Genomic DNA, 71832 nt, shown 5'->3' on the forward strand with positions numbered 1-71832 from the left:
GTTTTTCAAACACAAAGGATTTGCCATTCATCCTGAACTGCTCTGGAAGTGAGGCATGTGTGGTGAGGAAACACCTGCAAATGGAAGTAGGAAAAAGTTATTTGCTTCACTGCCATGGTTTTCTCTGCTTCAGGGATGGCCAGAGTCACTGAGAGCTGAGCCCTCTCATCAGCAGAATAGAACATACCCTGTCATCAACCTCTACAAACTTGACATATGCTGTTAAAGGCTGGCATACTCTACCACATAAATCTTCCAGGGAAGTGGGCTTCTCCATTTCCTAATATCAGTTTTCTCTCTTTCTTCACTTATTTAAGGGAATATTAAGACTATTTAGACTGATATTTTGAAACATGGAGGCCAAATCATGGTGCACTTATCCACATGGTTTTCCCAAATCCAGACTGATCCATTTGTCAGGAGTCACATTACAGACTAGCCACCTCTAAGGACTGGATATACACAGAGAATGCCCATTTTTCCAAAATATAAACAACACAAAAGAGCGCTGGTATCAATTTCTCCTCTGGTTTTAGATGTTTTTCAAATATCTAAATAAAATTAAATTATTTCCTGATAGCAGTGTGTCTATCCATAGTCCTACCCAACATGGGACCAGAGAGCAGCACTGAGATGCTGACAGGGATTTATTCCTCAGTAGGCAAATTTTGTGTTTTGTATGTGGCTGGTTGGCTGGCTTCTACTTTATGAAAGAAACACACATGAATTAAAGGATTGTAATGAAGCTGTAGCTGTATGGGTGGGGCCATCTCTAATTTGTAGCAATGTGTATCCCTCGCTTAGTGCTATGAAGGTGCCACCACTCATAGAGAAGAGCTGTTCTAAGTATATAATGTGTATTTGAAAAGCTTGAGCTCATTGACCATGACTTCAGTGCTAAAAGCACAAAAAGGGTTTAACAGACCTAATTATTTCACTGGCCCAGAATTTTGGGGCATTAATCTCTGGAAGAGTCTACACGGCACACGGCTCTTTTTCCTATGCTTTGGTAGAAAATGAAAAATAGATTCAGTGAAATAGTTTCAGCAGAAATGACTCTGAGTCTTCATTTTACTTTTGAATGAAGGTTGAATTATCTCTTTTGGTCAGGCAGAAGATATTACCCTGCTCCAGACATATGGCCTGGAACAGCTCCCTGGGAGCAGAGCTGCTGGCCAAGCACAAAAGACATTTTGTCCCAAACATTCCTTACACCAAGGAAAGGGGGAGCTGGTAACAAATCTTGTGCCATGACTATATAATGTGGAAAGGTCTTTATCAGTGTTGTGGTGCAACTGTGACAAAGGCAGGAAGGAGGTGTGGACTTGGAAAAAAGCACCCACAGTCAGCAGTCCAAGACTTTGACCGCTGCCTAAGGACTCCCCAGCCAAGTGTGCCTGGACTGTGGTCACCTGACTCAGAGCTCTCAGTACAAGGTGCTCAAGAATCCCCATGAAAGATTTCTGAGAGGAAACACAGAGCATTAACAAGAAAAGAAAGATCTTTGGCTTCTCTCAAAAACTAAAAATTCTATGCTTGACAGGAAACAGCCCATTGAGTGTCTCCCCAACACGTGGAGCATCCTGGTGTATATTTAAGCTATTCCTAGAGTGTTCAATCAAAAGAAAGGTCAGATCCCAGCTGTAACCAGATGGATGGTTGACATGAAAAGGAGAAACCCAGCAAGGTCTCTAAAAGCAAATCTCCCACTGGTCTCAGGAACAGAAGATTTCTATATCTGACTTCCCTCAAACAAGTTCCACAATATGCTTGCATAAATCAAAGAGCTGCATATACACCATGCTGCCCCCCTTCACTATTTATATTCCCTTGGAATGAAAAATAGCTCACCACCTGCCTCATTTCTATCATAATGTAACAGGTCACAGAGTTAACACCCTTCTGAAATGAATGGCAGAGTTAAATTACAAAACTGGTCACCTTACACAACCAAGACATTTGGCACCTCACTTGAAACCTTTCCATAGGAAATACAAACATCTCATAAACAGATAAAAATGTTATTTCAAGTGTGTGCATTGTCACTAAAATACTTTCATTTCAAGCCTATATGTGCTAAAAATATGGAACTGTGTGGGTGAGAGTATAGGGATTTAATATTTTATCAAAGTTTTAAAATAAATTTATGGGAACAATGGAGCTTTGCTGATGATATGGAGTCTCTACAAGATATGAATGTGTTTCAACACCAAATCATGGGACTTCTCAGAAGAACAAATGGCTAAGAGAAAAAATAAAATAACATTAGGTAGCAATAGACATAGATAAAAAGAATTGGAGTAGGTTTGGTATGTGGAAGAAGGAACAACTTCAGAATAATTAATGCTTAATGTTAAAACTACTGCTTTCAGTTGAATTGATAAAAACTTTTGGTCAAATTAGGTCCAACAAATCATTAGAAATACTCGAGAATCTTTTGACAATTATTGTGAACTCAGCAGGTCTGTCTCTGGACTGAAGGGAAATGCAGTGAAGATGAAAAGAAAGGAAACCTGGGGCAGGCAGAAGGATGGAGAGAAATCACCACCACAGAGCTTGGATGGCAGCCGAGGGCGGTAGTAAAAAATAATATTATTGAGGACACATAAAAATAGACCAAAGAACATTTCATGCTATTTGTTGTCTGAAAATAATAAGTGTCCATGTGCTGTCTAAATTTGCTATTCAAGTTTCACTACTTTATTGGTTTGAACGAAGCAAAACTGGAGACAATATTTGAAGTGACTTTAACCAAATCAGCCAAGTTTAAAGAGTTTCATAAAGTGAATTCCAAACAATAACCAAAATTTTATTCATTAATGCATTTGGGACATACAGCAATGTCAGTGAGTGGAAAAAAAAATTTGGTTAATTGAAATTAATTTGAAAGCCATGATTATCTTGTCAACAAGAGGTAACATAAAATACCTCCACATCAGCCTCATGCTCCTTTCACAGTCTTTAAAGGACTAACAGCTGAAAAGCCATGGGGAGCTGCTGGTTTGGTACCTTTGCAGTGATCCCATATTGAGATTTCCCGATGAAGCAGAGGCAGAAATGTTGATTCTGCCTATTGTTATATTTGCTTAACACATTAACAGAGGAATTTGGTTTCTGGGGCAGTCAGTGAGGCATTGTTCTTTTTCCAATTGAGATTAATTAGATCAGTGGGAATTTAGAATGAGCAGAAACTGCATGATCAGGGACAAAATCCACTGATTGCTTATTCTGTATTAGGGTTGTTCCATTCCAAATGCAGCCTGTCCAAATGACCAGTGCTTTCCATTACTTCTTCAGGAGTTTATTACACAACATAATCAATGTGATTACCAGGAAATTTCCCTCAAAAATTAGTTCAGCCCAAATTAGCAATAAACTGTTTTAAAAGCTTCCATTTTGAGCGATGCTGATTTGAAGCATACCAGGCAGTGCAAATAACTTCCTTTGAAATTAGGTTTTTCACTAGCATTACTGTGCCATTGAAAAAGGAGTCAGTTCGAGTTTAACAAATACAATAAAGAATAAACTGAAAATAAAAAGACTTGAGCCAAAGGTGGATGATGTCTAAACGTTGAATACTGGCATGCTGGCACTATTGTGCAGGAGCTCCATCTGCCTTCCCAATTTTGTACTGCTGCAGAAAGCCAGAGTTAAAACATTTATGGAATCAAAGTCAGCAGTACTGTGATGAGTCACTGTAACTTTATTCCGCTCCAATAAGAGAGCTTTGTATCCAAACCAAAATTACTAACTGGAAGTTACAAAAGACTTCCTAAGAACAACAAGGACTTTCTGGAGAATGGATTCTTTCTCCATTAGTAAAGACCGAACATTTTACAGTTTATTTCTTTCTGGGACAAGAAACAAATCAACAAATGATGCATGATGCAAAATAAACCTCTTGCAGAAAGAATAGATCCAAAATTCTTGACATTTTTGCCAATTGAATCTTGTATCATTATGTATGTGAAATCTGGATTGACTGAAAACATCTTACATAAGATAGTGTAACATGAAAACAAGGGTAAAAATAATTAAGATTTGAAATTCTACAAGAAAGGATGCAAACTGGAAATGTTCTGTTCGATTCTTCAAGTCTTTGCTGAACCTGATGATGACATGAAGCCCTCAGCTCTTGTTCAAAGAACAGTGGAAGAAATTGAAGAAATGGAAGTTATTAGTCCTCAGATGAGGAAGAAAACCACCCCTTGGTGTCTGTAAGAGCAGAAAAATGAAATTGCATATTCAACTGCATAAGAGCTTTCAAAATTCTAGGCAATGTTTATTTTCTAGGGGTAAGCAGAAGACAGTAGGACAGCACAAAGCATTCAGCCCCTGTGCTGGAACCCTGCCATGTAAAGGAGAGCTCTGCCATTTTCCTTGACCACTCCAAATGTCCCAAGCATGTGTTAAGCAGATTATTCTCCAGTCTGAGCATGGGAAAGATGCTCTCTCTGGCTGTGAGAGCTGGCAGATGCACCAGGCTGGGTCACTACTGCTTCACACACTCGTGTTAACACTTGTACACACCAGAACATAAAGAAAGCTGAAACTCCATCTGCTGATCACTGGATTGATCTGTGCCTAGAAGATTCCTCCAGGCCACAGGACCTCTCTGCACCAAGCACAACTGCATGAGCTCAGTGTTTACTGACGGACTTTTTGCCTCACCAGAATTCTCAGAACACGGTGATGTCCACGAAAGCCTATTTTGTACTGCTACTTGACACGCTGAAGAGCAGAGAATAAAAATACTTGGTAATTACCTGACCTTAAAGGAGAAACTCTCTTGCTGTCATGCATCAATCACACTGAATTTTCCTGTGGCTAAAAACTGACCTTTAATTGCGAAGTGGGTATTTTTATCACATTCCAAATTTACAAAGTCTAATTTAATGCACATGATTCAATATAAGTGGTATCCACAACAGTGGGTGGAAAAGACTCATGCAGGATTATTAGGGAGGCAGAACCTCACAGTGTTCAGGACTCAAATTCAGAAATTCACTGAGATGCTTTGGATCTTGCAGGTCTGTGACATTGAGAGCTAGGAAACTTGTCATAAAAATCTCAATAAAAATAATTTCTTCATGTTTCACTCTGCAAAACAAAAGAAAATGTTGGCATAAAATTTTACTATGCAAAGGTATTTCCAATTGCATCTCCCCAAAGCTGTCAGTCTCAATTAGTTGCCTTGTTAATAAATCTGGTGTAGCATCATCTCTTTTCATTCACACTGTCTTCATCTGACTTGTGTGATTTCAGCACACACAAGGGATCACCAGAGAAGCTGTGCCCGTTTGCTCCAGCCACTGGATTTGTTCCAGTAAACCACCAGATGATGGTGGATCTTCAAGCCACTGACAACTGCAAGCTACTTGAATAGATCTACTTTAAACTGGGATTTCAAAGCAAGTTGTTATTAGTTTCTTTGTAGGCACAGATAAGATCAGCTATCCTTCTTAGCCAGATGGAAAAGTCAAGCCCCCCATGCTCTCAGAAGCACAAAAATAAGAATTAAATTAGGGTAAAAAGTCTGTAAAATTTACTTAGCAGAGAGATTGCACTGGTCTGAGAAATTAGATGAGAATGACTTGGCAACCATGAGGCAAATGGTCTGCTCACCAGAAGATCAGATTCCAATATCCCTGCTCCACTCATCATTTTTAGCCTTGTGACTACACGAGCAAGACTGGACACCTGTGCTGGGCAGGATCAGAGCTTTGGGGATCAGCTTTCAGATCTGAGAGCAGCACTTTTCAGAGATCACCATGGCATTGGCTGAGGGGGAAAAAGCAGAGAATGGATGAGTGTGATGATTCAGGCTACACAAAACAACAGAAAGAATCCTGAGTGACCTTTCAGGGGGAAAGACACAAGAAAAAGTGATGTGTGTTGGTGTGAGCAGAAAAGAACAGACACAATTTGCTCTCAACAATGTCAGAGTGCAGTAATCTTATTTCCTACCTGTTACTCTCTCAAAAAATTTCCAACCAAAAAAGCCCAAACCACTACAACCTATGTGTAAATAAACACATTAATATCCTCGCTCTGCTAAAAGCAGGTCTCCCAGGAAAAAAGCTTCATCTTTCCTTTTCTATTGCAGTAGAAGAAGACAGAAACACCGTTTCTGTCCTGATCAATGACTCAGTATCCTGGAGAAGGACATTTGGTTTGACACACTGAATTCTCTCTGAGGAACATGTTGCTAGAAGTCCTCATATTCAGCTTCTGCTTTCGTCTGAAATAAGCTTAACTTTTAATTTCTCAGATATTTATAGAGCAAGACCAAAGTGACATTAAGAAGTGTGATGTGTTTGCTGTTTTTAAAACCATGGTGGTCTACAAGCAGGCCACTTTGTAACATCAGCTGAAAAAAACAGGCAAGTGCTATCAACCACAGTAAGGAATCATGTATACAGAATGATATGATAAATACGGAGGATGGTGATTTTTGAAGGGTAAATTATTTCAACAAAACCCAATCTATTTTTTTCTGAAAAAAAACAACTCCAAAAAGACTGTGATTGCAAAGTAAGATGGAGCAAGTGTAGTTGTCACAATCAATTATTGTCTTTCAAGTGCAGGAAAATGACAAATGAGCCATTAAGAGCTGCTATTCTTTATTTAGAACTGAAAAAGAGAGAAATGAGTCTGCAAGGGAAAAGATCTCAAGCTTTTCTGCATGTTGATTTATTTAAAGTGAAAGTTATATGAATATATGGAAGAAATATCTTCTGCAAGGTGTTCACCTTAGTAACCCTGCAGACCTGCTGCGTCAGTCTCGTTAGGACCAGTTTATGTTACTTAGTTTGTGGAAACTAGAAAGAGGATTTCTGCAGCTGAGATTCTTTTTTTAGCCAGCTGTAGAGGCTTTTTGCTTCAGCAAAAAGCAACTTTTTAATACCCGGTGATGTTAAAAACCCTGAGGATGAGGGAATTTGCTGTCAGCAGAGAACTAACAAGACCCAAACAAGCCTTCATGTGTCATCCTAGTGTGTGTGAATACACATAAAATCAAAACATTTCCACAGGGCAACTGTCATGGGTAAAAATGGTCGTGATGGGCAGGTTGTGGGTGCAGGCAGGACCCTCTGAGCGCCTCCACTCTGTGTTAACAGAAATAAAAGGCAGCGGCAGCAAAGATAGAGGGTGGTCCCTGACCACAACTTTTATCAGCAAATGATGTTCTCCTTTATCAGCGATTAAGCAGGGATGACTTGTAAGCACCGGGGGCTGTGTGAACACGCAGGGAGGCAAGTGGAGCCCCCATATTGGCGCATGGAGCCGCACCGGGAGGGACCGGGACACCGGGAACACCGGGACCGGCAGAGACCGGAACACCGGGAACACCCGGACACCTGAGCACCGGCAGAGACCGGGACACAGGGAACACACGGACACCTGAGCACCGGCAGAGACCGGGACACCGGGAACACTTGAGCACCGGCAGAGACCGGGACACAGGGAACACACGAACACCTGAGCACCGGCAGAGACCGGGACACCGGGAACACCGGGAACACCCGGACACCGGGACCACCCGCGGCCCCTCAGCCCACAGCGAGGGGTGGGCGTGGCGCTGAGGGGGGACGCGCTTCCATTGGCTGGCGGAGGGAGGCGGGAGAGACGGAGCCTTGTGATTGGCTGCTACCCCGGCGGGGCGGGGCGGTGTCTCGCGAGAGCCGCGCGGCAGCCGCGGTCTCGCGCGGCCCGGCCCGGCCCGTCCCGCCCCCGGGTCCCTGGGCCGGCGGCGGCGCCGCTCCCGCTGCGGCGGCCCCGGTGAGTGGCCGTGACCCGGCCGGGCCGAGGGAGGGGACGGGAGCAGGGCCGAGGTGATCGGGTCCTGACGGTGGGAGGTTGTCTCCGGTGCTTTGCCCCTGCTGTCTGTTCGCCGGACCGCGCGGGCACGGCAGCGCTCCGTGAGGGGGTGCGCGCTAGGGCCGGGCCCCGTCGCCCCTGTCTGTCCCGTTCCCTCCTTGTCTCCCCGTTTCTCCTTCTCTTCCCCGTGTCCCCCTTGCCTGGTGCCCCTCTCTCTCCCTTCTTTCCCCCTTTCCCATCTCTGTTTCCCCTCATTCACCCCCTCTCCCCCGTGCCCCCTTCCCTGAGGGACCCGGCCCCTCACAGGGCCATGGTCACTGGGTGCTGTCAGCCCTCATCCTTCTTTTTCACTCTCCTTAAAGAGTATGGTTGTGGCTCTTCCTCTTCGGTAAGGCAGCTCCTCATCCTTGGAAAAAGATAATTGAGAGAGGAAAAGTTTGGCTGGTGGTGGAAGGGAGTGGAGGAGGTTCCTTTGAAGTAAGAGCCAAAGTAGGTTGTGACTGGACTTTGCATCTGTGGCGCTGCGTGTCTGTGTATCCGTGTGTGCCACGGCTAAATGTGCAGTGGTTTTATGGAGTCACAGCTCTGTGAAGAGAAGCCCACAAGTGCAGGACACCTGAAAACCATCTCTGGACAATTTGGAAGGCTATTGGATATTTATGTGTGTGTTTTGCCATTTCTCAGCTTGTGATTAAAAAAAAAAATCAGGGAAAGATGAGCTTTCCTTTACCTTGTCTTATATTGTAGAGGTTAATAATAAATACTCAGACTATGCCCATTAAAATTTTTAACACTTTTCCAGGAGTTACTTTAATGCTGATCACAGAAGTAGAGTTGGGAATTGTAGTGGCTTAATTTCCTTGCTCTTCTGGACTAAGAGAGCTTTAATGTCAGGAGTGCCAAGGGCCAGTGTGTGTGCCCTGTTCCCTAAAACAGCTAATGAAGACAATGGTTAAAAACCTCACAAGTGTGTATTGCTCCAGAAGGACACAGATCACTGCCAAGAGCTGTTATCTGAAAATCAAGGGAACTACTCAAACTAATGAAGTAGTTTGATTTACATGTGGGGTTGGGTTGTCACTCTTCAGCTGGAGTTTTGTGTACCATGCCTATAACCAGACGGGATTTATGATTCAGGACCTTCACTTCCAATATTTGTTATGATTAGAAACCTCTCCTTCAGTGAAGGATTGAACTGAAATAGAAAATGTTATTGGTGGGAAGCTGTTCGGAATTAATTTATATATACAAGTCTGTAGCAAAATGGTAACTTTAAATTAATGGATAGTCTGGGTTTATTATGTTTTTTATGGGATAATTGCTGTTGTTGTCTAAATCTAGGCAGCATAATAATGACTTGAATTTTGGTTATATCTGAAAAACAAGTTGAATAAAGTCAGGTTTCAGCTACAAGTTAATTTTTAATTTGCCTTCCTGCTTTTGTTTTCTGGTTTTGAAATTGGCATTTGAAGCTTGACACTTTGTTCTTTCTGGTTTTATTTTTAGTAGAGCAAGCTGAAAATCTGCTGTCTTGTCTAACCCTTTACAAATTTTCTCACTGCACGTTTCAGATTTCTCATAGATTAGTGTATAATTTTTTAATTACTTTACTGGCTATCCCAATTACCTCTTCCAACTGGTAAATTACTCCACCAGTTTTATATGGGAAAGCACTTCAAACTTTCATTGCCTTTTATCTTACTGCCTTAAAAGATAATGGTATTTTTTTAATCATCTGAGACTGAAATCCTGTATAAATTGTGTGTTTTTCTTATCTGTGGGTTCTTCTTTTAGCACATGTGACAGGATAGACATGGGACATCACTAATGTTTAATAGAAATTACTTTTTTTTTGTTCTTGTAGTGGCAATTTTGACAAAACGATTCAAAAGATCCATTGAACATATATGAAGCTAAAAGCATTAAATATAAACAAATATAACAAAGATTTTGTTATTTCAGGTCCTATAATGGACTAAAGCTTAATCCAGAAAATAGTCAAGACTTGCTTCTAACATAGCTCTTGGAGTGGATGTTCTGGGGACTTTGTGTATTAACTGGAACAAGTGTGTTTAGATAAACTATCAGAGGATCTGGAATCAGGATTACAGATTGCAAAACAGTGCATGGCTACACCCTGGTAACACTGGGCTTTTTTCCTCTTTTTGTCTCCTAGAAATGGCTCTGCTCTCCGAAGAGGCCATGCAGTAGATGTGGTGCTTAGTCATGGCATCAGAACTGTGTAAAACAATCTCTGAGGCAAAGCTGGAAAGGCACAAGAATTTGTTCTTAAATTACCGAAATCTCCATCACTTCCCCCTGGAGTTACTGAAAGATGAGGGGCTGCAGTACTTGGAGAGACTTTACATGAAAAGAAATTCCCTGACCACGTTGGTACGGCCGTCTCTTTATTGCAGTGTTTACTGTCTGTGTGTTTAGCAATTCTGATTTTTGAAACAGAAAAAAAAAAAGGAGATTATATTATAGATAATCTGACCCTGAATGGTGTCATCAGCTGTAAGATGTGAGTATTTGAACTTACGTAGGTAATGTAGAGGATAATAAATGGATGCTCATAACATTTTATGGTTACCCTTCTCAAGTTCTCAAGACCTTCTGGGGCTTTTCTTGTCAGGCTCGTTGTTCTGTTTGGGTTCTTTTTAACCTAAGTGCTCCCATAAGTGGCCAGTTTCTCCTGTTAGATGATGCTGTGCAGTCTATTCTACATTTCTTCATCAGGCTGAATCACCTTTCCCTTGGTGTGTGCCTGATTTCCAAGGCAATGTCAATCCCAGGGTCTAATTCCAAACCTGTTAAGGTGAAAACTTGTATCTATGGGCTGCTGTTGATAGGAGAACACAGTTATGTGTCAGCTCATGTCACAGTTCATTTTCTTCTGGGATTTCTTCTTGTTTTGTTGTTCTTCTCTGAACTGAAGAAATTCTCATCCTGAGTCAATGTTGTGATCTCAAAATTCAGTGTGGGGCAGTTAAATAACTGAGGGAGATGTTCTGAGCTGGTAAGAGTCTATAGGGTAGAATCAGAACTTGCCACTGTCAAGAGGCTCAGGTCTCCCAAGTTTTCATTTTTGGCTGCTTGATTGGTTTGGATGTGGTGGTTGTTTTTTGGTTTTTTTTTGGTGGCTCTTCCAGGGTATGAGAGGTAAAATAGTAGCAATGGTAGAGGAGCTGTAGGGCATGCCTACTTAAAATTCACCAAAATTGTAGAGTTTTCAAGGTTTCCTAGAACGAGTCCATTACTCCACTTAAAGGGCCAAAAGCTGAAAGGATTCTGAAGATTTTATGCCTTTTCTTCATCTTGAATGAGTCACTTAAGTTGACATGTACTGTAGAGAATTATTTTAGCACTCTGGTTTTGGGCAGTAATTTAATAATGTGTAATAATTTAACAGGAGGATAGGCTTCATGGTTACAAATCAAAACTGCTGTAAAATTAGCCAAAAGCTGTAAACAGCTCTGCCTTGACAATTTGTGAAATTCAGCGATGATTGAGTGCAGTAAGGTTCACAAACTTTGCACTGCTCAAGAGATGAAACAATAAGGAGGGTTTTGTATGCAAGTGTTAAGACCTAGATAAAGAAACTGAAACAAAAGTTAAAATGTAGGTCATACTTAGGCAAAATTGCTTTCAAACAGCGTGAAGCAGAGCTTGATTAGATTCACAGCAATCAGGATAACTTGCTCATAATGTGCCTTGTTGGGCTCTCATTCAAGTGCTCAGCACTATTGTTGGAACAAGGCAAACAAATTTGGGTGTCATTCACTGAGCATCTGTTCCACAGAAGAGATGTTGGAAGTTGTAGTGGACCAAAATAGATCAAGTCAGCAGCATGTTGCAAAAAAAGGCAGATGTCTTTTTGGAACATGGAAAGTTTCACAATCTCCATTAAGAGCAGAAGGAAGTAATTATTGATACTGTTAGAGCACAAGCTGGAGCAGAGAGTTTCATCCTCAGGAACAGCCTGGGTGAACTGGAGAGAGCCTAGAGAGCAGCAGCAAGGGACCTTTGGAGAGCATGCCCTGAGAGAAAAGGTTAAAGGTGATGGAGAGGAAAAAACAGGAGGAACTGGGGGAAACAGAAATCACAGATATTTTACAGAGCAGAATTTCATAATGAGGTTTTTCGATGTCCAGTACTGGTAGGACGAGTTGTGCCCTCGATTTTAGTAAAGTCATAGGAAGTCAGGTACACTGGGGCAGTGAGGGGAGTGGAAATCTCCCCTGAGAATACTTGAAAACAATTTGTTGAAGGAAGATGTGTCTTCCTTAACTTCTCTAATAGCTCATCAATAAACACTTCCAATTGCATGAACATTATTGAAAACCATCAAAACAGAACCTGAACCATATTTCTCTAAAATTAGGTGGTACTTTCGCCCCCCTGGCTCATTCCTTCAGAATTCTGAAAATAAATGACTAAATCAGCTTTTGTTCTTTACTCTTCTCAAATGACTCTTGTCCTTGACAGATGACTCCTATGAAATGTCTGGGATAGTTATGCTGACAGAATTTACCTTGGCTAAGAATAATTTCATTTTTGTCTCCATTGGCAAGGTGGAAGTGATGGAGTGCTGTGACATAATGAATGGATCAAGGAGCCATACAGCACACCTGTATCCCGGCACCAAATCTTTCCAGTTCATCTCTGATCACATGAACCTGCCAGCACCCAATTTCCCCATCTATTAAAAGCAAATAGGTGTTTGCCTTATTAGCTCTGTCGGAAGCAAGATCAAGAGTAATTGATCTTAATTTCCTACCTCAGAGTATGTGATGCTGTCCTGTTCCGACAGAGCAGCAGGTGGAATAGTGACGATGGTTTATGGTTCAGGTTAACATCCTTATGGTAATAAAGGCTGTGGGATGGCAGTGAAATCGGTTTTTCCCACACTTTTTTCAGTTCAGGCTGGAATGTTTCCGTGCCCGAGCCCGTTTGCCCGGCTCGGCTCCGGCCGGGGCGGTGACTGCGGCGCGGCGGAGCAGCCGCCAGGGGGCAGCCGCGGATCGGGACAGCGCCTGCCGCGGTGACGGCGCGGGCGCGGGGGCTCGGCCTCGCCCGGCCCTGCTGGCCTGCGCCGCCCCGCGCTGGGCACGCCGGCCTTGGCGCTCACATCGAGCACGGGCCACGTTTCTACATGAGAATATTGCCTTTTGCAGGTCAGCACATTTCTCCGTCATCAGGTTATGAACAAAAAGTTATGTGTTTTAGAGAATATAGCTATTTAAGGTATCACACATCGTGGTTATTCACATGAGTGTTTATAGTTTTACCAGGAGTTTAATTATGTGATCAAGCTGCTTTTGAAATACAGTCATTTCTGCATATACCAGTATTGTAACCCCTTTTTTTCAGTAAAACAAATCTATGTTAAAGCAGGTTTCTTAAGCAATAAAACTGACTTAACTTTGAATAATTTTGAGTATAGTTTCCAACACGACATCTGAAGCTTGTGAAGCCAATTTTGTGATATGTGCTCATGGTTATAAATGCCACCAAGGAAGAGAATTACAGCTAGGGATCAGTTGGCAGTTAAGAAATGATATGCATGTTAATATGTAAATATGAAAATCTAGTTTGATGGATTCAGCAGTTCTGGCTTGGTGGTGATTGATCAAGCTACATGAAGATTGTAGGTCATTTCCCAGTTTAGCAGCATTATAAAATACATTCTGGTTAGACATCTTGTGCAGTTCTTGTTCTGCTTGAAGTCTGTAAAGGCTGCAACTTCGTAGCTATCTCTTCCCTTCAACTCATTTATTTGAATATATTTTCAAAAGGAGATGAGGTAATCCATCTCTTCAGTCTCAGAAATCTGAGCCCCATTTTGCTGAGGACATGATAATGTCATTTCTAGGCTGTAGTTTTGTTCAGTGGTGAATTGCTCACCCAGGATACAGCTGAGATTGCCCTGATGGATACTTGGGGTATGGAACCAGGGTATTGTGTAGACATCCCTCGTTGCCATTTTTCCTGCTGATGTGTTGTAGTATAGTGATTAAAATTACTTGGGTACACAATGTTTGTGTGTCTTGTTTTTGTTTAGAAACCTAAAAAATCTCTAACTCTCTTTCAGCCAGAAAACCTTGCACAGAAGCTTCCAAACCTCGTGGAATTGTGAGTTTGTGTAGGAGTTCTAATATATTTTTATTATGCTTATCTGTCTCATCTTAAAATAATCTAGACTCTATTACTTGCATATAATTTCTCTCTTAAGTGTGGAGGGCTTTCTTGGAGGGCAAGAAAGGGTAATTTTTTTGTTGTTGTGTTTTCTTAATTTGTTTGTTGTTGGGCTTTTTTTCTGACGGAGGTGTATTAAGTCCAATTTTAATATTTTTTAAAACTTCTTGTTTACGGTATGAGAACAACTTCATACCAGTGTCTATACAGCTAAGGGGAAAAAACCTTACCCCATAAATTCCCCAGTGTAGACTTGTCACACTGATAAACCCCTGGAACCTCCCAGTGCAGTGGTCAGAGGTTTGTGACAGAGCCAGAGTAACAGGTTACAGCCTCCAGCCCATCCCTTGCTGCTCATTCCCACCCCAGCTCCCAGGGGTTTTATGATCTCAGTCTTGCTGATTGCAGTAATCAGTTTTTGGAACCAAGTCACAGATTGTCAAATAGCAGCAGGGATGAGCATGTAGAGGTAGTAGCTGTGGAATGATGATTGCTGTAGGCAGAGCAGTTTATCCAGTCTTGTCCAAAAAATGGATGGCCCATGAACTGGATTATTTTGACAATTAATTTAATTAAACCCCTGAGACAATGTTTTCCTCCTTCTCCTTTTCTTACAAAGTTGTGATTCCCTTCTGTGGTAGGATTGGCAGTGGGGGCTTAAAAGGGATATCCTCCCCTTTTCAGCCCTTTGTGTCATTTTCACGTGAGTAGCTGGTGGAGCATTGATTGTTTGTTTAATGGCCAGCTCCACTCAGGAGGTGTTTATCTGAGGAGCCCATGCCCTCAGCTGTCTGATCCTGTCATCCTCATGTGGCCCTTTAACCCCACCTTGCTGGTGCCTGTGTCCACAGTGTAACTGAACTGGTTTGTAGGTCACTGCAGTCTCTGACTCACTCAAGAGCAAATCCTATCTGATCACGCCTCTGTCTTGAGAGCAGTAAAATTAATATTTTTATATTTGATATCATGATTTGCCACTGGGCATCAGCAAACCTCTGTGTTACTTCATACTGCTTTTAGGAAAACCTGTTTAAATTACAGCTTAAAATAATTTCTTACAAACAATGATTTATAGGAGTCAAGCCTAATTACTTGTTGTTCAGCAAGCTCAGTTGTCCCACCATTATCCCACACATTCTGGTGGTCTGGAGAGAGCTGCAATGGGCCTGTGGTTTGTGTAGCTCTAATAGGACAAGTCAGTTTTTGATGAGACAATAAAAGGTGTTTTGTTGTCAGGGAAGAGACCACAAAACAAGGATTTATTTAAAGAATAATTTGGTACAGTCACTTTTAATTTTGAGTGAAGACAAACTTAAATTATTTTTATTTTCCTAAAAGTTACATACTTAGTTATTTCACTTACATGTTTTTCTTTGTGTATCGTGCCCCTGATGCTGGGCTATGAAGTGTAGCTCCTCATAATCAGGGTTTTTTTAGTTTAGGTGAAGTAGTTCACAAATATTTTCAGGAGCTGCATCTGAAATGGGTAGGAGAATTCTCATCCTCTGTTTCTACAAACATGTATGCTATTCTTATGCTTGTTAAGTTTTTAGCAAACTACAATTTTTAAAGAGAAAGAGCAGGTTCAGGTGCCCCATGCAGTTGAAATGTTTATGTGTCTTTTCCCTTGTTCTGTCTTCATGAAAAGAGAGGTTTCTACTTTAGGAAATGCTCTTGGAATACAGTAGGAGAAAACATGCCATGAAAATAATTCCATGTGGGCCTAAGCAATTGAACACTGAGTACTCAATATTCCTTTACAGCTGGATATCAGTATTGGAAAATTTTATTACTGTTATTTTCTACGAGATCCAATTGTTCTTTTGCAGCAATGGTGATTGAAATCTGAAATGTGTAAAATCTAAGATCAGTGTTTATGTTACCAGAAGTACTGGAAGTGCTCCATCAGAGGGTGCTGAATATTCTTAGTGAGAGATCTGGCCACCCTCTGTAGCTGCATAAATAACCATGTGCAAGATTGGATTTTTCTTTTGAAAAACGTACTTTAAGCTTGAAAAACCCACTTTCAGTGAATAGATCATGTGCTTATTCCTTCACTAAAGGTGTGAGTTTATGTGTTGTTGGGGAAAATGTTTGTAATTGTATAACTTGTGTGGGTGTGGGCTTTTTTGCTTACCTTGGCCAGCATTTAGTGTCAAATAACCTGGTGATCAAATATGATTTATTCTGGTTATTTTCTCTGCTTATTCTTTTCCCTTTTTGTTTTCCTCCGTATGACTTGCAAAATTAAAGCCTGTTATTATTGTAACTGTGAATGGTTTGTTTTACATAATTGTATGTAATTTTCTTTTATTTTTATGCTAATCATTTAATAATCCAAGTGAAACTTAAGTACCTGTCCATTGCCAGTTTATACAGTTTGCACAGCTTTTGTGGTCATAGGGAGGAATGGCTTTGAGGGTGCTCTTTCAGTCTGAAACTGGATATTTTGCAAACTGATTATGTAGCAGAAGTCCTTGAGGGTAACAGGTGGTGTCCTCTGCTTTTTCTCCTCCCCCCAGGTACCTTCATTCAAATAACATAGTTGTTGTACCTGAAGGTAAGTAATCTACCAGCTCATGATAAGTGGCAGGAATCATCAAATATTCATTTTTCTTCTTTTGAAGAGGCCTATTTTTCCTTTATTTTCCCATAAAACATTAAAGATTTTCATACAAAATATACCAGTGTAGCTTTTAGTTGATAATGTCCTTGTTTATGCTATGTTAAATTCTTTTAATGAATTCTCAAATGCACCTAAATGCTGTTTGATCCAGTTCTAATTGCAGAAAGTGAAAAGGCTAAATGGCACTCATCTGCAGAAACTAAAAATCCAGAGTGTCTGCTGCTTTCAGGCAGTTACCACACTGAATACTCTGCTGGTGTAGATCATGACAGATTTGAAACCCAAAGGAGCAAGAACTTGTACTAGTTTCTTTTCTTTGTCTTAATTGCAGTTATGCTCCCAACTTGAGGAATTTGTGTTCAATTTATGCTCCTTCTGAATATAAATGGGATAGAGTCAGAGGAAGAGAATGGAGAAAGTGGTTTCAGAGCAGAATTGTGTGAGGGGGATCTGGAGATGGGAGTGCTCTGTGCATCACTGTGTTTGTTACCCCTGTCTCACTGCCAGCAGAGCTGTTTGTTAGCTAGAGCAGCATTTCCACAATTGATGTCACTGAGCTGTGAGACCGGCTCTAACACCTCGAGATGTGCTCAGACACAGCTGTTGGGTGCTGTGGCTTGTCCTCCTCTCACAATCCCGTGAAGATTTTAGTGTCACTCTTGGGTCACATTCATGCTTTAATCTGTTCTCTCACAAGCCATTGGCTCCCTGGTTAAGCTGCAGTTTCTGGACCTGAGTGACAATGCCCTGGAGATCGTGTGCCCGGAGATCGGCCGCCTGAGGTCCTTGCGGCACCTTCGCCTGGCCAACAACCAGCTGAAGTACTTACCTGCAGGTGAGTGCAGTGTCTGAGGGGCCACAGCCCTGCCACAGCCCTGCGACTTCACTTGCCAAGTGATCTGCTCTTGGTGCTCTGGGTGCTACACCCTGCACTTGCAGGGATTGCAGTTTGTATTGCTCCCAGAGTGCTCTAGTTAGGGAAAAGCTGTGCTCTGTGTGCTTGCAGAGTCCTGAGAAATGCTGCTGAAGTGGGAAAAATATATTTATTTAACAGCCTTTGCCATCGTATCAAGAAAATATTGAACTTCTTTGAGAAGACACAAAATGCCAATGACAACTGTCATTATGATAAAATGATGTTTCTTCCAATTTTCCACAATAGAAAGGATTCCGGTCTTTCCTTCATTTTTTTTTTGCCCAACAGCCCCAATCTCCTGTTTTCTAAAAAGACACATGTCTAGTAGCTGTGCCTATGGCAGTGCTATCTCATTGTGACAGTAGATAACAAATGTTTGTCTTGCTAGTTTATAATAATAAAAACAAAACTTATTCAAAGTAAATGTGACACAAAGTCAGAAAAAGTTTGCCATAGGCAGATTTTGAATGATTTTTTTTTTTTGTCTTCTAAATACTCTGATAACAGATATAACATTATTATTCTTCCATCACCCTTACATCTGTTTGGATAAGATGATGGTGATTTTTGAATACTTTTTTAATTTTAGTTTTTAATTTTCATTTGGTGTATTTGCATTTTCTGATCTGCAGAGATGATACAAATTTATGATTTCAGAAAACTGGTCTAACTTAATCTAACAGGATTAGCTCTTGGCTCTATTTTAACTAATTTCTCAATGTGACCTTCGTGTGTTTTAAGTTCACATTGTTTATTCTCAAGAAATGTTCTGCAAATGCTCCGTGAAGTTTTGGGTGCAGAAATCTTGCTGTCCTTTCCTTGCACTTTTCTAGACTGCTTAAAAAAAGTTAAAGGATGGTTATGATTAGAAAGAAAAAAAACCGTATATGACTATGTAAATGCTCTGGAATGAAATTAGATAAACCTGTTAAACATTATGACCCAGGGCCAATAAAATTTCCATCAATTTTCAGATGTCCTACATTCAAAAGAAAGGAGTGACTTGAGTGTGCTTTATGTTCCTCAAAGATAATTTACCTTATGGTGCTGTACCATGAAAGAAAGACTTGTTCAAAGAATAAGTGACACATTTTCTGCAAAACTTCACACATTAACTTAAAAAGGTTCCAAAAAAGACTTTCAAAAGGATAATTTACATTACTGAAGAGTTGATTTGGAGTCTACCACATTTGATTAGGAACTGGTATCAGCTGAGACTTGCTGCGTTAAATTTCTCCTGAAGTTTATAGAAAATTTGGTCCTGAGCATTGTCCCTGAATGTGTTTTTTGTGTGCATGACAAGTCTGCATGCTTAGGAGTACTGCTGGTGTTGCCTGCTTGTGCACTGGGGACTGCAGCAGTGTGTGGTCTTCGTGTTTGTGGTGGTGTCCCTTGTGCCACTGCTGCTGCTGGTACTAATCCTGTCACTGTCAGTGGGACTGGATGTCACACAACTGTTACCAGCCCAAGCAGGATTAGCCTTTCACTCACACTGCATAATTTGCCCACTGGAGAGTTAATCTATTGCACTGTTTCCTAAACAGAAGTTTAGGAATTCCCAAAGAGGGCTTCCAAGCATGTTTTCTTAGATGTTCTCTATAAAACTGTGAAGACTTCAAGGACTTCATTAAAAAAAATCTTAGAGTTTCAAAATAATACTTAACATTCAACAATTGAAAAAAGAGAGCAAAATAATAAATTTTGATTAATTGTTTCATCCTTAATTATACTGGTAGTATGAATCTTCATTATAGTGTCAGCTAGCATTCTGTTGGGAAAGCTGGCAAAGTTCAGCTGAACTGGGATGGGATGTGATTTCACTGCAGTGCATCATTTTCCTGCCTGTTCACTGCTTTCTGTGCAGCAGACACTGCACTGCTAGGGAAAGACAGCTCTAAATGGCTCTTAATTTATAATAAGGAGCCATTTAAGATATGACTTAGCTTCTACTTGTGCAGAATTTAAAGATCTGCACTTAAAAAGAGCTTTTGGGTTTAGATGACAGTCATTTATGGAAATTACTTCAGAGTGGTTGCCCTGGCATTCCTCTTGGGTCTCCATTCCCCGTGTCTGGTGTTAAAAGTACTGTCAGTTTTTTCAAAATTCCATGGATATCTAGGAAGATACTCTCAGTAATATCCTAAATCAATTGCTAAAAAATATCTTTCTTGCAACTGCAGAACAGTTGGATGGTAAATGTTTGCTGTTATGTGTCTGAACAACCCCACTGTTCTATAGCATTTTAATTCTTAAGAATGATTCTTTGCTGTGTCTTCCTTAATTGTGATTAAGAGATGGAAAAAACAATGCAATTAATAGCATATGTTGATTCATTATGCATTTTTAATGGTTTTGTTCCACAATTGTGCTCTTAATGTTCATTTTTAGTATTTAAGATTTGCCTTGTAGAAATCAAATTTTAAACTAATTGAAGTGGTGTGCATTTAAGATTTAGATTTAAGCCTCTGGTCTGATTGTAGAGATTCTTCAGACTCTGATAGAGGTTGAGCTTGTGCTGTGGTTTATCTGCACTGGGATGGGCAAGGTTTTAATCTCTTAAGTGCTTGTTTTAATAAAACATGGGAGAATTTGATAATGACAACCACTCTGCTTTTCTCAGGTATGGTCATGATTGTTCAGTGAGTTTTAAAAAATCATTTTAAGGGAAGAGATGGGGAGAATGATAAAAATACGTGCAGCCAGTGTGGAGACATAAGCTTTAGCTTCCTGAAGAAATCAGGCAATACAGGACTGATGATGGAAAATGGGCATTAGGTGAAGCATGGAGATGGGGAAGCACCTTCTGTGCAGTGACACTCTGGTAGTGTGACTGACAGTCCTTCCTTTGTGCTCAGCAAACACTCCCAAATCGCTGCCACCCTTGGGTCAGATCCTGAGCTTTGGGCTCAAGGCTCTGTGTTTGATTTGCCACTGCTGAGGGGGCTTCCATCAGCCTCCTTCAGCTGTTGAGAGAACTGCTCAGAGGTGACTCAGCTGAACTTGATGAGAATTAAAGGGAAAAATTTGTCCAGAATAAACGTGTTGAAACTGAAATAAAATAGCAAATGGCTGGAAGAAAATGCTTTGTGGAATTCTCTTAATGTCATATTTTGAATTTACTTTAGATAAGATTAATCAAGTGGACCAGCTTCTGCCTAATGCAGAGTCTTCAGTATCTACATTCTAGGGTAATCAGAATCCCTGAGAGGTTCTGCCTTTCAGAGATGAGCTGATTAAATAGTTGCAGATAAGTAAAAAGAGATTTAATGTTCTAAAGTTCTCTTGAGGACTTGTTTTCATTTAAATGCACAACATTTTTTTGTTCTGCAAATTGTAAATCTTGTAGCTGCTGTCTTTAACAGTTTCTTGGTTCATTTATTTGGCTCTGGTAAATGCAGTTCTTGAACATGAAGTAAGTTTTGTTAAGTTTTCTACTATTTAAATGTAGCACTTAAATAATCTAAATTCTTGAGGGCCATTTGGAAATGTGTGACACCAAAGATGTTACTGGAAGAAGTCAGCACAAATGAAAGATGGTTATTTTATTACATTAGTTCATGTAAGAGCTTGACTTAGACGTGACACTGTGTTTTCACAGTAGCTGCACTTTATTTTTTCAGAGATTTCTCCTTTTGTTCAGCATACTGATATTTCATTTTAATTTGGAATTGTAGAGTTAGTTCTATATGCATGTGCTGTCAGAAGGAAATTTTCTGAATCTTTCTGAATTCTGTCACTCACAAATTACTAACTAGAAGGGTCCCCTTTGTTTCTGATGGTTATTATGCATATGATAGGTCCTTTTATTCTTGAGAAATAATATTTCTCTTTGTGTGATAGTCATTGTGTCATTTGAAAAAAAAATCCAATGAGATGCATGATAAAAATTATTCTTGAAGAGTCCCAAAGCCAAGGTTCTCTGTTTTGCTGTTACCATTTAGATTTGGTTTGACTTTAGCCTTGGAGTCTTTTGATGTGTAGTGGTGCCTCTTCAGGTTTACATTTTGGTCTTATAGCTGGAATGCATGTTTGGGGAACAGATGACTTAAAAGAGGGTGGATTATACTCAAATTTGGATTCAAGTTTCTTATTTGACAAGGATTAGATTTTCCCCCCCATTATTTGAGAGGTCCTTCTCTTTAGAAACAGCAAGTTTTGTACCATCTTGTTCTAAGATTTAATTAAAAGTGAGGTTATGTTTACTCAGCACATGCTGGAGTTAATTATAGATTTACTGAAATGAAAAGCTTAATGTTTTGCCAAGTCAAGAGCAAAAGCTAAGTAATTAAAGAAGAGGGTATGGTTTATGATCCCAGCCCATCTTTTGGCAAAATTCCCTTTAAGAAGAGGGGAAAAAAAATCAGCAGTTGTCTTTACATGGCTAGACCATGGTTCCCTTTGTGTTTGTTGTTCAGGAGCTTTAAAAACCAAGAGCTGAGTGCATTGACCAAGGGGGAAAAAAACAGTGACCAAATAATAGCAATTTTGTTGTCAGAAGTGGGATTGCTGTTTGTTGGAATGTTAGAGGGAAGTGCAGGAGCAGCTGAAGGGGTGCAGGTCTGTGCCAGAGTCCAGGGCAGGTTCCTCCCCAGCAGAAGGAAAGTGTGGCTCCCACTGCAAATCCACGCCTCTGTGTTGTCTCTGGAAGCTCCTGCAGCTTGCATCCACTTGTTGCCATTTTGCTTCCTTTACGTAGACTGAGGGAAAATGAATTCGTGTGCCTTTGGTGTATTTAAAGTGCAAACTGCAGCAATGTTAGAGGAGGTTAACAGCACAGAGACCCTTCCTTTCAGTTCTCTTCAAATCCTTTTCCTTTTTAAGGCAAATTGTTTTAGAAATATAATCAGTTTAAGACTCATTAAAATACATTTGTAGGCTTATAAAACTTTATCTTCAAAGCATTTGAGAAAGATCCTGTGAAGCTGATAAGGGAGTGTTATCCTCATTTTACAGAGTGGAAAAAAAGTGTTTTTAACAGAAGTGATTTGCTCCAGGGCACAGCAGGAGTCAGTGTTAGCCAGAAATAGAACTTGGGTGTTCCCATTCCATTTGTTAAGACCACACCTTTTTGAGGCTGATCATATTTAATGTTAGGGAGGATTGAGTCTTCCCACCCATTATTAGGAAATTAATAATTATCTCTCCATAATGAATAACCCTCTAAGTTAATAGGAAATTAATAACGGTAAGATCAGTGAGTTCTTGTAACTGAACCAACTTGTGCTTCCAGAAGGCTGGAAGAGTTCAGGAAGATGAATTTTGAAATACATAACTTTTATAGATAAATGCTACATAATTTTCTCTTGCATAGGTAACTTCAGTGTAATGACGAGGAGGGTTCAATCGTTACTAAAATTATAAATCAAACGATAATTGTTGATTGCTGCTTTGTCTATTTATACAGTAACCCTCGGAATGTTGAGTGATTATTGCAAAGTCTGCTTTGCTTTGGAATTTACTTTACTAATTGGGGGCAGGAGAAACTTCCAGATATGAAAACTGCATATTCATTTCTCTCACTTTTTTAATGTTGCTGTAAAGTACAATATCTGTATTTACTATTCATACCAGTATTTAACTGGTAAAGACTTCTTGAATACTCAACTTGGAATTCTGAATAGAGCTCAATATAAGGGATTTCAGTAAATCTCAAGTAAAGGCACATAAACACGACTTCTTCCCTCCCTTCTTTTCACAGTAGATTTCCACTGATGGGTACAGCATGCCAGTAATTAAATTCTTACTCTAGACCCTGGCATGTAAATATGTGGTCCTAACTCATTTTTTTTAACTTGTGCTCCACATTTTGATTTAGAGGCTTCAAAATCAGGGGAATACATTTGGCTTCTTACCTTTTCTCCCCAGATTTCCCTTCTGCTTTCATTATTGTCTCTGGTTAGAGCAGATTGCTTTGATACTTAATAAAGTTAATTTTTTTTTTTTATGATGGTTGTGAGTTTAAAAGCAAAGGCACAAACTGATGCAGACCCTGTTCTTTTTTCCAAGTTGGCATAACCTTAGTCCACTCTGCTTTCCTAATTTAGTAACATGGATAAAAATATGCACGACGGGACAGGTTTGGTACGCCAGGCACCCATCCAGGAGCATGGTGTTTTTAAGTAAATGGACTTGTGGGGATTTGAGGAAAACACAGATTAGGTTACATGAGCTTTACACTCTGGAAGTATGTGACTATTTAAAGGAGCATGGCCTCCTAAATAAAAATGTTAATTATTGTAATAATATGTTGTATTCTGTGAAGGAGTTGATGCCTAATTATTAAAACCAAGGTTTTCTTTGCACAGATCTGTAAAATATATGCTCTGTTTAATAACTCAATTCTAGCTTCAGTTTGCTGTAGAAAACCAAGGGTCAGCATACTAAGCTTTACATTACCTCTTAGGTTCAACAACAACTAATAATAACTTGTTCCTAAATCAATGCAAAACTTACCCACACTTGCCTTTTACTGTGTTGTGTTTTTCACATCAGGATTAGTAAGGCTTTGGGAATTATGCTGTATTAATCCAGAAGCACAATAAAAATACCTGATAGTATCTCTAAGTCATTCCTTAGATTTCTAGGAGGAAAAGCTTTTAAATGTTTTGGTTTTGTATAAACTCCAATACAGCTCTATCCAGTCAGCCTTTAGGGACTAAATTTTTTTAAGGAAAAAAAAAAAAAAGAAATTGCAGCAGGGAGGAGTCAGGAACAAAATGGCAACGTGGATGGGAAATGATAGGGGTTGGACTTTTGAGACTGCCAGAGGTGACCAAAGCACAGGGCAGTGTATTGTACAGCTGGCGTTCCTTATGGATTAACTTCCATGCACGTCCAAACACAGTGGTACCTATGTAATTAAAGGATGCTGGTTGCTTGAGATTTTATAACAGTCTGCCTTGCTCAAACATTTGGTTTGGGTTAAAATCTCAGGAGGACTACTAGTACTTCTGAGTGCTTGAAATTTATGGGGAGGGAAGTGAAGACAGAGAATAAAAGAATTCCACTAAATTCCTGGAAATTTTCCTTAACTGAAGTTTTTCCTGTATACCCTCACCTGTATAGAATGTCAGAATGAGTCATCTGTGCATAGAGCTGCTCACTGTTCTCTCTTTGTCTGCTTGCCCCTTCTTAGTGTTATTTTCTTTTCCACTTCCCCCCTGTTGAGGGGCTTTTAAAAGCCTCTTTGTTACTATCATACAACATTTTTCAGTGTACCACAGAAGGTTCATAATGTCACTGGATGCTGGTAACAAAAATAGTATAAACATAGTCAGAAAAATTCCAGACCTATATTTTATGGTTAAAAATGTTGTTCCAATGTAGGCTTTTGTTCCAACACTTCGTCCAGATGGGCTTCTGTTGGGTGCACTGGAACTGAAATATTTCCCGTAACTGTAGCAGAAATGACGTTAAGAAACAAAAAATTCAACAAAAGTATCTCTCTCAACAATGGCCTGCGGTATTCCTGGTATTCCTCATTCTGGTGGTGCACAGCAGGTCCTCAGAAACGCATGTGCTGAGTATGTATGTGTTGTAATTCAGTAATGTGAAAACTAATGGGAACCAGTTGGAGGAAGCCATCAGCGTCTCTCATTGTAACATTTAAATTAGAGATTCAAATATTGCTTTGTGTACCAGGCTTATTGGACTAGAAAACTCCATCTTAAAATTTGCTATTCTAATTTTGAGCAATCACTGGAAAATGTATTTAGAAATTAGGCTCCTTTAATGAGCATGGGCTTAGTTGAAAAAAGAAATTGTGATATGGTTCAGTGCATTATATTTTCAAGTACCTGCAATTTTATGAAACAAATTTTAACTTCTGTGGTCATTTCATATCAGAAAAAAAGATGAGGCACAATCTCAAACTGAAGCCTGGCATGGAGGCTTCATGTCAATAACTGGAAGCCTAAAATCCTGCTGCAGCACAAGGTCAAGTGTTTTCAGTTTTATAATATTAGTTTTATAATATTTAAAGGTCACTTGAAATTGTAACATAACTTTATTGATTTTGATTTTTTTTCTCTTCTTTGTTGCACATTTTAGCAAGATTATAATGATTTTGGCTCAATCACACTTTTTTTTTTTGGCCTCTAGCTTTGGTGATGCTTTAAGTTGAAAAAAAATCTGTGCCTGATTGAGTTTTGACTGTATTTAAACATGAGCAGTATGCTGATGTAATTACTGAGTTCATTAATAGATCCAGGAATGTCTGGGAGCTGGGTGCTGTACATCAGCGTCTCAGACATCCTTGTTTTGTTGGAATTCCTTTGTATGATCTGGGCAGAGACTGACCTGCAAATGTTCCCTTTTTATGTGGCAATTCCTCCTGGCTGCCAGATTGTAGTGACAGTTATGGTGGCATCACCTGTCTGGACAGAGACATCTCAGGATGACACCCACTGAATTCTGATCACTAATTACTTCATTAATAGATTGTTGAACAAACCTGATTGTAGAGGGTAACACTGTATCCATGTGAGGCTGCCTGTGACTTGCTGTTGCCTGTTTTTTTTATTTTCAGTTCTGATTTTATTCTCAATTCCAAATCCCAGATCCTCATGTTTTTCATTTTGAAACTGGATTCTGAGAATGGGCCAATGCTGCCATTTGTTCCCTTCTGTTCCATGTGAGATCCTAGTGAAAGTTTTCCATGCATCAAACTCAGAATTACCCCCTCCAGCCCCTCCCCGTTCCTTCCCTCCTTTGAAGAGGAGCTCCCAAGAAACCTGATGGAGGTGTAAGTGAAACCAGGATGGAGCAGGAAGAGCCACACTAGTTATTGCCGGTGGTGCTCCCAAGCCTGTTGAGCTTCTGGCTTAGCAGTGCTCCTGAAAATCAGAATCCTTGCAGGGACATGTCTGTTGCTGAGCTCTGGGCCATGGGCTTTCCCCGTAGCTGTTCCCCTGGAGGGCTCTCAGATAGGAGATAAAGGAGTTGGAGCTGCTTCTAATGGGGATGCTTGGATCATTCTCGCATTCCTGAGAGGATGGGAGCAGATTTAACTGGATTCTCTATTGTTCAGAGATTTGGTGCTGCCTCTCAAATCCTGGCTCGTTCTTCTGCTGGCAGTCCTTGATTTCTCAAGTGACTATAAGCCTTGTTTCTCCAGGGGTTTTCCTCTTGTTTGTGGGGGTAGGCAGGAATTTTGAAGATGTTGAGAGTGCTTTAAGTAATCCTGACAACCATTCATCTGAAGCTTAGACTTTGTGAAGATGTTGGAGGTCTTAATATGACTGTAGAAACTTGGTAGTTATGTTGCATGTTCTTATGCCATTTTATTAAATAAGGAGTCTTAAGTACAACTCATTTCAACACAGCTCATTAAACATAAAATTGCATAACATTTTTCTAGTAAACTCAACTTGAGATTTCTCAGTGAATTGTTAAAATACAGATTTTTTTTCAAAAGGGAAAGACTTTCATGTCCAAGTAACTTCCAGACTTTGCTTTTAAAAGCTAGTTATGTGGTGTATGCAAAGCAATACATTGAAAGGAATTTAAGATTAAATATTGATTTTAATAACTAGAGTGAGAAACGGTCTTGAGATCACAATAAAATGAGTAATAGGGTGATGTGGAGATGCTGCTAGACAGACAGATAGTTGATACAGTAATGTACCAAGTTGTCATTCAAACATCTGACAGAAGAAATGACAGCCTGAAATTTCTAGGGTGTATGGGAACAGAGCCCTGATGGAATTCCTCTCCCCACTCCTGCCACGGATAGAGCTGCCCCTTAGGAGCAGAGAGAGGGCTTTGGAAAGGAAATCTACTGACCTTTGAATGTCCCCCCAATGTCATGCAGAGCCAGGGGCCACGAGACAAAACTGGGAAGTTTATACAGCAATATATAACTTTAGAGAACATTAAGTTGTCATTGCTGCTTTGATCAGTGATAGAATATACTTTGATAAAACTCAGATAAAGGGCTTCAGGCTGTAGCATCAAAACAATGCGTTGTGTTCCTTTTAGTTTGAAAAATGTATTTCTACAGTCTGTTTTTAAGAAGTGGAATGTGCTCGTGAGAACTGATTAGACCTGGCACACAGACCTAAATAATGAAGGTCAAATAGAATTATTTGGTTTTTATATTTTGATTGTTTGAAAACCTAGGTTTGAAATTTATGGGGAGGACTCGTTGTGACACTGTTACATACCACAGAAAAAATCAGTCTGGAAGTGGCTACAGTTATGTTTGAATTTAGTCATTATTCCATTTGTGGTGTTTGTTCTCTGTGAATTTATTGTCTGCACAGCAAATGAGAGAAAGAAGTAGAGGGTCTTTGGTTGCTTTTGGTCAATCTTATTCCTGTGGTGTTGAATCTTAAGATGTAGAAAAACAGACTACAAGAAATTTCATTTTGCAGGGATGTAATTCTGTGTATTCTTGCTTGGAGTGTTTGAAGGTGTTAGTTACATAAATGTATCTAGAAATCCATAAAGACTATAAAACCTAACATTTCTAGTCGTTTTAATTTTATGGATTATCAGAATAGGCTATAAAGCTTAATAGATCATTACTGTGTTCATAGCTCTGGCAAATCCCTTCCCACCCCCAAAATTCTTGGTGGCACCTCTGATAATCTTGGTAAATGAGAAAGAGTGATGGCTCATTGCTTGTCTGGCTGCTTTGCTGTGCAACTGTCATCAGGACTGGTGAAAATTCATGTAATCACTGTTGTGTTTATTATGATAAAGTGTGTTAAAGATATTGTGGGGGGTTTAGTTTGCTTTTGTGCTTTAGGAAAAGCCCAATCTAACCAAAAAAGGAATCTTTAGGATCTTTTACCTTTATTCTTACATGAGAAAAAAATCTACATCAGAAGGAAATTCACGTAAGTTACTGCAACTTCTTTTAAGGTGTCATTCCCCTGCTTTTGAAACTTCTTCCCTCAACATGCTGAACCCTTTACTGAGAGCACAGCAAAGCCTCTTCTTTGGAATTTGATAGCAGGGTTTTTCCGTGCTGGGGCTGGCAGCAGTCAGGTTCTGAGCAGCACCCCCGGGGCTGTCAGGAGGCGGATTCTCCGCGCTGCGCAATGCGTGCATCAGCCTGTCTCCTTCGAGGGAGCAGCAGCAGGATGGCACTCCTAGTAAGTCTTCTCCCTCTGACTGGTCTTAGAGAAACCACTTGTTACTGAGGACATACTCTGAGAAATTAACCTCAGCTCAAGTAATCGTATAGTGCCTAATCTCAGACCTGCTTCCTAAGTAAAGGAATTGACGAAAAAGTTGGTTTGTAACTCATCTGTCATCACTGAATTCCTCTGCTGATTATCTGATTGTAAAGATAAGCCTCTACTGATTGCCTGGCTCAAACACATGTGAGATATATGAACCTCTCGCTTCTGCAACTTCAAAACAGATGCTCTTTAAAATACTTGTAAAAGTCTTTGGGTTAGAGCTGTAACCCAAAAGTAAAACTGAACTTCAAGGGAGTTTTGAGGGCGTCTCTCATAAACCTTTGCCAATAGCTGTTCACACGGGTGAAGACAGATGTGTATTGATAAGGCTGAGACCAAACCTTGGAGGTGGGGATGTATTTTGAGAAAGATGTTTCCCATACAGATGGTGTTGAGCTTTCTGTAGTATGAGAACTTCTTTAATACCAACAGTCTGTTCAGTGATGTTTAGTCAGGCTTTCAGAGAACCTCAGCTTTGAACAGACACTAAACTGCAGGTGTTTTTTCTCTGAAATTTTTCATCAGTTTGTAAATGTGTGAAAAAGAAATGTTGGTAACTGCTTTGCAGTTTCCAGGTTTACCTCAGAAAGGCCTTAGTGATTTCAGTGTGCTGGACTGCCAAGGACCTCTAACTTTGTTTTGCTGCAGTGACTTATTTTGGGAGGGTCCTAAGACAAGTTGAAGTAATCCATACAAGCAAAACCAGCTTTTCAGGGGGTTTATGTCCATGCTTGCTGCCTTTACTGACATTGTTTTAGAGTAAATTTATCTGTTAATTCTAACTAAACTAATTTGCTAGTAATTTTTCATGTAAAACCTCTTACTAATTTGAAATTTGTGAGATTTATTTTTTTTCATTTGTGACAGGAAAAAATAGCTCTTGAAGCTTATTTTTTATTGTTTCTAGGGCTGGGTTTTAAAAGTTAACTTGCTTACCCCTTAAACTCTAAAGTCTTTATTTATAAAGTTATCCATGAATGTACTTTTTTGTCTCTTTGGTTTCCTTGATTTTTTTCCTTTCTTTCCCTAAGCTCTCCCTAACTATGTACAGTGATTAGCAGTATTAACAGGTAGTTGATTTTACTTGTGCATTAAGCAAATGCAATTTACTAGTAGGGATTGAGTGCTCAGGGAAGCTTGGAGAACAAAGTCATTCAGTCTTTGAAAGGGAACAAACACTAACTGTTAATGCTGTGCAGTAGAAGAATTTTATAATATATTGATTTCCATTTTGACTGTATTGACCAAGTATAATTTAGCTTTCTGCATACCACTGTGAGAGAGCTCAATTACTACTTGTTATTGACGTCCTTGTTTTTATTCAGCTGCTCTATTAAATGAATTGAGGCAAAATAAAATGCATCATTTACTGACACTAAATCTAAATGGAAAAAGCCTGTGAAGAGAATGTGTAGAACTCGAGGTATGATGTGAGATTAACCTTCCCATGGTTCATGTCCCACACACAGAGTTTGATACCTGTATTTCAGTTAACTTAATGTTATTGCCGTGGTATTTAAAATAAAGACCTGTGTTTACCTTAGCATTGTCCAAATCTGCATTAAATTGTCATTCTAGATGGAAGGCTTTGATGCCAAGCAAGTGCAAGTGTACTCTAGTTGGTAATTACTTAACTTTTGGGAGCTTTATGAACTAAGACTGTTTATTTGTGTCGGTAAAGGAAGGCAGTTCAGAATTACTTGAGTGGGGGGTTTGGAGTGTAATTGCAAGCCTTACTTGTCTACTTCGTGCTGATTTGAAACACTCAGCAGAAACTATCACTGATTAAGACAAGGCTTGCAGTTGCTCTCAGCATTTATAAAGTCAGGACAATGCTAGTGTTGCTTGAAGTCAGATGTCTTCTTTTTTTACTGATAATCTGAGTTTAAAACTGTTAGTAGTTGGTCCATAGCATTTTTCATGTAGTAACTGTGTCACTATAGCAGCTCCTGCCTCCCCTTCTGGGCTGGTGAATTCTCCAGGCTGCTGAGTTCAGCAGAGACAGCTGGGACAGTGAGGAGGAGCAAGAGAATCTCCTGGTGCTGCTGCTAGAAAAGGATATCTGGATCTATAGTTTTCATGGCTATTATAGTGGGAATATTTCCTGTAAGGTTTAGCCAGTCCCTCCCCAGTAATTACTGTTGCAATTTGTAGTAACTGCCAGTGGCCTGGAAGAACTCTTCTTTTCATAGGACTTAAGACAGTCCCATCCAGTAGCATTCTTTAAAAAAACCAAATATAGTGACTCCACTGCTGTAAACGTGGCTCCAAGCTAAAGATCTCCCTTTGATTCTTTTCCTTATCCCACACAAATTTATAGTTGCATCTTTCTGTTGTGAAGGCCAAATTTGACCCTCAGGGAAGGGTGTTCTGTGGTGTCTCCCTGTAGTACAATGAGTGAGCCATAAATTGCCTTGCTACAACAATACTTTCCACTGAAAGATGAAAATTGAACCTGGACTATCACTTTTGTTATACATTTAGTGGAGAGGAAGAAAAAAAACCCTAACTAACCTCAAGAAGAAGAAAGATGTGTCTGTTGTGAGTTGGCTGGAAACAGTTGATAGCAACAGTCATAACAGATTGGTCTTTGTGTGGATTATTTAGACACCAGTGCTGTAATGAGTTAGAAGCCACTAATCTGTGTTTGTCAGAGACCACTCTGTTGTGTTGATCTCAAGTTGTTCCTTGGACAAAGAAAGGAAAAAGCTGTCCTAGAATTTACAGCCAGGACTAGCCTTGTCTCTGTGGCTTCCTGAGCTGTCCTTAATCTCTCCTTAGGATGCCCCTTCTGTTTGCCTTGCTTTCAGTACTGGTTTGTTGTATTTAAGGAGCCATCTTCAGCTGTCTGGCATCGTGAGTTCAAATCATCAGCTCTGTATTTTATGCACAAAGCTTTTCTGGAAGGCTTTTTCCCCCCCCTTTCCATGTATTGATATTAGTGCACATTGAAGGGTGGACGATGTGCAGCAGTAAAGATAGTCAGACATAAACAAAACAAGAGAAACGTAACAGGTCTCATGCTTTATTCATGTCACTTTTGTTTATGTTCTTACCACCCAGAAAAAGGAAAACAGCTGCTCCTCAAAAGAGAGATAACAGCAGAAAAACTCCATAAATAAGAGACTTTTTCTGTAGAGTGCTAGCAGAATTTTTCATGCAATATATTTGATAAAGTACCATTTTGACTCTGTATACTTAATTTTGGCTGCTCTAGTCAAAATTTGAGGTATCATTTAACAAAACCATAGAATAATATTAACACATTAATTTCACATCTCTTGTTTGTGTAACAACAGTACCTTGCTGTGGGGCAGTGAAATAGGCAGAGCACACTAGAGCAAAATGAAAGGATAGGTTGTCTTCTGAAAAAACAAACCAACCAAACAAACAAAAAACCCCAAACCAAGAAAACAGCAAACCTGATAGTTTCATGGCCTTGAGTTACCTTTGTGCATAAACAATTTTTTTCTCTCCCTGTTCCTCTTGCCCTTCCTCCCACCTTTTCCACTTTTCTCGTGTATGATAATTTCTGGTATTTTTATCATCTGGTTTATCCTAACTGTTCTCATTGAAACCATCAAATTGTGGACAAAAATGTAATTCCAGACCTGCAGTGAGAGGAAATACAGGCTAATAACCACTGTGGATCTGTGCTCTGTGTGTGTGCTGAGAGAAGCACAGAGTGTTGGGCCCATGGCATTCAGACAGCTGCCAGTTCTGTTAACTGAAGTTTAATTGTGGTGTAAGATGGGGAACCACTGACCTTTAGAAGAATTTGACTTAATGAGACCCTCATACCTGATGTCTATTTTCAGCCATTTTTAGCTGACCTAAAATTACTGTTTAGCAAGGTTGGACTTTATGGAGCCACTTTTCTCACCTTTGCTTGTGAATGATGGCACTAAATAAATAAAGATTGGTACTAAGTTTGCATGTGACATTTAGCAAGGTTGAGGGAAAAAAAGATTCTATTTTGGTATGTTCAGCAGAAGTATGTATTTTTCACTTGGTTTTGGGCTTTGTCTGCTTCCTAAGTGTTTTGGAGGAGAGTCAATGTAGTTTATGGCTGAAGTAGGTGAAACCAAGAATTGGGAACAGCTTTGAGGGGTGTTACGTGACTGTGTTCATTCACGAAGACTGTCCTGCCCCAGAAAAATCTTTTCCCCTGTTCTTTGCAGCCAGAATATTTGTGTGAAATGCAGCCATAAGCATTGCTTTGAAATTAATAGATTGAAGTTTGATCAGCTGGGATAGAGGCCTTCTTCTTCCATAGAATTTTTATGGGTTTGAACTCTTTGAGCACTTTATTTAAAAGTGAGTTATTCATAAAACAGTTGCTGCAGTATCACAAGATGTCTTCCAGTACCTTCTTTTTTTTTTTTTTCTTCCTTTAAAAAAATAAAGCAAATATTAGCCTATATGGGAGAAATATGAGGAAAATCATCTTCAGGTCTGTTAGATTTACAGATCACTTTTCAAGTTCTCTCACCGCAATACAGAGAAAGAGCATGCAGCAGTGTCAAAATGTAAATGGGTTTCAATTTGCCTGCCCCTTTCATTGTCCTTAAATCTAATGATACCAATTTCAGTTATGGTTAAACTTCCTTGTTTGAAGATGGCACAGGTCTACCTTAAGTGTCAATTTGTGCTAGAAAATTTAATTTTTATAGGCTATGGAATGTGAGCTGTGTGGTAGGACAGTAAATGTAATGTAATATATAATAGGCTATTTAATTTATTTTAACCATCTTAAAGTCTATTTAAGTCCTCCTGAGACATCCCAGAGCAGATCTAAAGGAGATCTTCTCCATCAAGCTCTCAGCAATTTATACTTACACTTCCTGTCTGTTACAGTTTTCAGTTGATAATAGTATCCACTTCAAATTCATGGCTTGTATAGACTTGGATTTTTTTTTTCTAGTGGGACAGGTAGTGAGTTCTGTTAAGTATGGAAGACTTCAAACACTTTTCCTCACTGGTGCATGGTTTTACAGGTCTAATAAGGAAATGCATCTTCTGCTCAGCTTCATGGAAGTTGATTAAAACATGATTTCAAGAGTAAAGTAGGGTGAAATTGCCCTATTGCCCTTTGGGAGGGAACAAGTGTAGCCAGTCCCTCTCCTCCTTTACTGTTTCAAGAAGAGCTCTGACTTGCAGCTCCTTCTTGCCATGATTTTCTGTTCTTTTTCTTTCCATTTCTATCCCTTAAGTCTAGATGTTCTTGCTTTTCCTGCTGTATGACAATTTGGTTCTCTACCACATTACTACTACTTTAAATGCTTGGGTTGACAGCAACCTGAAACCTAATATTTTTTACCCAGGTGCAAAATGAGAAGTCTAAACAAGGTAGACCCTTGAGGAACACCACCACTAGTAATATTTTCTCCATCCTAGTAATTTACCATGAGGTGTAATCCTCATGTGATACCATTAACTAAGAAATTTCATCAAAGAAAGAAAAACCATTATGGCATGATTAACATTTGAGAAGATCTGGGCTGCATTTCTATTCTGCTTTCTATTTATGTTCCAGTCACTGGTTACTCCTGGGTGCTCTTTCCCCTTAGAACAGTTGTTATGAGATGCTGAGGAACGCTGAGCTCGCATTAACAGGTTCTACGTTTCTTCTCCAGCCCTAGGCTGCTATCCCAGAAAATGTCCTATTCATTGAGAACCCTCGTGCCCAAATCTGCAATTTTGATATATAACCCTTTTTTTTTTTTTTTCAGTATTCTGGGATGGAATTTTTTTTAAGCAGCCTCATCTCATTTTAGTAATGGATGTGGTAATTTGCAGTGCTTTGTCCTTGTTCCCATGAGGTATTCTGTCTTTGTCCTCATACACAGCATTATTCTTACAGGAAAAAATGATGCAAAAAGCTAATTTAATATTTGGTTTGTCCTCCTAATTTCTACTCCTTTTGACATCAGTTCTTCATTTCTTGCTCTTAATTTCTTGTTGAGAAACCATTTGTTTGTCTGTGAGTTCCCGTTTTCCTGGCCTCCTGGCAGTTTGCATTTAACCTCTGCAGCCTGACCTCTGAAGTGCCAGCTCTCTTTGCTGATCAGTCCCTTTTTCCATTCCTTGTAGGTTCTCTACTTTCCCTTAATATCCTGCTTTGAGGTGCATTCTCATGCAGGTAGGTCTGTGGCCCTTTCCTCTCCCCCTTTTTAACTTTACTGGGATATAAGGACTCAGATTTAAAGTAAACCCTTCCCTCCCATACACTCAAATCCAACTGTGTATGTGTTTCATATATCTTTGGATGAAATTTTGGTTTATGGCCCATCAGGGAAAGCTGGGATTACTCTTGAAATGTAAAGAAAAACTGTTGGTTATTTTTGGGTCATGCAGCTGGTGAGTCCTGTACCCCCAGAAAAGATTAAGGAAGTTTGAATTGCCTTTGGCAATTACTCTATGTTGTATAGGCTGCTTATTTCCAGATGGGTTTTGGGGTTTTTTTTTGTTTCCTTCACGTAAAACCATGGGAATTAATTTGAAAAACTGGCATTTAAACCATCTGAATCAGAAATAGATTTTTTTTCTTGATGCTAGTTATGTTTATACAAATACAGTTAGAAGGTCAATAATTTTGGACGTTCCCTGAAATCCTTTCCTGGTTTCACTTTTTAAAAGAAAAATATTAAAGGTATGCTGATGTTTCTTTTTTCATTATGTTGTGGGCCAGATCTATTTGGCACCTTTTTGTTGAAAACCCCAGCACACAAGAGGACAGTTCACTTTTCCATTTTTCCAAGTAAATGGAAAAATGGGAGAGCTCTTACACCAGATGCAGAGGCTGCTTTTTGGGGCTGAGTGATCCCTTCTGACTCTGCATATTATCATGGGAGAAAAGGATAAAATGAATTCCCCAGTTTTGGAGCACAGCCTGTGCGGGTCTGCGGCACCGCACGGCCCCTCGGAGGCTGGAGGAGGGCGCTGGGTGCGGAGCCTGCGCTGAATTTCCGTGGGCTGGGGGGTGTTGGATTCCCAGTCTGTCAGCCCCTCCTGTGTGCACATTGGGACCATATGGGATTGCCCAGCTCCATGTGCTGGCAGCACTCCCTGCAGATGGACACGGATGAAATGCCCGAGTCCACCAACCAGCTCGGGAGCGTCGCGTTTGGGCTGTCTCTGCCTGTGCGAGTCTCTGTCCTCCTCAGCTGGGGGGTGGCAGAGCTACTGAGGGGTTGGGGTTTTTTTCTGGCTTCTGGTATCAGAGTGGGGCTCAGTGCTCTGCTGTGTTGATTTTGATAGTGTTAACCCTAGAGCTAATATAAATTTTAAATTACACTTTTATGAATTTCATTTAAATGTAATTGGAACTCCTCAATGTGGTCTAATGGTGATGTATAATGCTTGTCCCTTTCTTACCCTTGGGGGTGCTGGGGGAATCTGAAAGTCCCTTTGTCAGCTCTTTTTGGTTGGGAATAGCCATTTTCTTTCCTGGATCTGCTGTAAATTTCCGAAGTTCACCTCTGGTATATCCTAGTGCTTGATGAGCTGACAGCAAGAGAGAGATTTGCAAGTCTTTCACTGTGTTTGTTAGCCAAGGCTTCCTGCAGTATTTATGCTGCAAGACTTTAAAAGCAAGCATAATACTATTTAGTAACTAAAAGCTTGAAAAACTTATTAATGGACTGTTTATATTTGTGTTATTCCTCTTAATTGTTTCCCTTGGCTTTAATGAGATGAAAACCAATTTAGTGTCATTAGTAAGTGTCTGAGCATGTTCTTCAAACTGAGCTTTGAGCACTATGGTGGGGAGTCTGGGGGTTATATCTTTAATATGAGGGTTATATCCTTAATATGATGGCACTTTGTTGTTTGGCTTAGTCTTAAACTTCACCGTGGGTCAGTGGGTGTTTGTGCAACATGTGGCACTAGATGTTGAAAGTGGATGTTTACATCTGGTATGCATTGGGAGATTAAGGTAGAGAGGATGAAGTTTTGGGTGTGTGTTTTTTGGATGAAGGATAAAGTGAGAATACTTTTATTTCCTCTTAGATTTGAAACATATCATTCTAGCAATGCCTTTGAAACTCTGCCAGCTTTGCCAACCGTAACATTTATGGGATTTTGGACCTAAACTGAACTAGAGAACTGTTTTTAGTGGCAGAGAAAAAGGTTAGTGCATGAAAATAGCTGGGCCTATTATTGACTGCATGTGGTCAGTGGTTTGGCTGAATGTAGGTGGCTCTTTTCCTGTCACTGTTTTCAAGCATATGGCTTTGTGATGAATATAAAACTCTTTCGAAATGAGATCTGCTGCAGTTCTTTTTGCACAGTAGTCTTCTGCTATTTAGTAGTGATTATTTTGCTTTTGTCATTTATTTTCAATCCTGTAGTAAAAAAAAAAAACCTTTTCAAGTAAAGCTTATTCCTGTTGACATCAAAGCTAAGAGGTTTGAAGAATGTGATCATCTGTGTATAGCAGCTGCTTCTGTCAGTAATATTTCTAAGAGGATGCATAAACTGTGTTGTTGAGTCTTTATTGTAGCTGATGCTGGGATTGTTTGCAGCGGGCAGAAACTCCCTCTAAATGTGCACATGCATTTTTGTTTAATGGTTACTTGTGTGAAAATCTCTAATACTGAATTACAACTTCCCTTTCTTTGCTTTTCATGTTTCCAGTCTTGAAAGTAACATTTATAGCAGTTTCTCCCAAGGTGAACTTCTTTTTCCCATTGTGTAGAAGACAGCTTGGGTTAACCCAGTGTTTTGTTTCCTTCTTTGTGTGTAGTATACAAGGTGCAAGCTCAGAGCTCAGGGAACAGTGAATTTTCTAGCTCCTGCTGCAGAGAGCTTAAGGGCACAACAGGTTCTGTTTAACTTTAACTTAAACAGTGTTACCCTATTTATATCTTTGTAAAAGAGCTGGGTGATAGAGCTGTAAATTGTACAGATTGTGGATTGTGTAGATTGTCTGGTGTTTTCAGTGTAGAAGATTCTAGTGAATCTTGTGTTAGCAGCTCTCAGATGCAAGAGCTGGTTTCATTCAGCTGAGAGCAGAGTACATTTGGGTCTGCAAGGTGCTGAAAACGGCAGCAAGTTTGAGGGGCACAGAGCACTTCATGAGTTGGTTCCGTTGCTGTGAAGTATTTTTAAAACAAAGCAAAACTGTTCTGTAGGTTTGGGGGAAATGTTATGGTTTCCTCCTGTTTGAGGGAAATAATATATAGAATTATCCAGTTTTTAGAGTAACTGTAAAAGAATAACTAAATAAACAATGAGGTAACTTGCAAGGCTGCTTAACATATTTTGAATGTATTTGTCAGTCAGTCCTGCATCCTGTTTCACAGGCCAGACACAGGGGAAAACACTGTTGCACAAGTGAGGCTGCTTGTGTGATCGTGTCTTACACATTTTTAAGAATTTAGTTGTTACCTACCTAAAAAAAATATACAATACTATTTGAAACACAAAATCAACTTTTAGATTCTTGAAATAAAAATAAAATAAAACTTCTAGGCACTGTAATTATTGCAATGGTAGATTAGGATTTAATGAAATATCTTCCTACAATATAACATAACAATATCGCTCACAGATTATTAAGAAATTTCTTTTCTAATTTAAACCAGCCCTTCTGAACTGTATCATGAAGACAGAGCTGTTTTTCCCAAGCATGCTGGGTGAAAGACTGTCACTAAGCAAGAAGTGCTATGCATGTGTTTGTAACTCTTCTCGCAAGAGAATCTTAAATAATCCCTCATTGCATCCTCAGTATTAAAAAAACAAATTCATTTGAATTTTCCTGAGTTTGTGGTTGTGCAAAACACTCTCAATATCAGAAAGCTTTGTAATGTGTTTTTGTTTGCATTTTGGTTTGATTGTTTGTTTTTCCCCCCCCCCCCTCGTTATGATTTTGGACTAGGAAAATGCTTGCTATTTTGACAGCAGTAATTGTCCCAATTCAGGAATGCTCTGTGAAAGAACTCAAACTTGAACATACTGATAAAGGTTCCTAACTGATACTGATAATCTCCATCACCTTCATATTCTGAGCCTTTTTGATACATGAGGATGATGGAGATGATCATGATGCCTCAGGTTTTAGCTTTTATATTTTTCAGATTCTGTGCTGCTTTAGTCTGTACTTCTGAGCTGCATATTATGGGATGGTGAGCTCTCTGCACAGAGCAGGGATACAAAACAATTCCTTCTCTAGCTGGGGACCAAGGGCAATGATCCAAATCTCAGGCCCAAGAGCACAAACAATGTGGGCTTAAGAGAGAAAACCAAGAAGGATGGGACTTCATAAGCTAAAGCTGTAATGGGACAATTAACTCCACAATGTTAATGGACTAAAACTTATAAAAATGTGAGACCCTGTGACTGGCTGTGCATTTTGGGACCATTTTGGTTCATCATGGGTGCAGCCCTGGCTGGGCTCTTGTGCTGCCCAAGGTGAATCCATTGAGGAGATCCTTTTCATAAATCCCTGCTTTATTCTTCAACTCCATCCTCCCTCCATTCTAGGTCAGCCTTCACAAGGCATCAATCAGTATCAGTTCTCAACATGGATTTATAGAACAGTATCTACAGCAAAGCAGCATTGTCAATGAGCTTTTATTTTAATTCATGTGAGGGGTTTTTTTTTGTGGTGGTTTTTGTGAAAGTAGTTCATCCCCTTGCTTGTTGTGCAGAGGTTGGAGACCTGCGGGAGCTGCAGACTCTGGACATCTCCACCAACCGCCTGATGACGTTACCCGAGAGGCTGCACATGTGCCTTTCCCTGCAGTACCTGACTGCAGACAGGAACCACCTGTGGTCTGTGCCCCGCCACCTGTGCCAGCTGCCCAGCCTCAACGAGCTCTCCATGGCTGGCAACCGCCTGGCGTTCCTGCCCCTCGGTGAGTCCCCCCCTGGGGGGTGGGAGACAGCAAAACAAACTGCCCCCAGACGTTAAAAAACAAAGCAACAAGTGAGTTTCTTTGGTGGTCCCCGCAGACTCTGTTTATGGAGCTGTCACTGGGATCATATTGTTGGAAAATATGTTAATAAAAAAAATGCAGGTTAAGGTTTCGTGGTTTTTTTTAAAGCTATCAAATTTGCTTTATTTTTAGCTAACCGAGGGGAAAAAGTTTAAATGATGTGCTTAAATATAGTACTGTGTAATCTGAGTTCCACCACTTTGGGTAATGATCTGTTTCTGTTTGCTGGATCTGATGATTTAACTGAGATTCCTCAGCTAGGGTTTAGAACTTGTTGTGGAGTCCCAGTAACTCCGTATAAATTACTTTTCAGCATTAGGAGTGTCAGTACCACATAATCCAGTGCAGGTTTATTTTGTGCTGTGTACAGGCATCCATCACAATTTCCAGAGTAGTAGCTCAGGGAGGAATTGATGTGCCTTTTGCTCAACCCTTTGAAAGTTTGGAAGAGTGGAAGCAGGTCAGGAGTGGGAGGTGCAGTCATTGTGTGGGGGTTTGTTGTGGGCAGTCACTGTGTGTTCCCTTTGGGAAAAGCAAATCCTCCTCTCTGAACTTGTCGCTTTTCAGCCCTGCCACGGGCTAATCTCAGCTGAGATACAGACACACAAGCAGAGCTGCCCTGCCATCTGAATGACCATTAATACTTTTTCTAGAATACAGAGTTTGGTGTTAATTAGGTGCAGATTAAGTTATGATAATCATATTGGAAAGAAGGTGGAAATTGAGATGGCTAAAAATGAGATCATAATTTCTAAATTAATTACATTGTATAGGTTTAAGTTAATCTTTTCAGTCCTAGCAGCTCAGTTTTTAAAGAACTTACTGATCTTCCTGAATTTTTTATCACCTTAGTTTTTATTACTGGAAAGTAAGTGCAAATAATGTCTCCAGACAAAGTGTTGCAGTTATGTCCCAGCATATGTCATTATATAAATGAGAAAACGAGTTCCAGGATGCATCATCCAGATTCCACAGTACTAAAACAAGCAAATTGCCTTCCCTTATTTTGGCAAATATTTTTAACTCCCATAAGAGAGGAAGTTAGACAATTTTAATTTTGCAAAAATTCAGTAAGATGAGATGTGAAATTTTAAAGGATAAAAGTTTTTGCTGCTTTTGCACTTGTAGCTTACCTGTGAGCGAGCCGTGACCTGGATGAGCCATAGATCTGCCAAAGTTTTAAGTTCAAAAGGAGGAAATAAATCTCTAATATAATGACACACCTTCTTTTTTCTTTATTTTTAGACTCAAATTCAAAACATTCAAAAGGAACTTTTAAAATAACGGGAAACATCAAAGACTGTCAATTGACCTTGTTCAGTAGTTCTTAATAGTGACTCACTGGTGAACATTTGGAGATAATTTGCTATCTGTGGATATGAAACTGAATCATAAATCCTAGAGTTCAGAGGAAAAGCAGCACAGTATAAATGTAAATGTTTAATCCTTCCTCTGAAGAATCAGAAGGCTTCAGAGTGGTCAAGATGTGATGAAATAAAGTAGAAGAGAGAGTGCATTGAAAAGCAAAAAGATTAAATCTATCTTCTGTTGCTTGGGAAAATATTTGTCTTGGAGTATTGCTGAAGTTAAGTCATAATTGCAGCATTACTTCTGCTTGCTGCACATGTTGGCTGGTGGGGCTTTTGTGTGTATTCTTACATCCAACTTCACTTTACCAATTAATGACTGATAAGGATGCTAAATAATGGTGAAAAGTACTGCAGAAATACTTTCAAGTGATAGTCAAGCAAATATTGTCAAAACAATTTTTTGCAGTTAGGGAGCTGTGTTGAAAAACAGAGAATTTATTCATCTCCTGACAGAATGGTTGAGGTTTTTTTCTTTTTTTATTAGATGTATCCATGTTAAAAGAAATACATTTGAAACAAATTGCTTAATGCTTTTTAAAGCATTATTTACTTCATTTGTTTCACGTGGTGGGTGACATCTACTGTGTCAACCAGGAATCCATTCTGCCTTGTCCAAGTTTGTCCCTCGTAGCTGCCAGCAGAGCCTCTTGTGAAGTGTAGTGGAAATCTGCATTTTCCTGCTCCTGGATTGATGGGTGCAAGGTTTATTCCAGCAGCAGCACAGCCCTGCTGGACTGGGATCAGGAGGTTCTTTGCCCTGTACTTTCTTTTAAGTCTGCAGGCAGATGTATCTTGGGAAAAACAGTGTAACACTGTTGATCAGTTTTAAAATACAGTAAAAATACCTGATCCCACTCCCTGACTTTCAGAACAGGACCATAAACAAGCAGATGGGTAAACAATAGTGAATTACTAATTTGTTTTGCAGAATACACCTAAATCTTGGATATGCCAGTGTTTTGTAAAAACCGTTTTTCAGCTGTGAGTATTTCAGTTTATACTGAAAGAAATGAGACACCATGGATCTCAGCCTTTGGGTCTTCCTAATAAACTAATTTTTGAGAATAACTCCAGAAATTCTATGCATAAGTTGAACTGGAAGCCGCATGCTGAACAGTTGTATTATTGTCATGGTAACTTCATGCTCCCTTAGTAAATGGTCTTAGAAATCTGCTGATCATCGTATATCAATCTACTTACAACATAAATTATCTTTTGACAGAAAATTAACTTTAAATTTTTAGCATTACCAAGTGCTCCAGTGCCTGAAAACGAATTCCACTGCAAGCAGAAATGTGAATCTGATGACACTGCAAAAATAAAAATCATTTGTGTAATAAAGTACAAATATAATTAAAATAGGCCGTAAATTCTCAAGTATACTGGCAGTACAGGGGATGTTATGACAGCAAATATTAAGTATTATATCACTTTATTTGGGGGTTTATGTGCACTTTTTCTTCAGAAAATGGGTCTAGTAATTATCAGTGCACAGTAAACAAAGGTCTTATTCTACCTCAGTATATGCTGCTTTTGTGTCCATGCCCTCACAGTATGGTTAAAAGAGCATCAGTGCAGCCACACAAGAGCTTTTGTTCCATCTTCAGCCATGTGGAATGCATATGCCAGGGCCCTGAGGTTAAAAAAAAAAAAGGAAAAAAAAAAAGAGGGAGAAAAAGAAAAAAAATAGAATTGGGGTTTGTTCAGGACTCATGGCATTTGGTCATTTCTGGGAGAGAGGTCTTTGATCTGGGAGGCTGGAAGGAGGAAAGTGGAAATGTTTTAGACACAGTACAGTGCTTGCAAAAGCCACATGAAAACCTTCTTTGTAGCTTTAGCCTTTTCAGAGATGGGCAGCTTCCTTATTGCACTGAGTTCTTCAGAAGCATGGTTTTTAGAGAACTTTTAACAATATTTGTTGGCTGATATAAGACGTAAAAATTAATGTGGATGGGATACAAAGAGCCTTTCAAAGTGATGATTTATTAAAATTTAAACTTTATAGATAATGTTTGAAACTGGGAAAAAATCTTTTGGAGTCTAGAAGATGCTTGGTTATTTAATGCAAAGAAACTCTATCAAAGGAACATTTATAGTTACAGGCTATTTGGCTTTGGGAATTGAATTTTTCCTACTGAGATATTTTGTCTAACATCCAAAAATTTGCTTTAATTACCTAGGAAATGCAGTCAACTCAGAACTTAGAATCTAAACATAGCATAAGATAAAGACAGAGGGAAGAGATGAGATGCAGCCTCACTCCCCCCTCTCAGTGCATATGAAAAGAACAGCTTTAGGGCTTTTTTTGACTTGCCTGATTTTCAGCCCATTTGCATACATCTGTGTAGAAACCAGCAAGATGAGCCTCTTTTAAAAATTTTCTGCCATTCTCTAAATTAATAAGTTAAACAGTAGCACATTCAAGCTACCCCAGCAACCCATAGTTTCCTGCTGGTTTTAGTCTAACTGGCTTCTGCAACACAAGGGAACATTCTCTGGACATTACATGTCCCATCCACCTGCTACCTGCTTTAAATTGTATCAGCTGATTCCTCACCAGCCTTAGAATATTTTATGGTGTTACCTTGCCTCTGTGTTGCAGTATTTTTATTCATTGTAGGATAACAATGGGGTTTTGTTTCATCTAAAAATATCCCAGAACTTCACTAAACTATTTTCAGCCCTGCAGTAGTGAGCCCAAATAAATCATCTCGTTGAGGTGATGCTCAGCAGCATCTCCAGCAGTGCCCATCAGTCAGCAGAGGGATTTGTGCTCCCATCCTGAGGCAGGACACTTGATGGATGCAGCAGATAGTTCTGTGAGCTGGAATGTCTCTGGGACAGGGTCAAAGCAGCATGTGATGGTTGAATGTGTCCCTTGATGTCCAGTGACTCTGCTTTGAACAAAGCCCAGATTATGGTCCCTGAAACCCCCACAGACTGTTGCAAAGCAAGGGTCTGTGTTCAAGGGGAAAAAAACCCAAAACTCATTTTTTCTGTTAACACTTTTATTTTAACAAAGGAGTCTCTTCGTTTTCTGTTGATATCATCGCTTGTTCTTTATATCAAAGATTTAATATTGTGCCACTCCTCAGTAAGAACTTTGAAGGTTTCTGGTGCTCACAGCTGCCATTCAAATGGGTGATAGCTGAAGAGATTCAGTATATTTTCAGATGGACACACATCTGGGGAGGGATCACTCAAAATAGCTGCACAAAGTGGTATTTAGGGCTCTTGTGTACAATAAAACTATTCAGTAATAAAGAAAGGTTTGTATTACTTATTGTTGTAGTAGGGAATGAGAAGAGATCAGTATTCCAGACAGAATTTCTGAATAGAAATATCATAGAAATGGTTTTAATTTTTATTCTGTTCTTGGTGATGATTACAAAGGGGACAGAAGCTGTGCCCATTTCTCCAGTTGCCCTTACATTTCTGCCAGCCAAGGTAACTGATAAAGATGGGAAGTCAGAATTAGTCAATATTAGTATTGTCTTGCTGTGGCTGATGCAGCCAAATGCTTGTTTATCTTAGTATCTCCAAGGTCCTCATGAAAGTTTAACAAGTTGGGAGGCACACAGATTATTTGTGTTTTTCATGCTGCAGTTTGTCTGGGTCACAGCTCTCCCATCCTGGGCAGAGGCTTTCAGACTTTGTTCTCCTGGTTTGTGCTTTGCACTAAACATAGAAACCTTTTCCTACCCCAGTGTCTCAAAGGGCACAGGAGTGACAGATGAGTTGCCCAGCTGGTCCTACACATCAGCTTTTTTACTAGTCCAGAACTCTTTCAGACTTTTCTGTTTAGTTCATTTTGGTGTCTTTTGAAATGTCTCTCATTTGGTTTTCACTTCTTTTAATAGCAGACAGTTTTACCACTCACTAGACCTTGCTAATAAGCAAAATTCTCATTTCTGAGAATTCTTCCAAGAAACCTAAATTTTCCCATTTAATTTTAATTTTCTAAGCAAAATAAAATAGATCCATACTGATATGCTTCTATCCATAGGTATCTTAATAGATTTCTAGTCCACAAAGGCATTACTTAATCATGCTGTACTTGCTTCTTTTGACTACCAGCCATGAATATTTTAAGAGCAGTAATGCAATCAGCACACCTGCAGAAGTATTGATCATTTATTGCAGCCACAACTTTTGATGTCTAACGTTCTGCAGTTTAATGCTTTGTGTTTTCTGGGGCTCTGTAATTCACTGCATCACACAGACTCGTTTCTGAATGACTGCACTTGTATTTGGTTAAGGCTAATGAATCCCAGCAAGGATCCCTCCTTGGAGAAGAGAAGGAGGGGGACAGAGCACATTCTTGTGTCTGTCTTGCCCGCTTTCCCAAAGATAGAGAAGCTGTGATTTCACTGACATGAGGCCAGTTAATGAAAGCAGGTTTGACCTTATGAACTTGAAGTATGCAAGGAGGATTTGAAATCAATTGTCCCTTTGCTTCTTCAAACTGACTTCAGAGTTTGTCAATGTTAAAATTTAATTATTTATAATGGGATTTTCAGGGCTTCTGAAAGGGGGCTTTGTTTTGTTTCAGTAATTTGAAATGCTTGCTTCTAAACAGCTTTTCAGCTCATCCATAATAAAACCATTGGCTGAAATTTTACAACTGAGAAGTACTAATTTATGTTTGCTTACGTTGAGTCTGATTAGCTTATTTATAATTAAAGAGAACTGCTTTGCTTATAATTGTCACTTTGTCATCCTTTCTCCCCTTGACTTTTCTTGTTTTCTAAACCCAGATTTAGGTCGTTCTCGAGAGCTCCAGTATGTTTATGTGGATAACAACATTCACCTGAAGGGCCTCCCATCTTATCTGTATAATAAAGTCATTGGTTGCAGTGGGTAGGTATGAATTAATTCAGATGTCTTGTGTACCTGTCCTTGTAAAACTTCTCCTGTATGATACAGCTAGTTATTTTTGTGTGTCTGTGATTGAGTCAGAGCTGATGTTACTTGGAGGGGATTACTGCAGCTCCCAGCTCTGTTTTATTTTTGTAATAAATCTTCTTTGTTAATTGCTGACTTTTGACTATTTTAGTATTAAGGCATAACAGTGAAGTTACTCCGAAAGAATTTGTAATAATAATGTACGGTCTAGAGCTGACTTTAAAAGTTGGCCAAAAGTATAGGCTTCACAGAGTTTCCAGAACTAAAGAAAGAACAAAATAATTTTAATATATTGCAGCATCTCTTTTGTTTCTAAATGCTCACATTTCTGTAAGTTGTTGGTCATATCTTGAAAAGTTATGTGCAGCTCCTTCACTCATTTTACATCCCAGCATCAGCTTCTTGTAGATCTTGGTACCTACTAACTAAAGTGACTTTTTTTAGGAGTTATGGATTGACAGGTTTATTTTTACATGTGGATTTTAAAAATATCCTGGGCTGTCTCATGTTTGTGGTTAGAATGCAAGAAAAAAAGTGGTCTGTGTAGGACACTGGCTTAATTCTTTCTGCCCTGACACTGGCATAAATTAGGATCAGCACCCCTGATGAATGGAGCCTTACTGGTGTAAAACTGATCAGAAGAGGATTGTCCCCATTACCATCTAATTATAAATTTCTGGTATGCTCACTCTCAGCAGATCTCGCATTAAATATAAATTCCCTCTCTACAGCCTGCACTCTGCTGCAATATGGGAGATGCTGAGTCTTGGCATTTTAAGGTTTTTCTAATATTCCCATGTCAGCTGCTTGGTGATATTTAAATACTTGCAGTTGGATTACAGTTCTGCTGAACTGTGTGACTCGCAAGCTTTTACTAATTTTGTTTTTCAGGAAGGATAAATTCTAGCCTGTTTTCTTTCAGAACTGATTGTAAATTGTTAGACAGACATTAAATTGACCTTAAATTTAACAGAATTGTATTGATTGTGACCAAAAATAGTAATGATAATGCAGGAGATGGTCCAACTGGCCTGCCTGTTTCAGGTGGTTTTATACAACAACCATGTCTTTTTTTTTTTTTTTTTTTTAAGTTTTAAGTTTTCATTTTTTACTCAGTGAAAAGAATTTTATCTTTGCACTGACCTTTGTGAAGATACCAGTTCTTTTTGCTGTTCTTACATGTGCAGTGCTGGTGAGACCACCTGCTACTGTCTCTGATATTATAAATCTAGTACAGAATTATAGAATCTAGTCTTAAAAATCTGGTATAGAAGAGACTAAAGGAGTTGCAAGTGTTGCAATGAAATTGATTCTTGTAATGCCTTTGTGGAACAAAAAGTGATTTTCTTCCTTAATAATTAATAGTAAAAAGAGATCATTTCTAGTAAGAAAAATGTTTGTATTTGTGCACCAAACAGATCCTTGTCTTTGTTCTGAAACTGTCTTGAAACATTGCAAATTATTTTTAAGAAAAAATTTCAGTGTGAGAAGAGCACATATATATTGTTAAGAAACCAAAGATTTTATTTGATAATGTGCTGAGAGACTTCAAAATTGTGTAATAATGGTCATGTGAAGAATTTCTGTGTTCTTTCCAAGAAAGCATTAGTAACCAGGCTAAGGTTTTCATGGGTCAGGCGAGAGTTGAAGATCCAGGCTTTAGTGCTCTGTCTGGCCCTCCACTGGAGAATAGAATCTGACAAGCTGCTGTTACTGACATAAAGCTTGATTTCTGAAAATAGAATATAAATTGCCTTGTGTAAGTATTGAATCTCTGTCTGGGCATCCTGCAGTCAGACTGACTGAAAAAAGTCTTTTATATGAGAGGTGATGATCTCAGCACTCAAAATAAATTTTGATCTTATTTTTTGCAGATTGGATTTCATAGTCCCCAGTTAGGGATTTGTCAGTCTTGTTGAAGACAGCCAATAGGTGGTCTCAGCTTTTTTTTCCCCCTCACTTATTTATCCACCAGGCTTCTTCTGCAGCTCCTATTTTTCCCCAGCTGTTTAGACCATCCTCTAGTCCAATTTTTAGCCTCCATGGATTTTGTGTGTGGCATTAATAGCCTCACCCTTTACATGAAGTAGACCAAATGTCGCAGCTCTGAACTGCAGAGGCTGTAGTGAGTTCAGGGTTTTTTCCTTAGTGAGGTTGGTAAGGGGTTATTCAACTTGAAAATGCAACATTATGGATTTATTTATTGTGATAGCTAACTCATTGGGAATGGATCGTTGGAATACTGGATCTCTGAATTCCCACTTATATTTTAACCACGCTAATGGGAAAGTATTAAATATTTAGCAAGAGGCTTATTGACTTGCCTGCTGTTTATGCTGCTCTTTTTTGGTTGTTTCTCTGGGCTGTTTCTCCTTTAATCAGAAGAGATGAGATTCTTTGTTGTCAGATAAGTACTATGAGACTTCTTTCACATCTGATAAGGTTGAGAGTGGTTACCTCCGTTTTAGGTCTAATATCTGGGAAGGCTGACAAATTTGTGTTTCTGTTCCATTTGTTAGGACTGGCCCTAACAAGTTGCTCTTGGCTTCAAATTTCAGTTGTCATAAACAATTCCAATTCCCTTGTTGACTTCCCCAACCTCTTAGTAGAATTTTCCTATGCGTGTCTCTCTGGTATGATCGCTTGCAACAGGGATCACGTAAAGAGTTATTATTTTTACTACGAGCTAAGTTTCTCTCTCTGGATCCAAATAACCTTCCCTTTCCATATATGATTTGGGAAGGGCAAGGCTAATAGACTTATTAGGATATCTTCCCACTAGAGCGTGGCTGTTGTTTTTATTTTTCCTTCATCTGCCCACCCTGTGCCCTCCAAGGGAGCTCTGTGGATGGGGAAGGGTGTAGTACAGAATCACCCAGTGGCACTTAAAATACATTTTTCTGGGGGGCTGGAGTTTGCCTCATGTGTTATGGTTGAGAAACCCATGATTGTTTTCAGCTGGTTGATCCAAGACATGGGAAGCAAACTGTTGGGTAGGAAACTGCTCCCCTCAGTAGAGGATTTACTTACAAGAGGCTGCTAAAAGAGATTGTCACGTGGGCAAAGTAATGGGCACGTAGCATACGTGGTTCACCTCCTTGGGTGTGTTCTCATTTCTTTATGTTATTTGATGAGTAATTCCTCCAAATGTCCCATGTCTAGCACATCACAGAAGGTGGGAATCTGTAGAAACATAGAATCATAGAATAGTTTCAGAAGGGACCTTTAAAGGTCAACCCCACCAGCACTGCTCTCTACAAGGAATCCTTGAGGGGTGCTGCAGTGGAGAACAGTATCAGACTTACTTTGGGTTGGTCATCTGGGTTTCCCTGTAAAGTTACTTTTATTATTTTTTTTCTAACCACTTTCTAAATGTCTTGTGTCCTTCTAGTTGTGGTTCTCCAATTCAAGTTTCAGAGGTGAAACTGCTCTCTTTTTCATCAGGCCAGTTAACTGTGTTCCTGCCAGCAGAGGTGAAATCTATAGGGACAGAAACAGATCATGTCCTGCCTTTGCAAGAACTGGCCATGAGGACCCTCTATAACACCTACTACCGGTTTTTGAAAGGTACGAAGTTTTCTGCTTCCTTCAGAATACAGAAAAAGTGAAAGTGTTTTCTGGCAGTGACAGGAACATTTTTAACAGTTCTTCAAAGGCTTGGGCAAGGATTTATATTTTAAAAGATTTATTTAATCAAATTATGTTTGAAATGCTGCATTAGAACAAAAATGTCCAATATCAAAAACCAGAGTTCCAAAGACTGTTTCAGAGGTCAAGTGGTGCTTATAAATGGTTTCTTACTTGAAGTCTGTATGAAGAAGGACACTTTTTTTTGCAGGAGAAACTCTTTAATGGAAATAGGAGATGAGAAATACAGTTCCTGAGGCAAGATCAGATGCATCAGCCAACAATGCAGCTCCTTGCCAGGCAGCACACTCCTAAACTGGCAGACTTGTTATACATAAGGCAGAAGAAATGCGAGCAGCCCTCGGCCATTTCAGCACAGCGTGACAGCTGAGCTGCTTTAGTTCTGCCCCAATTCAGGCTCTCTGCTCTAAAGTGGCCCTTGGCTCATCTGGTTCTGCATCATGCAGTCACATGAGTTAGCAATATCTGATGATAACCTGCAGATCCTCTCAGATCTGGATGTGTTGTGACTCCCCACTGTTGATGCTATCTTGGGAATTCTCAGCTTTAAAGGTCAAAGGAGAAAGCGGAAGAGTGGAGAGTTCCAGTGGGAAGATTAGAGGGGTTATGGAAAGGGTCTCTTTGTACTTTGGCCACTGGAGTAAATCCTCACTGCTTTGCCAGGAGAAGTGTACAAGGAAGTCTGCCTTTTCTCACCCACTTGTGACTTGCTCAGTCATTTCTGGAATCCAGCTGTGTGGATGTGGTTCCTGAAGATGCCAGCGAACTTTGGTGTGGGAATGGGAAGATGATACTTCAAAATCAGTTTAAGGACTGGTTTGTAAATGGTTTTATACAAGGCTGTGAGGATTACACCTATTTTCAGCCGAGATGCAGAACCTGAAAAAGATGGATTTATATATCCATATACACCCACCCATAGCTGTGTCCTATTCTGAGTGACCCTTAGGGACTGTGGGCATCAGCACTGCAACAGCCCAGTTTGGGTGAGCAGGAGCAGGGCCTGTGTCAGACAGGTGTACGATAATGCTGTGCTGGGGAAGCAGGTGGCACATATGATTAAAGTAGCAGATTTCATCTGTCACTGCCTAAATTTGCAGTTTCAAGAGTGCTGTTAAATACTTGGCAGCTGCTGGGGAAGTGACAAAAGTGACTGGACTACTTTTCCTCAATCTTTGCTTGGCTGCGGAGTGTGACCTTTTCTTTCTGACGCAAATGTCCTGCTCATCCCCTCCTTGGGGCTCTTGTGGTACATTGTGTCTGGGGTTCAACCTTGCAGTGGTAGAAAGCTGAAACCAGTGTGATATCATAAAACTGATTTATCAGGTACTGCATCTTGTCTTGATTACTCAGCACCTAAACTCACTCACCTGTCTTGGCTGTCTCTCAGTTTCTCGATGGAGATTAGCATGTGGGGTTTAATTTATAAAACACTGTGTGGTTTGGGCCAGGCCTGGGAAAGTGATGGCTCTTTCCCAGGAAATGACCCTAGAGTCCCTTTTGGTGAAAATGATGGCATCTTGTATGCTGTGGGGGAACACTTAACAGATGAGGAATGTATTGATCTTTTTAGAGTGGTCTCTTTGGTTGGGCCTGTGAGAATTATGCTGGGCTGGATTGAATTTCAAGTAATTCCAAATACTGCAAATCTCTTTTTGCTGATGGTGGAGTTTGGGCTTTGTAGTGAGGTTAGCTGTCCTGCTGGATGGGTTGCTGAAACATTTTAGTAAAATATAAGTGATGTCTTTTTCATAATGATGTATTGTTATTAGTTACTAAACATCTGTTTAGATAATCTCTGTGTCTAAAAATCCTTCATGATCTTTTAATCCCTTCTAATATTTGCTCAAGCTATAATATTTTCACCTGGGTATTTTAGCCTAGTTAAACTAATGCCCACAGATGCTAAACTTGTACATTTAACTTCAACTATATGCATTTAGACATGGAAAGCACTGTGTGCCTCACTTTAATTGTGGTAATTTGTATTACCTCATTGTTGTTTTGACAAAACCTTAAGAATGTGAGGCAGCTGTTTTCTGAATTGTTCGTGGATCATGCTTGTGTTTGCCTTTATCATGCAATCATTTTATTATAAATATTTTTTGTTTCTTCTCTAGATTTAAACTTTCTGACTCCAATCTCACTACCCAAAAGCCTCTTGGAGTTACTGCACTGTCCCTTGGGACACTGCCACCGCTGCAGCCAGCCTATGTTTACCATTGTCTACCCGAAGCTCTTTCCCTTGAGGGAAACTCCAATGGCAGGATTGCATCAAGGGTAATTATACAGGAAATTACACTGGGGTTTGTTTAGGAAGAAAAACACCTTATGGAACAAAGCATATTCTTAAGGATTTTTTTTTTAACTTAGCATTTCAGATCCGCAGTCCCTAGCCTGTGATTGCACGTATACGTTGACAAATATTTTATTCATGAGTCAAGACTGTTAAAAGGGTCTTCAGATAAGCTGGTCTCAGCCTGGTGTAAGACAGGAAGGGGTTTGAATAGGGTGGGATTGAGCTGTTTGTGGTAGTGCAGCACATGGCTGGCAGCTCTTTGCCAGGGAAGGAAGGGGAAGGAAGTGGTACCTAACACCAGTAATTGCCCTGATGGCCTCTGCCTTCAGATTGCCACCACCAAACAAAAAGTGCTGCAGGATCAAGATGGAAAAAAGCTCTAAAGCTAGAGCTTAATTAATATGTTCTGCACTAAAATACTCTTGTTTTAATTTCCACACTAATTAACTTGAGATATGCTGTGGAAGCATTCTGCTTAGGAACATACATTTTGTAGCAATACATGTTTTTAATAATACTTCAGTTTTATGGTTGTAGAAGTTGTGAAAGTGTCTGCAGGATTCACAAGTCAAGTGCACAAGCCCACACAGATCTGCTGACCTACTGGACAGTACAGTCATAGAAGGGACTCAAAATGGGGATATGGTTCAGGGAATGTTGCCTTCATGTAGATAAAGATATAAAATACCTTTACGATGAGCCCTGATTGCTTTGCAGTGATTCTTTCCCTAATCCTTATCAGTCTGAGTGGATACTGTGGCCTTCCATGAGCCATAATATCAATGGATCCAGTTTCTGCAATGGAAAAGCATAATCTGAGAAATGTCAGCTTGTGCTGTTTGAAAAGTAATAAAGGGGGTTTAAAGCTAAGTTACAAGCAAAGGTGATGTTAGATTCTTGTTAGAGAATTCAAGAATTCAAGTCAAGCCATTAATTACAAACCATATACCTAAAGATGGCAGGCAGAAAAGAAAGGTGCTCTAAAAAAGAATGTTTTTGAGATTTCTTGTTGCTGTCTGTATAATGCAGGAACACCACTTAGTTCCTGGCCTGTGGAAATCCATTGATTTGATAGTGGATTTGATCTTCCATAAAAAGAAGAAACTGCTTTTCAATAGAAAGATCATCGATAAAAGAGAAGAGACTAATGGATGGATCAGGTTGATGGTACCTGTTTTACACAGCTGTATCACAGCCTGTTTTGCTGTGAGTTTGTAACATGAGAAGCATCTGATTTGTAAGCAATTGAGCTTTATGAAATGAAACAACTTAGGTATGCCAAATCTGGGCAGCAGCCAGAGGGCTGCCTAAATGCTATTTTGGAAAAGCCATCTTTCTAAGAAAGATCTGATTGCAGAGATTGCCCACTTCAATTTGCCACTCTGTTACACTTCAGTCATATGTCGAAATTCAGTGGATTTCATGTTGAGTGAAATAATTAACTTCGATATTACAGTCATAATACTCTTAGTCATGTTATAATCATGCTATAAAGAATCTCTTTCAAACATTCAACAGTATCATTTTCTAAGAAAATTATGGAAAACTACTGGCTCGTCACTAAATCCATCTATTGCCCTGAATAATTCAACAATGTGAGAGTTTGGACTACTTTGTAATTAATTGCTAAGCATTGCTCATTGTAGAAGTTACAGCTACAATATGATAGACATTATCAGTAGACACCTTTAGGAATTATTGAAGTTAAGACTCCACAAAAACGTACTTTAGAGCTGTTTTGGAAGAACTCTGTATTAACATTCTAAAATATAATAATTAAAAATACGTATTTCTGCATGCTTTTCACTTGTTTCAAAAATAGTTATCTTTCCTTCCCTTAGACAAGAATGTACTGTGTTCTGCAAAATGCCTTTAATGACTCCAGTCTTAAGTAGCTGACATTTGATGCAAATCCACAGAAAATGAGATCTAAACAGGGCAGCCTGTCATCCTTATCTCTGTAGCTTGTGCACTTGACGTGGTAAGATTATGTGGAATTGTGGAGGTGTGATAGCTGGTTTAGAAAGATGTGAAGGACAGGGTTTCTGTTCTAAAGAGCTTAAAGTGACCATGAAAACACACAGGATAGGATCCTGGGCATTTGAACAGCACTGATTAGCACATGCCACATCCATGCCAGTAACCCCTGCCTGGATTCCGTATCACATTCTGTATCCTCTTAGAGGGAAGGAAAGTTACGTGTTGGACTGGGTTTCTGTATCTGAAAAGGCACAGATGCCACGAGCACTGGGTAAAGTGTGATTTCTGGGTTAGTGAAAAACAGATCTGAACATTTTGAAGGCACATATCTCAGTCCCTGCCAGGCTGGAGCAGGAGCAGGGTCACCGTGAGGCTCGGATCACGCTTGCACGGTGCCATCCCTGCTGCACTGCGTGGCACGGTGTGACAGCACTGCCTGTCACTCATCCTTTCTGAAGATCTGCTTGTTCACTCTGCTAACCAGGGAGGACACTGGCCTTCAGTCATGTCATGCCTGCAAGCAGTAATTTAAGAAACACACGAGCAGGGCCGAGGCTGCCCAGCTATTTTCCTGTCAGCTGCTAAACCTGCTGGCTGTGACACTCAGGCACGCCCTGCTCAGAGAGAAAAACCACACACTGCTGCTCTAAACCCAGTGCATAAGAAACCGGGAAGGTTTTGAGAACCCCTGCAGCGTTTCCCTGCCTTGGTGTCAGGCACTCAGAGACAGCAAATGAACCTGTGCTTTTTCTGGGCCGTGGAGATGGGCTAATCCTGTATTTTACAAACCAGCACGTTGTCTGTGTGGAATGGAGCCAGGAGCTTTAATCTTTACTGACAACTGTTCTCCCCCTCCCCTTTTGTTCTTTTTTTTTCTCCTAGGAGGACAACTGTTAGTTTTGTGGCATACTGCTGCTCCACCCAGTGTCTGCAGACTTTTGACCTACTGAGTTGATAAACATTTCAACCTCCTCAGGAGTGCTGCCAGTGTAAAGCTGCGTTCGATGCCGTGTCCCCCGTGGTACTGGAATACTGTGTGTGCTTGTGCCAAAGCAGCAGAAGTGCCCAGTCAGGAACACTCTGAGGCACTTAAATCCTGCCCTATCAAATCTGGATGGACTGCAGGAACTTTTCAGAAGTGTAAATACTGAGCTTTTAAAAGTATTAATTTCTTTCTCCTCCAAGGCAGCACACAAACCAAACACATTCACAAGCTCTGACTTCAGGATTTCCAGTATTTTTCAAATGTGCCTGATTTCAGGTTGACCCATTGCATCATTTGAGGCAGTAGCATTCCTCTAACTGGAAAAAGAAAAGTTCAGTTATGGCAAACAAATTTTCACTTATTCATCCCTATCTTCTTCCCCTGTACAGCTGCAATCAGGTGTCTTGCTGTAATCCTGCAGAAACCTTTGATGGATCCCAGTGACTTTTCCATAGAATTCAGCCTTACTTTGTCCCTCTCATCTTAATGTTTACTGCAGCAGAGTTATCCCAGTTGTATACCAAGTCTTTGACAGTTCTCTGTGGTATTTAAATCCACATGCTAAAAGCAGATCTTTCTTTCTAGTATCATTAAATACCACAGTTATTTAATGGGAGTGACTAGGATATGTCTGGAGACTGAAGATCCTGTTTCAGTGAAGGCTGGTACTGATGCCTACACTAAGGGCTCTTGCTCCAGCATGTTTGAGGGTGTGTTGTCTTTATTTTCATTGCTTTATTTTTAGAAATAGTTTTCCTTTTGTTCCATGGAGTTCTTCAGGAAGAAGACAACTTTAAGTATCAATTTCCCTTGGAAAAAATCCCACTAGTAATATGATAGTAAACCTTTATATTTATTGTATTTTTACAGTTGCAGGCTATAGATCTTCAAAGAGCTGATCTTTTTCTAGATTCAGCATTTGGCTAATTTGTCCAAGTGTGTCAGTGGATTGTGTGCCTTGGAGAAGGCTGGAAGTCCAGGAGCAGGTTGTATCTCCATGCACAGGTATATTTACAGACATGGATACCTGCACAGAAGGGCTGGGACATTTGTTTTTATACATTAATGGCAGATCTGGTGCAAATTGCCACTCACTGTCATATTTGTGGGAATCTCTTTTTGTTACATCTTGTTTATTTTAAATAAAGAACAAAGCATGAAAAAAAGGCCCAAAATTCCTATGTGACTAAACATTTTGATTTTATACTAAAACAGTTTATAGATTATCAGCCCCTTTTGATTTGCTGTTGAATATATAATATTTTTAAATATAATTTGTTTGGGTTTTTTTTTTTTACTTTCTGTTTCTTAGGTATAAACCACTTGTTGATTTAGCACAGTGTGCTGCTCTGTGCAGTAGGTAGTTACAAGCTGAAATAGATATGAATGAAACAGTTTGTTATAAAAATGGCAAGATAAAGAGACTTATTTGGTAGTGTATTAGCATATGTTGTGGTGAGGTGTGCGTACTTTGAAGGCAGGAGGCATTAAAATGTTTTCCTGTTGCCAAAGAAGCATTTGTTCCCTCTGCAGGCTTCCTGGCATCTCTTCAATAAATAGAGTATCTTAAGAGCTTAAAAGAGTACCAAAAAGGCAGTTTTGAGGGTGGAATTTTTAGTTTGTGCATGTAACTTGTAAAAATCTTTCCTGGTTTTATTGGGTTGGTTTTAGAGAGTTGAATTAGCATTAAGAAATGTAGAACTTAATCATTCAGGAATGCAAGTATCATCTACTGCTTAAGAATTGTGAAACTTTCTAAAATAAATTCCATTTATTAAATCTGCTTTGCAGTAGGGGAAAGAGCCATCTCCAAGCAGCCTTGGTGCTTTTGGATTTCTGTCTGTGTCGTTTCCCAGGTTTGTTTCCATGTTGGAATCCCAGCAGGCCCAGCCATCCCACAGGGTTCACTGCTGAGGCAGCAAAATCCACCTTCAGCTTTATCCTTTTCCTTCAGTACCTCAGAGCTGAGATGTAAATTGCCCATGTACAGTGGTATCTGTATCAGAAATGTGCAAGTGTAGGACAGAAGCCACTTTTTTAAAAACAGGTGATAAAAGCTACGGTAGTGTTACAGATATTAATTTTTTTACAAAACTCTGATCAGGATTTTTCAGTATTAATTTTTACTGTGGCTTCCTCTGTCTTTGAAGGAGATATTTTCTTGGAAGTTTTTGACCTCTTTTTATACCAAGTTGTAGACTTGAAATCACAGTTTATATCTTAATTCAGTCTGTAAATACTATTTTGGAGTTAAATCTGGCTGTGATCACCTAAAAGACATCAGCATTAGTTTTATTAGGAGTCAAGAAGAGTGAAGCTTGATTTTATTATTATAACTATTTTTTTTTCTTCTTCCCATAATCTAATTATTTCTTATTGAGTCTGCATCAGTCTCTTTATTATTGTCTCCAAGTGCAGTTCAGAAGAAATTTAGCCTGTTCTATAAGCAGGATGAATCTTAACTAACACTTCAATAGATGATATTTCAAGAATGGAATGTTCAATAAATAAATGACTTAAACATGCAATTGAAGCCGAAATGTCATACCCTATTTTTATAAAACAAAGAAGGGGAAAGCCAATATATAGACTGAGAATGCAGCTTAAATTCATATTTGATGTTTTGGGGTTTTTTTTAATTGAACAGTGTTTGTATTCATCTGTATCTTTGGGTGATATTCTTCTAGATTAAAATAACTCCATTCTCACTTGTCCAAATTTTTCTAAAGTTGTTCTGCTGTAAGAGTATTTCATAACCAGCAAGCATGAGAGCCAGCTATGCAAATTGCAGAGAGGGATTTTGTTGCTGATTGAACTGTGCATCACTGGTTTTTCAAGGTGCCACAGTGCTTGGACTTCTCTTTAGTTGGTTTGTTTCTGGGTAATTTTTGATTTCTTGCTCTGGTTTGTCAGGTTAGTTCCCACCTAGGTAATTTTTTCTGTGTACGACAAAACATGAGGTGCCAGATGTTGAAAAAAATTACCATCTAAATTTTTCTGTTGTTAACAGTAGATCTTAATTCTTCACTTAGGGTGGAAGCAGGAAAAGCTTTTTGGTTTTTTTTTTCTCAAGGCATTAACAAAGAAAAAGGTGCAGGAGAGGAATGAGATAAAACAAGTCTTTAACCCATTGATACTGCTATAAAATTTTTCTAAGTGAAGATTAACTGCGATTATAATTAGGGATCACAGGCAACTTTTGTCTAAGTTGCGATAATAGGCACCATGTTAATAAAATTCCAGCCCTATATAGAGGTAGCTTTTTGTTCTGCCGTGAAGGAAATGGAGGAATCTCTGGCTTTGTTTCAAAATCCTTTTGAGTGCTTTTGCCATGGACACTGTTACATTCGGAGCACTGTTCCTGGGAACCTTCCTCATCATCTCTCAGAGAATCAGAAATGCCCTTTCCTGTGCAAAGAGCAAGGTCTAATATAAAGAAATGTGTATTTTTCTGTTTTGATGCTTCTCCTGGGCTCTTACCACGGTTCATTACAAACCTTCTATTTACTTGGTTGTGGTGAGGTTGAGATGTTGCTCTGAGCAGAGCGCTGCTGTTTATTGCCAAGTTGGCTTCAATTGCTGCAGATTGAATTCTGCTGAATCCCTTTTTCTGGCATTGAAGGGAGCACAGGACTGTTCTAACACCCGAGTGGGAGCAGCGTGTCAGGTTCTACTGACATCACAGCCCAGCTGAAGACTGGAGAGTGACAAACCTGTCACTAGAGAGGACATCTGGCTTTTGAAGGCCACTTTGGCCCACCAGAGTACCACTGATAACAGAAGAACTTTTGCCCTGATGTCAGTGGACTATGGGTCAAGTTCTAATTGATGAGAGGGAGCAATGTGTGTTGCCATCTTTGTATTTCTTGCAAAAACGGGGCCAACACCAGAATCCGTGGCTGCTGCTCTGTCTGCAGCTGCACTTCCATAATTCCAAGATGTAACTATCTTTGCCTCTTACCTCCCTCTTAATACTACTCATGTTGTTGCAAAATGTTATAGTTAACTTGTGATGGAAGAGGCTGAATAAATTGAATCCAGAGCTTTTATTACTTTTTTGTATTACAGACCTATTTTGTAGGAGACCGAAGGTCTGGTGGAAAGAAATGGCAATGTTCATGTGAAGTCTTCATTGCTTTTGCTTTTATGTGCCCTTTTTTGGATTATAACTTGAACTCTGTTTGCAACCGAGTTCATTCTGTGTCTGTGGAAAGCACATGTGCTTTGCTCTCTTGCTCTGTATTAACCAAATGTCTCTTAGTGTGAAGGTGGGCTTGCTAGATGGTTTATTTGAAGTTAGTGGTGGAAATTATTGTATGTGCTTGTTAATAAACTATATTTTTGGATAGAATTACCATTCATTAAAATTAACTAAATTCTTGCTCCTGGGACTATTAAGCTATGTTAGAATGTAGCATTTAATTTACATTTCAGTTCATTTGCATGGTAATTAGCTAATAAGTCTCTTGTCCCAAGGCTGAAGAGGTGGGGTGAAGACACTAGAAGCACTCCCAAGCCCAAAACACCACTTCAATTCATTTAATCCCTTTGTCTCAGACAATGTAGTTCATCAGATCTTGCATAATAGGAACAAAACTCATATGGAAATGTTATTTCAGACACTTCCATGGATTGATCAAAAGGAAAATAAGTTTCTTTAGGGCTGTGCTGCCACCCTGATAGTCCAGAGATGAGGCTGTGGTTCATGGATTCCTTACTAAGCAGCATTCAGCAGCTTTTTTTCCTCATTTAACAGATATCATGGGAACAAGGCTGCCAAAAATAAGTAGAAATTAAGCATCTGTTTTCCCAGTTGTTTCACTCCTTGCTATGCAGCATTTTGCTTCAGTCAAAGCTGCTGCTCTCCCTGTTGTGATGAGTTCTTTGAGCTGGATGCTGTCTGGATTTCTGTGAGTGTGTTGGGTGAATACTCAGTATCCATTCTCCAGTGAGACCTGTGGTGGCCAAGGTGACTCAGATCAGTTGTAAACCTTGCAGGTTTAGGTGTTGTCCAGATTTCCCTGAAGCCTGTTTGGTAGTTAGTTTACAATTATGTGCCTTTTTTGTATTTTACAAGTGACAAGGTAACTTTTCCTGCCCTTGCAATGGGGGTAACCTCTGTTTGCTTGGCAGCAGGAGGAGGATGTGAGTCCCTTAATAAATGGGAGAACAGCCCTTAACCTATAACTTTTACCAGCCACTGATGTGTCCCTTATGAATTAGAGAAAGAAATGGGAGAGCTTAACATCCTTTTCCTTTGCAATTAAAAGTACTTGGCATAAATGCAAGCTAAGTGGAAACTTCAGTGACTGAATAATGCTATTGTATGCAGGAAATGAGAGGAGCTGAGATCTCACTTGGAAAGGCACTGGATGTTTTGCGACTTCTAAGCCAAGATTTAGGGCTGTTCTATGTGGTGACATTTTGAAAACTTGAACGCCAGGTTGAACCCACTGCATCTGTGTCCCCCAACTTCAGCAGCAATTTAATGTTACAGTAGAACCCTCTCCATCCTGCCCTGAAGAACCCCACGAGTATTCCCTCTAGCTGGCTCAGGACTATCAGATTTCTGTCTGCTGCTTCAGCAAGGAAGAGGGCAGGAGTTGACCCATATGCTTTTTCATCTTTTCACGTTTTAAATAATAAACCCCTCACGTCAGGCTCTCTCAGCACCCATTGTGCCCTTCAGACACCTCCTGCTCCCAGGCAAAGACCTTGACACATCTGTGAGAGATCTCGAGTCTCAAGAACGAAAGCGGTTCTCTTGTTGGAGGTGCTGAAGTGATTTGACTTTCTGATGATGCCTTCCAAGTGGCAATCAAGGCCTAATTTCTCAAGTGCCCTGATGCTCTTTTGTATGTTCACGAGGAATGTAAATATTGACTGGCTCTTTCTGCCAGAGGAAGCTGCCACTCGTGGAGTCCTGTCCTGATGCTAAATATGACTACGGCCACGTGATGAGGACTGGCCATGAAATCACACAGTGTGCTGAGCTGGGCGGGACCCATCAGGATCATCCAAATCCTGGCCCTGACACTGGACACCCCAAGGTTCTGCTGTCATTTACTGTGAACCTGACAAAGTTATTAGGAGGGTTAATCTTTTTTCTCAAGATCGGTTGAGAAGGCTTTCTTGTAGTGAAAAATGCAATACTGTGTTTGTTTATTGATCAGCACCATGAATGTTCTCTAAGTGCACTATTATAACAGCAAATCAAGCTATTTGATTAAGAAAGCAAAAAAAAACCCATTGTTAAATCCCATTTTGGTGCACATAGGGTCCACTGGGAACAGTAACATTTTGTTTAGGAATGAGAAAGAGAGCTCATAATTCATCACAAATAGCAGGTATGGTCTAAAGATGCTGACGATGTTGCCTGGATCTCATGCAAAAATAAATTTAAGAAGATAACCAGTGTTTCTTCTAGGGGTAAATATTAACTAATTGTATCAAATATGCCCCATTTTGGTTTTGTTGTGCTTTGAACTCATAAAATTCTGCACTTGTAGCTATTATTTCAGTCTTACTAGGTTTCCTTTATACTACAGAGTTCTGACCATTGATTTTTATTGTTAAAGCCATTAGAAGAATCAAGCTGAATATTGTTGGGTCAGTTTGTGATAACTGTGATTGCTTTGCTGGCACTGAAGCTCCAAAGCAGTCTGAGCATGGACTTGAATTTGGCCGCCTTTGATTTTGCTGTGTCTCTGTTGGCTCTCCAATTTCATTTTGCAAAAAGCTGAATCAATGGAGATGATACATGAAGAGAAGAATTACCAAGAAAAACAGCTTTAACTTTCTTCAGAAAGCCTGGCTTGGAATAGGGCTGGCAAGGTCTCCTCTATGAATTCCAGGTAAATGCTCCTTTTAAAGCAGGATGAAAAACAATGGGTTGTCCAGGCAGTAGAGAACCCCATGTCTAAAAGTACCAAGATTAATTATTCTCTGTATTCACACCTTACTGTTCTATATCTTTGTTTCTATAAAAACTGAGTAACTGCCCAATAGGGAGTTTAGTTGTATCTTACGTCTTCGTAGAATTAAGATTGATTTTATACTTCTGACATGCTCATTACTCTTCACAGTGTAATGCCTCTTCTGTTTCTCTGCCTGTATAATTGTAAATAATAGCCCTTGTTTCCTCCCTCAGTCCTCACTCCTGTCCAGAAAATGTTGTTCTGCTTTCTGGTTGGAAAACAGACCCTGTTATGACCAATATTGAAGCAGTTTGTTACCTGCACAGTGACACAGGTTTGTGCTCCATCAGAGACACCACCTAATCACATTTCTGCACAATTACCTGGATCACAAACACATGTTCTGTTCTGGCTGCAGATGGGATATCTAACTGGAATTAATGAATTAATGTATATTAAATCAGTACTTTGTATCAGGTTTTTAGATCTAGCAGTGTCTAATCCTGGCTCTTAAGCCTCCATTATGAAACATGGGGGCTTGAATTTCTCCAGTAGCTCGGTCTAGACTGTAGCCAAACTTCTGTCTGATCCCTATAAAGACACTTTGGAGAAGGTTTGGATTGAAAACCTCTATTTAATTATCTCCTTTTTCCCTCCTCCCTCCAGGAGGCTCAGATGGTGCAGGAACTGATACCTACTAGCTAGAGATGTCTTTCCAGGTCAGTGTTGTGCCAGCTGTCCTCCCCGCTGCGCCGGTGTCGCGCTGGCTGCCGGCCCTGCCCAGCTCCTGCTCGCTGGCCCCGAGCTGCCAAGATGAAAAATATTGATTCCAGTCCATCTCATTGAAGTATTATCATGAGGTGTTCACAGACATGCTGGGACTGGTCTTTTACTTACAGGAACATTTATCCAGGGGGATCTGGTGTGTTATGTAGCAAGAAACTGCAAGAGGCAGAATGAATTTACTGTTTTCACTTACAGTCAGTAGCCTGAGACCTTACTGTGGCTTTAGCTATTCTTGATTAATTTCATATGTGGATGCTCCTATTCCAGAATAAAAGTGCCTTGTTACGAAAGAATTTAATTCCTTTAATTTCATTTGGGAATAAATATATCCACACACCTGGTATTTAAATCTGAGAGAACCATTTCTTTATAAATTTACACCCTGTTCTGTTTTGGATCAGATCTTGTGTGTAGCTAAATCCTTGTATTTATTTAAAAAGATCTGATTTATTGCTCAAAATTCTTTCTTTTGGGAAGTACCTGGTTGGAAAATAAAAATTCTGCTTGCGAGGATAAGACTGGGTGGAGAGGGGGCAAATGAAAAATTGTGAAAACAACTGGTTTGGAAGCACTGCATTGGAAAACATTGTTACATGTCAGGTCTTATTCTGCTGTTTTATTCTGAAACATCTGGCTTTTGACAGTTTAAAAAAAACCTATTTTGATGTTTTTCAAATTGAGAAATACAGCTTTGAAACATGGCATGGAATATTTATGTTTCCTGCCATGAAAATGTCTTTTATGTCTCCATCATCCTATTTTCTGGTGCAGACACAGCTGGCAGGAATGGTTTGGACTGACTTTGCTCTGCCTGGGTGTTAAGGTAAGAAGCTGCCCTCGAAAGTCACTGTCTGTCACAGCCCTCCCTGTTGGATGTGGTTGGAGTTCCATGGGCACATCCCAAGGTCTCAGCAGCTGCAGTTTGCTCCATGTCCTGTGTGAAGCTGGTGAGGGAGGAACTGGTGAGGAGATGTTTTTCTCTTTGACAGTGTCTTGGGCCTTCTGAGTGGCACAGTGGTGATGGGGACATGTTCCCCTTGTTGTCTGTGTCCCAGTGTGACATTCTGCTCTGGTGCAGGGCTTTACTTTAAGGCTTTCTGTGTGTTGGCTGCTTGGATCTGGCTCAGCTGCCAGAGGGGTCCTGCTGTCACAGGAAGGATGTGCCTGTGCAGCATGTGCACTCTGGATGTATAAGCACAGGGGAGAACTTTCCTAAAGATGTATTACTAAGCTCTTTAAGATTTAATGCTTTCTCGAAGTTCAAACCAGTGTAAAGGAAGGCTTAAGCAGCTTAATGGGTTAAAATGATCCCTGACTGTGTCCTTCAGACAGTTTAGAGACCCTGCAGCAAACCAAGCGGGCCACCTGTTCCTATCCCAGACAAACAGGTTCCCCCCTTGACCTTTATTCTGCCACCCTTCAGTTTTGCCTGGCCTGGCTCCATGCGTGGAGTGATTGTTCTGAAGTTTGTCATTGTTTAAAATGCCACTTGCCAGAGTTTAATGTGCACAGCTGCAACCTGAGCCATCGTCGTGTGTTAATAAGGCTAAAACCATTGGACTGACACCAAAAGATCTGCTTGCACTTGGCATGTCATAAATTAATATCATTCTTACCTGCCAGGGATGATTCACTGCTGGCTCAAAGCGTATTTAAACTTTGGAGGATGCCAACAAACTGGGCGGTGGTTTGACCTGCCACGTGGCCCGGGACTGCTGCTTTCCCTGCCTCCGCCTTGCCGCTGGTGCAGCGTGTCGGGAAACAGAAGCTCTTTATGGCCTTATGAGAGCTTGTGTTTGTGTGCCGCCCTGGCCCTCCTGCCCCCATCTGCCAAAGGGCTGGCCTGTTTGTGGGAACATCTCACTGCCTTTCCAATTCCTGGCTGGACTGCTGCTGCCGGCTTTGGGAGCGGTCCTGGGGGTTAATGCTTCGCTGGACTGTGGCCTCTTTTTTGCAGCAGCTCCAGAAGGCTCTCATCCCACTGACCCTGCCCATCCTAGGCAGGCAGGTTGTGCCAGCATCCCAGAAACTGCAGATAAATTCCATGTTAGAGGAGCACACTTGACCAGCTAACAGCTCAGAGCAGGTGGGTTAAGCTGGTGCCCAGGGTAGGGAGCCTTGGAGGCGGGAAGGGATGGCCCACATGGGAACGGGAGAGATCGGATTGCAGGGTTATATGCCAGAGGTTGAACGTGCTCCCCGGAGCCCAGACTTTGGGGCTCCAGTGTCACAGCAAGTGCCCAGCAGGGAGGTGCTGCTCTGTCCCTGGGGTGTGCTGAGAGCCAGCAGTGCAGCTCTGTTTGTCCAAGTGCTTCCCGGCTCCATCCAGGGAACTGCAGCGCTGGAGACTGCAGTGCTGCCCTGGGCTGTTGCAGGGCAGGGACACAGAGGAGATGGGAAGGGATGGGACACAGTTCAAGACACTTTGCCCTTTCTCCTTAAAGTCCATGGATGGGGAGAAGGTGGGTGTCTCTGGTGGTCTGGCGAGCTGTTCATATATCTTTTATATAATGACTTGAGATTTACCTCCTCACACTTTTTCCTCAGGGCAAATGTGTTCGTCATAAAATACTGTGATGGCATTACGAAGTCCTTCAGCCAAAACTGCTCCTTTGTTTTCCATGGTGTCCCCATTGCCTATTTACTTTGGCTCATCCAAATCATTTGTTAAATACCAGGTTTGCATAAGCAGTCCTGTGTGGACTTGGGACCCCTTAAGCCTCGCTGTGGACATTAGGATAGAAACAGCCCCTGTATCTGCCTGCAGTGTGTTTCGGTCTGGCAATCCCAAGTGCTGCAGGGAACAGGGTGTAACCATGATCTGGTTAGGGGTAATTATGGTCGGCAATGCCAGGAGCAGCCTGCAGCCCTCCTCATGTTCCCCACCACAACTGCACACAGCCTGGCAGCCTAACCCTGATGGAACTATTGCACTATCCTCACCACTGAATCCACTGGCTTTTGTTTTCCTTTCCAGCACGGAAAAAAATAAATTACAAATGGTCTACTATGTGTAGGTGAATAATGAGGAATCCTGGAAAGGGGTCATCTTATCCAGCAGGACAGACAGGAGACCCAGTTTACCTAATGACACGGTTGTGGTCGCCTCCTGAAGCACGTTCAGGGCCAGAGCAGAGGTTAGACAGTGTCTAGGACAAGGATTGCAGCTCTCCTCTGCTCAGCTTGCAGACACGTGGTGACTGAGCTGCATAAAGGCTCATGCTGTCTATATTTTATTTTGTGGGTAGTGCGGGCTGTTGGTTTTATTATTTTCTCTTTATGCAAGGCTGACAGGGAGCGTAGAGCTGGTTGCTGGGCAGTGGGGATTGCAGTTGGTAATAAAGGTCTGTTTTCTCACTTCCTCTATTTTTGTCTCTGGGCAGGATGAGGCACATCAGGGGAAAATCTGACTTGAAACAGAAGCTCAGTTTTTAAGTTGGAGTTAGACAGTCCTGCTGAGAGAGGTTTGCTCACACCACAGCTGTCCGTCATCTCGGGGCACAGCGCTGCGCTGCTCACGCACGGCAGCCCCGAGGTGCCACGTCTCTCCTGGACACATCTGGAGGGGCCACTCTCACTCCAAACCCCTCATTAGTTTGCCGAGTGACATTTTGCTGCCTGGGGCAGGACGTCTCCTTGGTTGTCCCCCAGGTCTTGTGAGCATAATGAAAAAGTGACATACATTCTGCTGTAAGGAGGGAATGGTCTTTACCAGGCATGGAGTCATGACTCCCGAGTCTTACACCTTTTCTTCCTCTTTCTGGTTCCTGTGGAAATGCTCTGTATCCTGTGAGCACAGAGATGTCTCTGTGTGTGAGACCCTGCTGGTGGTCTGTTATTTGCAGGAGGATTTTTTGTTTGCAAGGAGAATTTTGCAATCACTAAGTGCAAACTTTTCTCTGGAAGAGTTCTGGTTTCAGTACAAATCTCTGAATCTCTCCAGGTGAGTCTGTTTTCAACAAGGTCACCGGATATCCTCACATCTGCTCTCATGAGGAGATGAATGAATCCAGCTGAGCTGTATTTTGTGTGTGCCCTCTCTAAAATGAACTGCAGAGCTGATAAATTCTTCACCCCTTGCCCCTGCCAGCTCTGCGAATTGCAGCTTCTTTCAAAGCTGAAGTGAAAAGTGACGGAGTGCCATGGCACCACTGAAAGTGTCACTTGAGGGACAGGCTGCAACAAGCCTGAACATGTACTAGAGCCTCCATGCAGCCTGGAAGGGGGAGTGCCAGTCCCTCTACTCTGGGGACAGTGCTAGGATGTGGTTTTTGTCTTGTAACTTCATTTGGAAGCCATGGAGAATCAGTGCTCAGCACTGCTCCAGGCAGGAGGGGAGGACTTGTCCCCCTTGGTATTGCTGGTCAGTAGATGTTGCAGCAAAAGCCTGTAGCTGATATTTGTGGATTTGGGGTTTTGCTGTATAAAGAAGATCAGGATCTGGCCTGGGGTGAGGGTGTTTGTGCTTTGGCAGTGGGTGTGAAAGGAGAAACTCCAGAGGGTTGGGCGGCAACACGCTGGTTCTGTTCTCTTCCGTAGATGGCCTTCCGGAGACACGCTGGGCGAGTGGAAAATGTAATGAAATTCCCAGAGCCTCCTGGTGCACTACCAAGGTATTCCTGCCAGCTTTCCAGCCCAAGATGTTGGTGCAGCTGTAGGGGCCCGGGCCACAGATAGAGGTGATTGCAGATTAACCCCCACCAGAGCAGGATTACTGAGGGAGAGATTTTCTTCACCTGGGCAATGGTCCACACGAGAGCCACGCTTTCCTTTGGGGTGAAATGAACTGAACTAAGAGCTCACAGTAGATCAAGCTCTTTTCAAACTAGCTTTATTTTTTAAAAAGCTCATTTGTTTGTTCTGCTTCACAAACTGAGCAGTACAAGCAACAGTAAAAATGTGGTGCATCCCAAATTCTCACTGTGAGGATGGGTTTCGTGACCACTGCAGTCTGCACAAGGTCTTTAGATCCAAACCATCTGTGGGGCTCAGAGTATGCAAACTATTCATGTTGTCTTAAAGATTTACCAGGGAGCAGGGCCTCAATGTGCTCAAATCTGTAGGAAAACAGAGACCTGCACCACTGCTGGTCCTGGGGGTCTTGTTTGAAGCCTCTATTGAATAGATTGATCATTGTCCTGCAGCATTTAGTGGTGGAAGAAGAAGCAGGGAGGGGGTTTAACAAGTGTCTCATATGGTTTGTGTTGTCTCTGCTGTGCTGAACCTTTCTTTCTGCTCACACAGCAGGGTTTTGCTTTGCCTCTGTTTCCTTTGTGCAGATGGCAGCAATAGGTTTCGTTTCCCCCCCAGCCGTCAAATTAACAGCCTTGGCGAGCTTTCCTTTGCTGGCTAGTTTTGGGTGGTGCTGGAGAATTGCTCCACTCAGTACATTTCCAAGTCTGGCTTTTTAAGCCAAGCTCTATAAAAATAAACTTTTTTTTTTGTTGTTTATTTGTTTGAGAGAAAGGACCTTGGGAAAGCAGATATGAAATTTGCTCTGACTGTATTTTGTCCGCTGAAGGAGTTGGCTTTGAGTTGCATTAGAATAGCAGATTGGCTTCTTGCACAAATCTCCCACAAGCAACGGGCTGAATTGGGAAAAGCTGGTGGGCAGAGGTACTGGAAACAATCTTCTGAGTTACAGCATCTGCAGGAGGGACTAATGAAAACTCTGGCCTCGTATCTCCAAACTCCACAGCGGAGCTGTTTGACCCACCCAGTTGCACTGACCAGCTTCAGAATACCATGATATCCTGAGCTGGTGAATTTGCAGTGTGATTTTCTTCTTCTTTACTCCAGTCACAGTAACCCAAATGAATCTCAAGGAGCAGTAGCAGAATGGCAGAACCTCACCATGCACTAATACCAACGTTTAGCTTACAAAGAAATTAGTGATCTGAATAGCTCCATCAATACCAATGCTGATGCAAGTGGATCTGAACCAGAAATAGGTGAAGGCTTGACTTTTTTATTTTACAAATGTAACAACCCAACCCAGAGGAAGATAGGAGCAGAAGGTTTCCTAAACCTGTGCAGAAAGCTTGTGGGAGGGACATAAACTCAAACTGAGCCAAGTGCTCCTGAGCCCTTGTGCCTTTACTACATATAAATAAATCATGTGTATATTTATAGTAGATATAGTTTATATGCTGAGGGAACTTAGCACAAATCAGAAGTTCTTTCATTGCCTGCCTGTGTGCCTTTCTAACTCAAAAAGCTCTGCTCTTGGCACCTCTCTGTAGTACAGCAGCATGTGTGGGCACATCTAGGTTGGAAGCTTTGGGCATGCTTGGTGCATCTTCACCTTCTGGGTTTTACTTCATCGCAGAGACCTGTGCTGTGCCAGAGACTGCAGGACCCAGGCTTTTGGCTGTCTCCTGTATCTTGAGGATGTAGTTTGAAGTAGTTACTCATCAGGTGTTTCATTTAAACTTGGTCCTGCTTGAAAAAGACCCTGTGTATCCAACATACTGCCATGCCAGGAACAACAAAAGCTCCAGAGCCCCTGCTCAGCCTCGCATTTGTTTCTCACATGTGTTCCAGGACTGCTCTCCTCAAACCTCCTCACTGGTTGTTTTCCTCTGTTGCTAGAGCCGTATGTCTCCGAAGGAAGGCCCAGCTCTGCCATTTGAACAATCCTCCTCCATCTGCTGCTCCTGCTCCTGGAGCTGTGGAGTGGCAGCGCGGTGACGCCAGGCCTGCAGACACTGCCTCGGTCCCTCTGTCACTCCTGTGCTTCCAGGGAGCCAGGCTAGGTGAGCTATGACCAACTTGCATTTTAGTGCTGGGCTTCAGTGGTTTCAGTTTGTCAGGAATAAAACCACTGCCATCAGCAATGAGGATAAAAATTTACTGGGCATACAGACCTGCTGTTCCTGGGGAAACACCATATTGCTGCTGCTGGGAGTTAGTTCCCAAATGTGGTCTTTATAAACACAAGGAGTAAGATCATGAACAAAATCTAGTCAGATCTACTCCACAGTTTCAGTTCTCCCTAGGTTAAACCTGTCCTCTCTCTAGGTTAAACCTGTGCTCTAGGTTAAACCTGTGCTCTAGGTTAATTCTTCTCTCCTGCTCAGCTGGACTTTTATTTCAGTGGAAACTGTAGTCTGCACGGCAGGCCTCAGATTTCCGGGGATTATGCAAAAAAGGACTCAGAGATGCATCAGAAGTTTTCTATCCTTAATGTGCAATATTAAGGGTAAAACCAGGCACTTCTCGGAGTGCTGGAGGGGCCAGAAGGTCTCCTTTGCTCTGTGTGGGGTTTTATGGACATAGATGTGGACTGCACTGCCTGGAACACAAGTTGTTTGTTTTAATTTACAAATTAAAAATAAAACTATGTTTATTTGCATCACTTGAGGGGTCTCTTGCTCACAGCTGCTTCAAAAGTGAGCTCTGGCTGCCAAGTAAAATAAAGTTTAATGTTACAACATGGGAAGGGTAGAACTGAAATTTACCATGCCAGCAGCAGGACACTGTAGGTAGAATATTTAGAAATCCATGCAAAGTGCAGAACTTGGCTGTGGCTTGTGACAGATGTGGGACTGAGGTGCAGGAATGTGTTGCAAAATGTCAGGCACTTAGAGTAAGAACCCCCATGGCTCTGAAGGGGAGGGAGCCATGTCTTCAGGGAGGCCCTAAGGAGCAGCTCTCTCTTGCCACACACCAGCTGCCAACCCATGTCTGGCATTCCCATTATGGAAAACTGGTCGAGAGGTGGCTTGAATCCCTGGTTTCCTTTTAGTCCTCTCTTGTCAAGCTTTGTGCTCTGGTGAATACTGGAAAACATGCTTGTTATGTTGGGCAGTGGTTTGCTCCTAAAAATTGATGAGGAGAAAGCTCATCTCCCCGGGGCTGCGTTGTCCTCTGGCCGCGTGGACGTGTCCAGAGCCTGTGAGGTCTGCGTGGGCTGGAGCTGGGCACAGCTCTCAGCCTGCAGACACCCCCAGGGCTGCAGGCAGGACACTTGTCAGGCAGGGATCTGGGGTTTTCATCTCTCTTCGAGGCCAGTGAAGTGGTTTGTGGGGCAGTGATGGCTGGTGTGGTCTCAGCTGTGTTTCATCTGACTCATCTGGTGCAGTGGAATAAATGAGCAGGGTCTAAATGTTGCTTTACTGTGGCTGAATCTGAAAGCTCAGCTATCAGTACCATGGGGCGAGGTACTGTATTTATTTACAGACTTCCCCTGCCTTTAGGGGACAAATGCAAGAAAAAAGAGAGGAGCCGAGGCAGAGAAGGCTGGGGGAGGCTGCTCTGTTTGACAGCTGCATGCAGAAGTCCAAGTCAGATCTTTTGACACCCAACAGAAAGACTCTTTCCTCTTGTTACTGACAAGAAAACCTGGAGGAGTGTGGCTGAGGTAGCCCAGATCAGATGGAGACAGTGTCCTCCTGAGCCCAAGGGGCTCAGGCTGGTTGTGATGCCTGCAGGGTGAGGAAGGTTTCCTGCAGAGCAGGTGCTGCCATTACCTGCCTCCTGTAGCATGTGCCTGTTTTGTGTTGTGCAGCCTCTTGCTGCCGGCCCTCGTCAGTTCTGGATTGCTTTGTGACCATAATTTAACAAGGCAGTTTACAATGGCTCTGACACCATTTGGGTAGATGAAGTTGGCTCAAAAAGCATCCACCCACTTGCTAAACAATGCCTCAGGCTCTGAACACATTAAACTTGCTCTGCTCTGCTGCCTACATGCAGCTTTCCAGGTGGAGTTTGTTTTTGATGTTATCCATCCTCCTTGATGGCTCGTGAGCTGGCCAACTCTCACTCCGCCTGCCATCTCTCCTGTCCATTATTTGTTGTCGAATTTTTGGGAGCCTGCTTGTTGCAAAGTCTTGCACAAGCAGAGAATAGTCTTTGCTTCAGGAAATGTCTCTGCTCATTCAGCTGGGTGGAAAGTGCAAGACCAGGATTAATATTTTAATAAAAACCCAAAGGACACTGCATGTATATTTGTTGGAAAACTCTGCTCAGTTATCTGGATTTACCTCTCAGGGGTGTTAAGATGCCCTGGGTTAATGTAAATTCTATCCCTGTGGTTTTTTTTTAAGAATTGGTGATTTGTTGCTGGATTTGACTTCCTGGAATTGCAGAGACATGAAATTGTTGAGAAACCTTGATTTAAGTTCAGTTTGATGTGATGGAGACTCCAATTCTGAGCCGAGCTTTAAAAAAACCAGCAATCATCCCACCAACAACTACTTTCTTTTTTTAACCAGAAGCATATAATCTCTCTTGGAACTTTTCTTAAGCACC

At 40.7% G+C, this 71832-nt stretch overlaps 1 protein-coding gene across 6 annotated transcripts; it reads left to right on the plus strand.

Annotated features, from left to right (window-relative positions):
* Window positions 1-7703: 7703 nt before the first annotated feature.
* Window positions 7704-56052, plus strand: LRRC28 (leucine rich repeat containing 28). Of its 6 annotated transcripts, none has more exons than XM_038146701.1 (10): window positions 7704-7782; window positions 9998-10215; window positions 13916-13956; window positions 16542-16579; window positions 17343-17480; window positions 39403-39609; window positions 45818-45920; window positions 49357-49532; window positions 51734-51893; window positions 54775-56052. In XM_038146701.1, the coding sequence occupies exons 2-10, from the start codon at window positions 10033-10035 to the stop codon at window positions 54845-54847; spliced, it is 1119 nt and encodes a 372-aa protein (XP_038002629.1). In that variant the 5' UTR covers window positions 7704-7782; window positions 9998-10032; the 3' UTR covers window positions 54848-56052. The 6 variants fall into 6 exon arrangements, with proteins under 6 accessions (XP_038002629.1, XP_038002631.1, XP_038002632.1 ...); XM_038146703.1 differs by lacking the exon at window positions 7704-7782 and adding an exon at window positions 7799-7930; XM_038146704.1 differs by lacking the exon at window positions 7704-7782 and adding an exon at window positions 7813-7835.
* The last annotated feature ends 15780 nt before the right edge of the window (window positions 56053-71832 follow it).

This window comes from Motacilla alba, chromosome 10 (assembly GCF_015832195.1).
Source record: "Motacilla alba alba isolate MOTALB_02 chromosome 10, Motacilla_alba_V1.0_pri, whole genome shotgun sequence".
Taxonomy (NCBI): domain Eukaryota; kingdom Metazoa; phylum Chordata; class Aves; order Passeriformes; family Motacillidae; genus Motacilla; species Motacilla alba.

Excerpts from the sequence above, each read along its gene's own strand:
- LRRC28 (XM_038146701.1), top strand. The coding sequence starts at position 10,033 with ATGTGGTGCTTAGTCATGGCATCAGAACTGTGTAAAACAATCTCTGAG. Across the intron at positions 17,481-39,402 it reads GCTGAAGTACTTACCTGCAG|AGGTTGGAGACCTGCGGGAG; the intron begins GTGAGTGCAGTG and ends CTTGTTGTGCAG. Across the intron at positions 45,921-49,356 it reads AAAGTCATTGGTTGCAGTGG|TTGTGGTTCTCCAATTCAAG; the intron begins GTAGGTATGAAT and ends GTGTCCTTCTAG.